This window comes from Paramisgurnus dabryanus, chromosome 4 (assembly GCF_030506205.2).
Source record: "Paramisgurnus dabryanus chromosome 4, PD_genome_1.1, whole genome shotgun sequence".
Lineage (NCBI taxonomy): Eukaryota > Metazoa > Chordata > Actinopteri > Cypriniformes > Cobitidae > Paramisgurnus > Paramisgurnus dabryanus.
The window spans coordinates 45,792,402-45,853,349 of NC_133340.1; the positions used below are offsets into that span (position 1 = coordinate 45,792,402).

At 38.5% G+C, this 60,948-nt stretch overlaps 2 protein-coding genes across 4 annotated transcripts; one reads left to right on the plus strand and one right to left on the minus strand.

Annotated features, from left to right (window-relative positions):
• The first annotated feature begins 1,633 nt into the window (after positions 1-1,633).
• Positions 1,634-27,103, plus strand: tet2 (tet methylcytosine dioxygenase 2). The gene is made up of 10 exons (XM_065254818.2): positions 1,634-2,107; positions 16,398-19,136; positions 19,287-19,380; positions 19,480-19,573; positions 20,330-20,538; positions 21,126-21,276; positions 21,355-21,444; positions 21,691-21,828; positions 21,995-22,349; positions 22,436-27,103. The coding sequence occupies exons 2-10, from the start codon at positions 16,442-16,444 to the stop codon at positions 23,794-23,796; spliced, it is 5,187 nt and encodes a 1,728-aa protein (XP_065110890.2). The 5' UTR covers positions 1,634-2,107; positions 16,398-16,441; the 3' UTR covers positions 23,797-27,103.
• A 13,751-nt stretch (positions 27,104-40,854) lies between these two features.
• Positions 40,855-59,111, minus strand: ppa2 (inorganic pyrophosphatase 2). 3 transcript variants are annotated; one of them, XM_065254865.2, is made up of 13 exons: positions 58,899-59,111; positions 48,591-48,655; positions 46,814-46,852; positions 46,687-46,740; positions 44,868-44,987; positions 44,712-44,798; positions 43,732-43,858; positions 43,523-43,650; positions 43,353-43,441; positions 43,122-43,191; positions 43,000-43,039; positions 42,814-42,883; positions 40,855-41,480 (listed from the first exon to the last, which is right to left on the minus strand). In XM_065254865.2, exons 1-12 carry the CDS (start codon positions 59,062-59,064, stop codon positions 42,855-42,857), a joined length of 1,014 nt encoding a protein of 337 aa, XP_065110937.2. In that variant the 5' UTR covers positions 59,065-59,111; the 3' UTR covers positions 40,855-41,480; positions 42,814-42,854. The 3 variants fall into 3 exon arrangements, with proteins under 3 accessions (XP_065110937.2, XP_065110936.2, XP_065110939.2); XM_065254864.2 differs by lacking the exon at positions 40,855-41,480 and having other exon boundaries at positions 41,858-42,883; XM_065254867.2 differs by lacking the exons at positions 40,855-41,480; positions 44,712-44,798 and having other exon boundaries at positions 41,858-42,883.
• Positions 59,112-60,948: the final 1,837 nt, after the last annotated feature.

The following is a 60,948-nucleotide window of genomic DNA, read 5'->3' on the forward strand; positions in this document are numbered from 1 at the left end:
ATTTATCAGGTTTCTTAGACCGTGTCTCTATTAAGAATTAGATAAAGAAAGCAAAAAGATACTAGGTGTTCTCAAGCCCTCTCTTCGTAATATAATGTTAGTTTAATCTCTCTTTAATTCTGGTAATCACACAGACATGCGAGGTCACTCACATTAAAGGGTGTCCATTTCTTTATTGTACCCTGCATTGTGGGATCCACACTTCATTCACACACAACGTGAGAGTTTTTCTCTGAAGAGTGCCGAGAAAGAATGATTTGTTGTTTCTGACACCTCACAAACCATAACATTACTGCTGCAGGTACAAGGAAGGATGCTCAAATGTGGCTTGGTTTCATTTGCAACTATACTTCAATTGTTAATATGTGCAGAGTTTGTATACAATTATACAATTACAGTTACACAATTTTGTCAGACTTTAAATGAACGCTTACTTAGATTACAACAAAACAGATCTTACAGACTCTAGATTGACTTTAATAAGCTACTAGAAAACAAAAGAAGCAACACAGTTCTCAGAATAGCCTTGATGTGTTTAGGCTAAATTGAATCTTTGCTTTACAAAGATGTTATTGTTCAAAGTAGTTTTAGAACTTACAATGTATTAATCATTATTGAAAATGAATTATTAATAACCATGCTAAAAACAACCCTGCGTTTTTGAGTGTAGCAACCCTAAATTTAAAATGCATAATTTCAAAATCAGCTATTTGATTTTTTCTTGATATAATTTATGTATTTGTTATAATTGTTTCCACATTCTGAAAGGCTTCTTCTCCTGCTGCACCACTGCTGACCTGCTCTGTGGAAAGGCCAGTTCTGGTGATAACAGCTCATGCAAGCCTTCCTGACTTCCCCCACTGCCCCTCCTCCATACTGTGTAAAAACAAATCTTCTTTTCTACTCCCTGCCTAAAACTATTGAGTCAACAAACGTCACTCAAGCTAGGCAGTGGACCACAGGAAAGAGGTGGGGTCTCTCTTTCAAAACTAGAGTAGAGCTAAAGGCGGATTTTTTGTAGACAAGAACCACCTGTTAAAGTCCAGGCAGCACAAAAAGGAATGTTTAAATTTCTTAATGGTGGAAGGAGAAGGGTTAGCATTAGCTTGCACGTGTACATGACAGCACACAGGGGTGTACTGTTAAGAGAAGCTCTGAGAAAAGGAGAAGAAAACCTGGAGAAAAGGAGAAATGACTGTTTAAATGTCATTAAACTCATTTCTCCTCTGGGCAGGGACGTGTATTATGGGGGCTTTTTAAACTAATTTCCATGCCTCCTGCTTGTTAAACAAATCAACGTGAACCTCTCCAGAGAGTTGTCTAAAAGTACCCGGCAAAACACTGTGAGCCAAAATAAGACCAAGCTCATGGAAACACAGGCAGGGCTTCACAGAGGAAACTGTGCGTTACTAGCAGAGTGTGAGGAATCGCCTTTCACTGTCCCTTTTAGAAGATACAGAGAGACAGACAAACAGAATTTAGAAGCCGGAAGAGGCAAGACAGAAAAGCATGAGTGAGACATTTGGTTTAATTTCTCATTTCCTGTTTCCATTTGACATACTTTGTACATTTGACTCAAAAGGGGTTTTCCCTCCTTCTTGCTTCTGGAGTGGGTGGAACCATGAACCGTGCAATCCACTCCGGTGCTTTAGGGCAGCCAGCAAAGTGTGCACTATTGTGTGCGGCTGAAAAAAAGAGAGCAAAAAAGGAGGGGGAAGAAAAGAGACTCAGGCCCTTTGTGTGGAGAGGACTCAGCAGGAAAGCGATTTTGCAATTACTTCAGCTTGCCGGCAAGGCAAGCTCAGGTCCTCTGATCTGTACACTCGCACACTGGACCGTCTCACTCTGCATTCCGCCTGTCGAAGCACACATAAGAGTGAGCGTGTGTCGATGGGCTCTGTCTGGATGCATATCAAGGGCCAGCAGCGACTCAGAATTTCTCTCTCTGATGATGATAGCAGACGTCAGACGGGCCCATGAATATTGATGTGGAGGTCTGTTTCATAGACGAACAGAAAGAAGCAAGATGGCTGCCCTTTAGGATTTGTTTAAGAGGAGACTTAGACGGTTTGCTGGAATTCAACAAAGTGGAGGGACTTAAAACAAGGTGGGACTGGTTTTTCTGTTCTTGCCCCGTTTCCTTTGGCCCCCAGGGTCTCTTTAATGGCTTCAAGATTTTGTTTAGCACTGCACTGTTCTTTCTAAAACCGTGAGCTGACATAATAATGAGTGGATTTTATATAAAGCTTTACCAACATGGCTGACATTTTCTCTCCCTCTCTCTGTTTCTTTCTTATTGGCTTGTACAGAGTGAAAGCTTTTTTAAGCATTTACATCTGATTTGTTTTCATTACTCCTTTTTTTGTGTATTGGAGAGCTTTGGGAATGTGCTTGCTATGGAAAATTGTGGTCTTTTGTGAGGCTATTGATCAGTTCTTTAGACGTTATTGCCCAATGCTTCTGTTGTGGTGAGAGCAAAATACTCACAAAAATTTATCTTATCTCTTTAATGTACACTGACCTTATTTGGTCATCACAATGGAGAAAAAATTTAGAAGTGGTTTAGGAATTGAAGAGTATTTTCTTTAGTGCTTTAGTAGAAAAACTTTCTTTTGATGTGAATGAGCTAGAGCATTTTTTTTTTAATCGGAAAGATTATTTTTATATATCTTTAATTTGTTGTAAAGCTGAACTGAATTAGGTTGTTTGGCTGGGAATAGTGGAGCTGCTTGCTTTCAGTGCATTCAGTCCAGTGAATGACAAGCAGACACAAAGACTACAAGACTGAGTAGTGAAAAAAACAGAGAAGCGTAGTGGTGGAAGCCCACAAGGTCAGAAGCTTTAAAAAACTGAAACCCAACCCCACAGCACCATTAGCTGGGGGCAACTGAAGAGCAAATGTTTATCTGGTCTGATATTAACAGAATTTTCTTTGTTAAAGTTGTACATTTGCATAACCATATTTATTAAACTTACACAATAATGTTTTTAACGGATGCCAAAATCTAACACTTAAATGTAGTGATACATTTTCTTTATATACACATCTGACAGTCTAAAATTTTTTCTGTGATCTTGAACATATGGGGGAGGGGTTAACATTTAACATTCAGCTGTATTAAAGGGATAGTTCACCCGAAAATGAAAATTCTGTCATCATTTACTGTGATGTTGTTCTAAACCTGTATATGTTTCTTTATTGTATTGAACACAAAAGAAGAATATATTTTGATAAATCATGGTAACATAGAGTTAATGGTACCTATTGACTTCCATAGAAAAATAAATAATATGGAAATCAATGGGTAGTGTGAACTGTGTGCTTACCATCATTTTCAAAGAGGGTAAGGAAATTATTACACAATTTTTGGGTGAACTATCCCTTTAACTTGAGCTAACAGTTATAACAGGCTACAAGAGAAAACCTTTATACCTGTACTAATGAGTTGTTTCTTTTTTAAACAGCCTTGTTAGGATTTGCATCATAATTGACTGCTGGAATAATGCAGATAAAAGTCCTCTTTTTTTGTGTATTTAGCTTGTGTATTCCAACCTTCTGCTTAGATGCCTGCAGGGCTTAATGGGGCGCTGTCAGTAAACATGATAAAGAGCTAGTGCAAATGCTAATGTACCAACAATGTGATCTGTAAAGAAACAAGCAACACCATATCTGTTATGTAACTTTCAGTTACAGCTCTACATATATAATGGATGATGGTTGTTATTCAAGTATTAAAATACTTAAACAAATTTCTATCTAATCTTATTGGATAACAGGCTTGATTGTAATGTCAACACCCAGGCACCTGGTGGAGCTGAACATGGTTTTTCTTGCTGAAATTACACAGAATAGCTGAAACTTAAAGTGCCGTCTGTTACTTTGCTCTTTATTGCTTTTTGAAGCAAAATGTTTTTATTAAAAGTACTCTATAAGCAAGAATGCTCTGCATGCTGTTTTGGTCTAAAGCCAATGCCTAGCACAACATATTTTTTATTGATACATTTGCTGTTGAATTAGTAGAAGAAAGAAGAACAATAAGTATTTAGGCATAATTTAGATTAATATTTACCAAACTGTTAAGGAGAATTCTGCTGACTCCACACATATATGAGCTTTCTTTTGTCTCCCACCACTGAGAAATTGTTTTTTAACCATTCTTGGCCTTTTAATTGATCTCATTGTATTTTCTTCTTTATCTTGTGCATTACATTTTTACTAGAAGTTTACAACTTACAAGGAAAGAGCTTTAACTGTTTCCAGTCTGTCTAAAGAGTAACAATAGCCTCAACTGATTGCCAATAGCTTGCATGGCACTTGATTTAGCCATGCTTTAAGCCCTTTTGTAGGACACTGTCCAAATAGCTGGATTACTGGAAGTTAAATGATATCAATTAAAACCTTTGTTTTTCTTTAATGCAGTCATTAGATGTTGGATGCCAGGTACAATAGTGACAGCCCACTCCACGTGTCCATGTGCACATGGCAACTGTTTACAAACAGAAACTCACAACTCAAAGACAGCGGTCACAGGGTTAGACAGGGAGATGTACTTACACTAGCCAATGAGGTCGCTAAAAGCCAGGCCAATAACAATGGAAATTTAGCCTTTAGAATTTAGAGCTTCTGTGTCAATGACAGCATGGTCAAGAAGGAAAAATATTTTAGCTGTATAAAATCCCAAAATTTGTTCATTCCTTGTTTTATCACCGCCATTATTCATTTATTGTTTAAAAAAACATCCATATTGTATTAGTATCACACTTTTGAGAAAGCAGAGTATTAATTTATTCTGAAAATAAAGAGATGATAATTTTTAAGGATTTTTTCTCCAATTTTTGTAGAAAAAAAATTATGACAATAAAAGCATAACATTTAGCTTCATAAAAGCTTCGTTATTAAAATTAGAAAAAAAACTTTATATGTCAGATGAATCACAAGTATGTGTCATTTCGAAACGCAACCATGCTTCAAGTTGTAAGGGGATTTTTTGCTTAGAAATAGGTCGACCAAGAAAAGTAACAGTTTATTACATGTGTCTGTGAAATCTTGTGTGTGTGTGGTTGTGTACACTTCTAATACCTGCAGACAAACTATTCACAACCAGGGCCCTTGCAAGCCCACAACTCTCACAGCAAAAAGGGCCACTGAGTCATTCATGCTGTAATGATCCTCTTATAAAATTCTCCTTCTCTTAAACTCATATTTTTAGTTGGTCATGTGCTTCAGTATCTTGCATCTACATGGTTACCCTTAACCATTATTTTATTTTAGTAGGCTGGTTAATGATGAACTAAAATGGCAAGAAAAGTGTATCACTTACATGTACAATCCTTAAAAGTTTGCCACCTTTTTATTACCAATACACAAACTGGTTTTCAAAGTCATTCAAGACTATTATTATTAAAGGCCTGCATGACATTCCAACCCACTTCTAAAGACAAGGGTTGAACAGTTTCTCAATGTTTGTGTAGGAGGAGCTCCAAGCATATTTAATCCTGCTTTATATAGTGGAATATACATATATGAAGAGTATGTGTCAGAAGAAATGCACTGTATGCATCATTTCAGTACAGGGATAGAAATGCCATGGCAAACAGCCAATGCATCAACATTAACATTTGAAATTGGTCTAGTTTTAATAATTTCAGAAAGATCAGGATTTTGTATCTTTTAAGAAGGTTTTATAAAGCTGAACCGATTTTTTTCTGAATTCTTCATGTTTTTGTTAGTCCTGATACATTTTGGTTCAGGTTAGTTTAGGTGTTTGTATAGGACACTGTTCTTATCACCTATTTCCTCAAAGATTAAAGATATGGTTAGGTATGGTTAAAACTTATCAGACCAAGGATAGATGTTCCCAGATCAGCAAAACATTTGAGCTGCCTTGACATGCCTTACTCAGCAAAATAGCCGGGTCATTAACTGCCAGTTTGAAAGGTCAGAGAAATGCCCTAACCATAGGTTGGAGATTCTGTAAATACGTGAAATTAATAATTAAACTGTAATAAATTGAAGAGATAAGCATAAAAATAAATTTTTTGATGCCACAATACGTTAAAAATAAATAATTAAAGCCAATATGTTGTAGGAACAGCAGTGCCTGCAAAATAACTAAATGACTTTGTGTGCCCATATTATCTTCAGTGTATTGTAAACACTTGCTGTCTTCTTTGGAGGCATCAGGTCTCAACTTGACCCCGGATATGCCTCCTAATAATGATTATTTACTCTAGGCAAAAACAGATAAGACATATAAAGCTACTTTCATATCCTAATAATATATAATAAAAAAGAAAAAAAATTTGAGCAATTCTATGCAAATGTTAACCACCATGAAATGATGAAAATTAAGTTTTAACCAAAAGTTTTAACCATACTGATATATCAGTAGGGCTGCATGGTTAAGGAATTTCTCATACGGTGCACTAAAATAAACATTATAAATAAAACTAAAAGTGGTTCACTGGCTTGTAATCATATGGGAACCATTTTTAGTGCTATATACTGTAGCACATACAGTATGTAGCACTTTTGTATAACCGTATGTGCTATATAGCACTAAAATGGTTCCCCCATAATGACAAGCTTTTAGTGTTATTTAGCATCATGTGTCACACCCACTCCTTGTCTTTCTTCTCAAAGCATGCACGCCCATTTAAGTAGCATTTTTTTTAAATGATAGTGAGGTAGACTGGAGCTTTAATGTTCGCAGAAGTTTTTAATGTTGCGTTTCTAACTCCAATTATTCACATTTACTCTTTTCGCATAAGTCAAAAATCACATCAAAACCGTTTTTGCGAATTAAGGGAGTTGGCGTTTCCAACACTGGTTTCTAATGCGATACTCCAAAATGATGGAAACATAACTAGTGAAGACTGTGTTGACAGACAGAGTCAATGCTTACAGTTAAAAAAAACTAAACTAAACTGTAGCTAACCCAGATAAATGCATGCCATGTTTTGATTTCCTCCTCAGCAACTATTTCAGCAAATGAATGGCGATTTGGCTCTGGTGATTTAGATGCATTTAAAATCTGCAATTTTCAAAACTGTGTATGGGAAATGTTGTTTATGTTGCGAACACACCTGTGTTAGGCCTTTAACTGTTACATCTTTGAAAAAAAGATGTATAGTTTAACTAATAATATTTGAATTGTGGCTGGCTTAAGAATCTAAAGCATTGGTGGAACAGCTCAGAACACCTCATTCTCATCATTGCAAGAGAAAGTCCCAGTCCAGAGTTACAATGAAAGAAAAGTCACATCGAAAGTAAAAGGCAACTAAAGGTTTTCAGTTTATATGTCAGGGAAGTAAATAAAACTCAGCTACACACTTATGAAAGAGTGCAGATCCCAGTGTGCTCAGAACATGTTTTTACCCTTTTGCATTTTCGTTATCTGGGTTAGTCAATAAGCTGCATGAAAAAAGCCAGTTCCTTGATTAGTGGTAAATCGCCATCACCTGCTTTCAGATGGAGTGGCATTTACTACACAAACAGGGTGGGCTCAATCAGAATTTAGGCAAAGACATCATTCATATTTTATTTTACTACAATTTTTACATTGGTTAAAAGCAATTTGAGGCGGACTATGTTTTTCAATGGCTCTGGTTTGAGGGAGGGCTATAGACTGTCCTAACCAATCAACACCAGAAATAGCTTATATGAAGCTTAAAGGTGCTCTAAGCGAATTCACGCATTTTAGGCCATAAAACATTTTTTGTTTCATACAGTAAACATCTCCTCACCAGTGTTGGTCAAGTTACTTGGAAATAGTAATTAGTTACTGATTACTTCCCTAAGAAAGTAATCCCGTTACTTTACTGATTACTTATTTTCAAAAGTAATTAGTTACTTTACTAGTTACTTTACTAATTACTTTTCAAAAACATGATGCACGACATGAATATGCTACAGTATGCAACAGGGCCCGGTTGCATAAAGCACCTTAAGTGTAATTTTCCCTTAAGATCATCCTTATGTTTCATTTAAACTTAAGGGTGTTGCAAAAAAAACCTTAAGCTTTTTCTATTGCATCTCCATGGCAACAATAGTATTTTATAAACCTGGGTCGCTGTCATGAAACATTTAACCATTACCCTTACTTAAGAGAACCATTTAAGGGATTATACTGTATGCAACACCCTTAAATTATTCTCTTACTGTAGGTAAGGGGAATTTACCCCTTAAGTGTCATACTTAAGGGAAAAACTTAAGGCGCACTAATTCGTGGGCGTGATGGCGTCGTTTTTTTAAGCCTGCTAACAATATCTATAGCATACTGTCTACAAACATTAATATCAACATTACTATACATCGTTTAAACGGTCTACGGGTTTAGCATCAGTGTATGGTGAGGGTCTCTGTTTTGAGATACATGCTTTAGCATCATAAATGTAGTATTTTGTTACAGAATTTCAGATGACAACATGCAAAATATAAACGGGACTTCTTACCTTATAATGATCGCGTGTCGAATCCGGTCTGTTTCATTTGTATGAATAACCCATGAAATCAGTCTAATAAAATTCATCAAATGACAATTTTTGTCCACAAATGCGTATAATCCATGAAATATAGTAGTCTGTTGTTTACATCAGAATTCGCGTGAACGTGAGATGGAGCCGCAACGGTCATGTCAGCTTCCACAAATGCGTACAATCCATGAAATACAAATATATAGTCTGTTGTTTTACATCAGATTTCGTGTGAACGTGTATGAGATGGAGCCGCAGCGGTCATGTCAGCTGGGGGTTCAGGGATATGTTCAGTAAGTTTCACATTGCTGTGCCGGCTTGCTAGGTGTTTGCTTAGATTTGAGGTGGAATTTTTCGCTGTGGATAAAAGTTTTATTCCCACGCAGAGTGTACAGCGGACGCTGATGTTTTTGTCACCTTTAACTATGTTAAACTCAAAGTAATGTCGGTACTTCCAAGCATTAAACGCTGCATAGTCTTGTTCTCTTCCAAGCTCCATGTTGTCTTCTCACGTTCAACAATACACTGACGGACGGCGCGGCGCTCATACGTCATTGTCACTCGACTCGCGTCACGACACGAGAGAGTTTCACGAAACAAAATCAAGATTAAAAAATAACACAGTAACGCAGTCTGCTAACGGGGAAGTAACAGTAATCTAATTACTCGTTTTGCAATTGTAATCCCTTACTTTACTCGTTACTTGAAAAAAGTAATCGGATTACAGTAACGCGTTACTTCTAACGCGTTACTGCCCATCACTGCTCCTCACTATCTGCTAGCTGCCTGTCCTCTGAACACACTATGAAAAACGCGGTCTCTGCAAACAGTCCGGGCTTCGCCAACTGGAACAAAAACAGAGTGGACAAACCTACCACCACAAAACATAACAAAGTGTTCCAACCAATAAACGACAAGAAGGATTTGGGAGTGGGGGTTGGGCACATTCATGACCCGACAGAAAGCACGGAAGGGAGGGGGAGGAGTTAGTTATACACTCCGTTTTGTTTGACAACACTTCGAACGTCAACAGGAAGGGACATCACACAGATTCGCTTAGAGCGCCTTTAAAAGCTACAAAACAGTGCACAGTGGTCAACAAAACAAAATAATTTGGCACAGCAGCCTCTTAGATTTTAAATAACTTGCCTTTCATCAGCAAATTACTTTAAATTTAATTATGTTAATTGTGTTACTTTTAATTTGATTGTGTTGATTATATTTTGGTTGCAAAACAGGTGCATTTTCGCTACCTACTTTTTTACTCAGTAGTTTTTCCCATAGACCAGACTGGTTATCTGAGGATACTCAAAGCGTAAGGAACTTGTTATAAAGTTAGTGATAACAGAGCCCACCCATTAAGAGAAGCGATATGATTGGTCAGTTTTACTGTCATTTGAAATGAGTCTTCCATTGACTCCAATCAAAGTTTGTTGGACTTAATGGGACACTGCGCAGACCAATCAGCGTGCATCTTAACATGAATAACACGAGATTAGAGTACTCTGTATGCTTATAAAATGCTCTTGTGGTTCTTTGATGTCATGCGCCGATCGGTTTGCAATGCGATTGAAATTAGGAAAACTGGCTGACATATATTAAAAATAATATGCTATGTTGTGACATGTTAATTTTAACAAAGTTCAGGTCCTCTCTGAGCGCCTACAGGGCCTGAAGCTTCGCTATCACTCAGTTAATGTTTAGACCAGATGGCCCTACTACAACAATGTAATGATCACCATGGGTACCGAGCTGTCTGAAAGAAATTTGCCGTACACCGGGAGCAGTTCATCAAATTAGTCAGATATATTGACTGGTGCAGACACAAAGAGAGTGGGAGGAGTTTTGGCAGTGAAATCAAAAAGAAAGAAGTTGAAAGAAGTATATATGGGAAGTATGTTTTGAAAGTGTATTTTAGGAAGAGAGCTCGGGTTTCTGGTAATCTATAACTGCACTTTTGTCAATTCAACCTACTATTTTAAGTTTTGGCTTAAAAAAAATTGACATAACTTATGAAATCAATTTGAAATTGTTTAACTTAATTTTTTAAGTTAAAGTAATATAAAAATTATAAAAATATAATCAGTTTATATTTGGGCCTTAGCTAAGAATAAGAATGAAATTGAGTCATACAATAAAGCTAATGAATAAGTCGTATAAAATAAAATATTGAACATTGTGATCACATTGTGATTTTAATATATTTTATGTTCAAATGAATAAAAATGTCTATACATTTAAAGAAAATCCTAGTTTTTTTCATATTTCATATGAAGATGATGGTTGGATCAAATATGGACATCTTTTAATTAAATTTTATTTAATTAAAAATGTAATTATATCCAACAGGTTTTTTTCCATATTCTACCCAACCATGGACTAAAACAAGCCAGCATTTCTTTAAATGTAGCAAAAACATTCGCAAACATATATACAGTAAGTGCTTAGGTTAGCATTTTTGCACTCTGTAGATGCCTTCTTACTAACATTACACCTGTTTGGGGATCAGAGTATTATGTTCTCAACTGGAAAGTTTAAACTTAAAGTAAAACGCAAAACCACATAACTACCGGTTGCATTAATTCTGCTAATGCAAAGACTGTTTAAACTGAACAAAAAGAATTGCAAATTGTAACGGCAGAGCCACATCTGCTTTCTATTATTAACAAAGGACAACAAGTCAGGTCCAACACAGATCTAACTCTTCGGAGGGACTTTACTGAGGGTAAATCTACAAACAAAAGTGAATCTGTCCAGCTTTTCTCTCCTTAACTCCTCTCCGACAGAGAAGATTAAAAATGTGAATGAAGATGAACAAAGAATACAGAAGAAAAATTAGGTAACTTTGAAACAACACCAGAGCTGTTTGGTTTCTTTCAATTATAATATCAAATCACATTTATTCTGTCTATTATGATCTAGATATGATCCATACTAAACAAATCTTACAATGTCATATTCGTCCCTTCCCCCATACACAGGCAAACTCTGTGTAAGTAATCCTTCTTTTCAGAGAAGTCCTTGTTTCTTTGTTTCCATTCTTATGTTTGTGTGTTCTGGCTTCTTATTAATAAATGAAACATCACAGTTGTTGGGGGCACCGTTTAAAGACTATGGTGTTCAAAGCTCTAGCTCACTGTTTGTTAGTTAAACCACTGTTCCTTAAAGCTTGTGTGCCGTATGCTGTTTGCCTGTATGTGGGAGAAGTATACTGACACTTTTGCTGACACACAACAGTGGCAGCTTGACACTTGAAAAGGAAGACTAAGTCTTATTATGGTGACCATAACAGGCTTCTATTTTCCTTTGTTCCATTTTTAAGTCAACTGCATTATTGCATTATGGTTTCTGTTCATAGCAGAAAAGCAAGAAAGAAACTTTTACAGCCCTGCGTTTGGCTGACCTTTAAAAACACTTGCACGTGATCTTGGTGATCAGATTACAGTGAGGGGGAGCCAAAGTATGAAGTTTCAAAAGGACAACTGAAGAATCAGATAAGCAGAAATGTCTTTGACTACTGGTATCGTTGAAATATATCAGCAGTTTAATCACTTGAAAAAGTTATTTATAAATTAAATATCTGTTGTTCATCTATTAATGTGACAATGGCATACAGACAAACAGATTGTAAGATTGTGAAGCATGAAAAAGACTGAAATGCACTAAAATGTCACTCCACACTGGCTTGCTGTGTATTCACAACCCTCCGGCTAAAGAACTGTTAACTCCACAATAAATACCAACAAAAACCACCTGCAGTAACAGCTTTCTTATACATGTGGATTCTGGTTCAGTAATGAACCGAAGTACTGATTCGTTTTTACCATTTTTTAATTAGAAGTAAAGATTTGAAGCCCTACAAGTAAAAGATTAAACAGGGTCTGAGAATTGAACAGGGAATGTCAAAAAACAGGATAGACAACAAACTGAACTCAAAGCCACTCCTAGTTGTGAAGAAACGAGACTTGGGCCATCATGTTATTGATATTTCTTAATTGTTTGTTTTGGTGCCTTGATGTTATTTAAAACTTAAGAACTGTAGGGTTTTCAAGTATTAGTACAGCAATTGGACTGCACAAAACAAAAACAGAGACCACAAACAGAAAAATGCATTTTGAATATAAATTTTAACCCAGGCTTTGAACAGAATGTTATGCAAAATATAAGGATGTATGTATGGATGGATGCTGTCAACACAATCCAAGAATACAGAGCTTGTGATGTCAATAGGAAAGATATTTGTTTGAATATTAGAGCATTTATAGACAACATACAGAACGTATTTCTTGTTTAGTTATGCCTGCTTAAAGAGATTGTATGTGTTGTTGGTTATTTAGTGTGGGTTAATCCAACTTTGTGAAGCTGCTTGGCTTTCTGAGATGCTGCAAAACTCTGGAATGGTTCTGGAATGGATTCATTTTTCAGCATTTGCTATTTATCTGCTGAATGCATATGGAGGAATCAAACCAATCACAAATAAAAGTTGATCTAATTTCAAAGCATGTAATCAAACAGAGTAGAATTTTTATGAAAAAAGTATATATATATATATATATATATATATATATATATATATAAATGACACATTTTAACTGTTTTCATTAATTGTTGATAAACTGATATAAGTCCTAAGGTTCTTAAGGGTTAACACAAAAACAGAACCTGAATAAGATAAATCTTAGGATCTGTGCCTAAAACACTGTTACATTTCTAGGGTAAAGCACCATTCACCACCCAAAAGACTAGCAACTTCATTCCAACGCTGTTTTTAACTTTCCTTTAATCATGCTATTCTGGACCCAAGCAGCTGTAAAACATTCCATATGGCTTGCAGAATCTGGTATGTATTAGATGCCCTGCATGCCAGTCCATTTTGTTCGTCTGTGTGAATTTTTTTAAGTTCTTTTTAAGTTAATTCTAATAAGACATTTTGAAAGTTTGCAGTTTCACGCAGGGCAGATGGGTTTTGCTGAACAATATTGTATTTTATGCCCGTACGCTAGGTGGCGCAACCCACTATTCAGAGGCCAGCCTATTATTTTTCACAGATGAAGACACAACTTGGCTGAAGTTGACTAGAAGCAAAATTTAATAAAAACACTTAATTGCAACACCAGTGTCCAGCAGCAGCTTTTTGTCTCCGCCATTTTGAAAGTCCAACAGCTTCTTGCTGTCGCTATGGAATTAATGCTTCGTTTAAAAAATAAACTTACATTAAAGCTAAAATCCAACCTGAATGTTGACACTGTCACTGACAACACAGAATAACATACAATCACATTTATTACATTAACTAATGACTTAATTTTCATTAATTGTAGATTTCTCTCTAAATTAAGTATGACATGTAAGAATGAGTTAATCTAAGCATCTCAAATGAAAATAACTTGTTCTTAACAGATCTTAAAATATGCCCTTTGTTTCAAGATACACACCAGTATGTTTACAAAAGCGTATTTACAAAAGATGCTTAAAAATCTTAACACTTTTCCCGCCATTAATGAGTTATCTCATTAATAAAGAGAAAACATTTGCATAAAAAACGTGTTGCTGACGAATTTTTATATTAATCTGCAACACCGCGATTATGCACTAGATTTATCCACACATTTATCCGCTTACCCAATAAAAAAAAACTGAAGCAAGAACGTTATTTACTCATTTAAAACTCGGTGTATGTTTTGACAATCATTCTGAATCTGATCTCTGACAAAATTCCTTCACAAAAATGCTACTATTTCAACTTTCTGATAAAAAATATTTTTAAAGAAAAAAAACCCCATATTAACCCATAATAACCCATTTTTTCCCAATTTTGTTTGTTTGTTTATTGTTTATTTATTTGTATGTTTGTATATTTTTAGAAGAAAATTTTCCTGGAAGGCATTTTGTGAAACTTTTGTGAAAATCACAAAAAATGCTGGCGGGCAACTTTTCAAAAAATGGCTGGCGGGGAATGAGTTGATCAAAGCTTAGTGTTGGCTTTAGCTTAGCCTTGTGTGTGAAATCAGGCCCTAAAGTTATAACATTAGACTGTTTCTAAGGAGGTACACAAAAATAAGTTATCAAAGAAATGAATGAATTTAGCAAATGTTTTAATAAGATCATTTTAACTTAGTGTCATATACATATAAATCATTATTATGGTTCTAGAGTTAGGACCTGCAGTTCTTCAAAGTAATGAAGTTTACTGTTATACTAAAAACAGTTAAAGTTAGCAAAAAACGATGAAAGGCTGTACTTTCTTTTGTACTGTCTCACTGATAGTTTTTCTGTCCATGTCCACAGTTCAGGGTGCAGTGTTTAAACATAATTTTAAATAAACTTAAACTTAAATAACTACAGAACATTGTGTTCTTTTTTTCCACTTTGACAGTGTCATTCTGTTTATTTGTGCTGCTGTCCTTTTGCCATTTTCACCCCAAAATGGTGGCTGCTCAACCGAAGTGCCACCCAGTGACTGTTTTCAGAAATTTTTTTGCGTTTTGCCTCTTGGGTTCTATGCTCTTTGCTCATGGCACCAAAGTAGACACATACACTACATACCTGGATAGCAGAGAAAGAAAAAAAGAACAAGGAGTTTTCTACTTTCATGATATAAGAGTTAAAGCTGTATCATGATCGTTTTCATTGGCATTTCAGGATCATGGTCAGTTTGTAAGTCTGCATAAACTGGTGCCTCCCAAAATTAACATGTGCACAACTGTTAGGGAGATATTAGCAATTTAAAATGTCTGTCCATTTTCACAATTCAAGATGCAGTGTATGAACATATGCTGAAGTAACATTTTACATGAATAAGTAGAAGTGCACAATGGTTTGGGGGATATTAGCTATTCAAAACGTCTCTCCATGTTCACAATTCAGGGTGCAGTATTTAAACATAATGTTAAATAAACTTAAACTTCAATAACTACTTGTGTCATTTAACATGTAAATTAGTAACTGGCCCTAAACAAACAAACAAAAAAGTTTATTGCTGTCAAAGTACGCATATATTAAACTCATACATAAAATAGCATTGATCATGCACTATAAAGCATAATAATGTAAATGTTTAGATGGATAAAATATTGTTTGCTATGGTTGGGATGTACAAGTACAATAGCATTGCAAACATTAAGTACTTCAAGTTTCTACAAAGAATTGTTCATGAGAGTATCAGTTGTAATAGACATGAAAAAGAGTGATGTTGGCTAATCACATATGGAGTTTTAATGTCTTTCAGTATGCTGCAAACTCCCACATGGGTCATTGCACATTATGTAAACATTGCATACGTGGGGGGGAAAGGCTTGTGGTATTGCGTTCATCAATAATTTGGGGTCTTTAATGTAAACAGTGGTTTTGAAAGTAATAAGTTGCCCCCTTCACTGCCCCTTCCCAAATGTCTATGTCCATCCTGTAAACTATACACACGGTTTACAGGAGCTGTCAATACAGTTCTCTGTGGTGTAGCGCCACCGTCTGACCCTTTTGAGTTACAGCAGTGGCTCCAGGAACGTGATGTAATGCACATATCTCATTGGTTGACCCTTTTATTAATCCTTCGAAAAAGGAAATTGACAAATGTAATTTTTGTTCTTGGGAGCTATCACGACGAATGAGTACGTCTCAATGGAGAGTACCCTTAAGACAGTCAATTTCACTAGCCACTTTGGCGGGTTGAATGTTATTTTTAAATTTTAGTTTTCTTATGTATTTTTATGTGAAATAATAAACAATGTGCTCTCTTCACCCAGCACAATGTAACAAAGCACCAACTAGGAAAAGGCAAAAAACACTGATTAAGAATGTTTGTAGTTTATAAAGTGTTTTAAATTTTTTCTTTTTAGACTACAGTGGGTGATATTCTCTTGTTAAAAGACATACATTTTTATGTAGATTACATGACTGATTTGGTTAGTTTTTATGTGTTGTAGGACGCAGAGAGGGCAGCCTCGTGAATGGACTCAGAGTAGACCAGATGGAAACAGAAAAGACGAGCCATGAGATGGAAAAAAGTCTTCACAAACCACTTTCACAAACCAGTGCCACTCAGCACACAGAGAAACTGCACATCAAGCAAAAGAATGGAGACCAGTCACCTGAAATCTTATTTCAGCAGTTCAATGGTGACACCAACCAGAGCCATTTTAAGTCCAGCATGGAGGCCTTTCCAGTGAAAAGCCCTGATAACATTCAAGGGTTGTTTGATCAAAGCATGTATGAGATGAATGGAAATATGAAGCATGCACTTGGTGAGCAGACATTTTTTGACTTTCACCAATCTAAAAGGCTCTGCACTGGTTTAGAGATGAATGGAGATGAGGATCTTGAATTCCCTAAGCACAAGCAGCCAGTGCATCATGAATTAAATCATAGCAAGAGAAACTGTAACTTTCCCAGTGGAGATATCTTCTCATTGTCGAGTAACAAGCAGGTCCCAATGCCCAATGGTGCTATGAAGAATCCACATTCAGTTAAGGGCACAACTGGTGACCTTTTGGAAAAAAGTTTGTCTCAGTACTACCCAGAGCATGTGTCTATTGCACCTCAAACCAACTCATCTCAAGTGCACCAAGTAACCAGCAACCTGCCTGAACAGGCAACTTCTTCACCTTCATTTACCTCAGGTTTTCCTAGTTCACCCCAAACATCTGCCTCTGAGCCACTAGCCAAGGTACCCCCAGAGGTTGAAGGCCTCAATGGCTACAACCAAGAATTAACACAGAATGGATACTGTGTTGGTTTTGCAGATGACAAAAAGCAAAGGAAGTCTACTTTTCTTCCATCTAATCTCTCAGATATTGGAAAACAACAATCACTGTGTAAGGTAGGCTTGGAGTCCAATGTGCCATTACAGAAAGGCATCGATGGTTACTCACAGAATCGAAAAGATAAAGAAGGCCTTTCAAATGACTATGAGTGTTTAAGCATGTTCTCTAAGTCCAACCAGGATTTCAACCAGGAATCCTATATATTGCCCAGGGAGGTGGCAGGTTCCCCTTTTTCAAGTGAAACAGATGGTACATTAAGTTCATTTAACAGCATTCAAACACAAAGGACTCAAATGGGTCAACAAAACCTACAGTTGAAAATGGCACAGAAAAAGCCAGCTGATGGAAGCTTCCATGACAACAGAGACTCCTCTTTGCCACAGCAACAAACCCTTGAGACACAGAAGCCAGAAAGTAGCTTACATGAGAAACATGATAAGCCTCAACCACATCAGAAAAATACAATATTACAAAGTGCAAATCAATCATCCCACATGGGGTGGATTGATTTAAACTCAGCACCAACACCACAAACATCTAATAAACACCCCCACACATGGGATTTTTTTCTTTCACAGGCTGCCCCAATGCAGCAGCAAAAAATTCCACAGAGCCAAAGCCATCAGATGAACCCTATACCCCCAAACAGCTTACACTCGCAAAATTTCAGTAAGCCCAACTTTGCCACACATGAAAGTCAGACAGAGGATTACAAAAATCAACCACCTACACAACTGCCCCAAAATTCTGTACCTGAATGTCAACAGTCTTCTGGCTTCCTCTCTCAGGCACCACCTGTTGAGCCTCTGCAGCAGGCCACCGGCTCATTTCCTCATCAGCTCCCTCAGAATGGACAGAGTATACAAGCAGATGCACAATCAGAAGGAGCTTCTCAGAATCAGACGGACGAACCAATCTTAAAACGACATAAAATGGAAGACTGCCCTTATTCAGAATCGCAAATGTTACCTTACAAAACATCACAAGATTATAAGAATATGAGAGACGAATCTACATTTTCAGACCATTCGAAGTCAAACACACAGCTTTTGTCTAATAAAGTTCAAGCTGAGCTAGGCGATGTAACACAGATCCAAAAAAACTTCCAGCAGAAGAACATACAGTTCTCTCAGAGCACCAGTAAACAACATCAACACTACCAGCAGGCTTTCCATCAGAGGGCACACAATGATTTGGAATTCTTCCAGCCTCCACACTTACAATCACACCTGTCACAAGATTCTAATTGTAATAGTCTGCAGACACCTACTCAAACATTTCAGAAAGCTGAATTTCAAGAAACCTGTGCCCAAATCCAGAGAGGGTCTCTGTCAACACAAGGTGCTCAAGCAGATATGCAGAAGCATGCAGCCTTGCGTATGCACCTTCTGCAGAAGCAGGAGAGGCAAGGTCCCAACCACACCAGGTCAAATATGGAGTCCTTGAAAACAAAAAACCCAAGTTTAGAGGTCCCAGCTCAAAATCCACCCCTTCAAGTGCAGTGGCAAGATCAAGACAAAGTCAAAGTCATGCCTATAGTAAAGCAGGAGGCTCATTCAATGACCTGTGAACAAAGCCAGCAGAGGAGCATTCTAGCTACCATGGAGCAGCAATTAAAACAGTATGAGCTTTCACCTATGTTTGAAAGAAAGTCTTTGGTCATCAAGTCACCAAATAAGGTGAAGGTAGAGATGGCTGGAGAGGTGACAGTGCTCTCAACCAGTACTGAGGGGAATATCAATGAACAATGCAAATCAAAAGACCTCACCCCATCTAAAAAGATTGAAAATGGTTTGCAGGGCTTTCTAGACTCACCCATGAAGCTGCTCAATACACCAGTAAAAAACCTGCTCAATACACCTTCAAAGACACAATATGATATTCCTTCATGTCACTGTGTTGGTAAGATGTTTTACATAGCTCCTTTCAGTCCAGTACATACAAAAATAGTTTTCCAAAATTGTTTCATGTTAAATGTTTACTATTTTAGTACTATTTTTATTGCAGACATTAAGTAATGCACAACACATTTCATTATATTCTATTCCATAGATCAAATCAAAAGTGAAAGGGATGAAGGTCCATATTATACACACTTAGGAGCAGCATCAACTGTTGCAGGCATACGCACAATTATGGAAAACCGGTATATTATGTACTCCTTATGCACATTAAGTTTCTATTTATTACATGCTCTCTCAAAATATGCAAAAATACTGACATTGCACTTTATTTTCCCTTACAGGTCTGGACTGTCTGGAAGTGCCATTAGAATTGAGAAAGTTGTGTATACCGGAAAAGAAGGCAAAAGCTCACAGGGTTGCCCCATCGCCAAATGGGTAAATAGAATTTACTTTTATCCATCTTAGGGGTATCAATTACCTTGACAATGTGTTTATGTCAGTTACTTCTAGATGTAAAACATTTTGTTCTATGAAATCCACTTTTATAACTTGATAACTTGTATGGGGGATTAATGATATTCGGGAGGGACATGACATAAAAATGATCGCCGTGTCTTTAGAAGGAGCTACTAGTACTTTACTCAATTCAATGTATTTGTCATGCAATTCCAATTTTAAACACGAGGGATAGTTTTGCCTCAGCTCGCTTAAAATGCATTAAACCTCACAAATATAAACATGATTCATACTTTGCAATCAGACTTTGAACAGATTTGAGAGGGCAGCTCCCTGCACATGCCAGAGAGAGATTGAAAGGCGCCACGGTGCAGCTGATTATGACATGCTGGATTTATAACACAAGATGAAACGTCAGAAACGGAATGCATTTTACATTGATTATATTGTTGTTGTAATTGTTTGAATCAAAAGTCAAAAATGAATAATTGCACAGCCCTAGTATGACATCAAATAGCTGTTGTACTTGCTATTTAAGTAAGTTTAGCCCAAATGTTCATATTAGGTGTCTGTTTTCTTTGTCTCTGCAATACATAAAGGCATGCTTGTTTTTACTAATTTCTAAAGACCCTCTTTGAAAAACACAAGTAGTGCAAATGACACAAGTTTCCATTTTCTCCTTCTTTTATATAGGCTAAATGTTTGTATACAATATATGTTTAATGTTTATTGTAGGTAATACGGAGGGCAAGTGTTGATGAAAAACTCTTGGTATTGGTGCGAGAGCGGGGCGGTCACTCTTGTGAGACATCCTGTATAGTGGTGGTTATCGTGGTTTGGGAAGGCATATCAACCAGCCTGGCTGACTCTCTCTACTCGGAACTCAGTGATACTCTAACAAAACATGGTGCTTTAACCAACCGCAGATGTGCTCATAATGAGGAGTACGTAAGAGTGCTGGCTTTTTCACAGACACAGTGACCACTGACCAACACTGTAAATTATCAATTCAGATTACACCCATATTGATTGTTAACTTTGGTCTGCAAGTTAGCATTGCAAGTCTTGGTACAGTATTTAATTTTAGCATTGGAAGTTGGTAATTATTATTAGTACTGCAATGTGTGAAATTACAGTCTGTAGAAATGACACTATTACTGGCAGCTGTTTGCCAGTAACTTACTGTAGATTTAAATTTATGTTATTTACTGGCAACAGTTTGTTCAAAGTTAAATGAACATTAAACATGAAGTCTTTATCTTTACAGAATAAAACTAAAATAACAGCCTCATGGGAACCAAAATCTGAAAGGAAAAAAGGTTCCCAGAAGGCTTTGCATGAGGATGTTTTTATAGTTTTATTCTTTAAAGACAAAGACTTGTTAATGCTTAATGTTCATTAAACCATGGACAAACTGTTGCCACTAAATAAGACATTTTAAGCTGCATAACTACAACATTTTTTTACATTTACAATATTATTTACAAAACAATATTATTCTCATATTTTTTAATTCTGTCATCACTTACAGGAGAACATGTGCATGCCAGGGGTTTGAACCGGATGCCTCTGGAGCCTCTTTCTCATTTGGTTGTTCATGGAGCATGTATTATAATGGCTGCAAATTTGCTAGGAGTAAAGTCCCTCGAAAGTTCAAACTGCTTGGGGATGATCCCAGAGAAGTGAGATGCTCATAAAGAAACACACAATAAAGGACATAAGACATGCAGCTAACAGAGATCTTTAATTTTCCTTTACAGGAAGAGAAACTGGAACAAAATCTCCAAGGTCTTGCAACTATGATTGCCCCAGTATATAAAAAAATGGCACCTGAAGCTTACTCCAATCAGGTACACATTATTATTTACATAAGCTCTGTTTTGGCTGTTAAAGGGATATACTAAATAGGATGTTAATTAAGCACAATTGCAGGTTTTATGAGAAAAATATGTGGTTATGTTTATTATTTTAGTTCATCTGACACACACACTTTATCAAAGTATTAAAGTGTAATAAACGTACCTAAACCACCTGCAGGTATTTATATTTTCTATATATAAAATGCCTCAAAATTCATATCTGTCCATTTTTGATAGGTGGAGCATGAACACAGAGCTCCCGATTGCCGTCTGGGCCTAAAAGAAGGACGCCCATTTTCGGGGGTGACAGCCTGTCTGGATTTCTGTGCCCATGCTCACAGAGACCTACACAACATGCAGGGGGGCAGTACTGTGGTAAGAATTAAAGGTTTATAGTCCATCAAAATAGAAATCCTTAGTAAGACTCATATTATAGCTTGACAATAACCTGTGATGAACAACATTTACCAAAGCCATCAGCTGAGTATCTATGATATCACAGAATAAATAAAAAGTCTCCTTTCCGCCACTCCTGTCACAGGTCTGCACGCTTACACGAGAGGACAATCGTGAAATTGGAAAAATCCCTGAAGATGAGCAATTGCATGTGCTTCCCTTATACAAGGCCTCATCCACTGATGAGTTTGGCAGTGCTGAGGCTCAGCTAGAGAAGACCAAGACTGGTGCTATTCAGGTACTCAGTGCCTTTCGTAGACAGGTGCGTATGTTGGCGGAGCCGGTCAAGTCTTGCCGGCAGAGGAAGCTAGATTCCAGGAAATCTGCAGTAAACAAGTCAACCCACCCTAACACATCAAACTCCAAAACAGACAACACCCAGCAAGCAAAGCAGAAACAAAGTGTTAATGAGAATCTAGGTCAGAACACACCTATGACAGGTATAGAAGAAAGTTAAAGATTTTAATAAATTAAGACACAATAGAGACATTCTTGTCTAATGGCAACTTTTTTATATTTTATCCAGGTTCAAGCAACGTGAAAAAAACTCCAGATACTGGACAGCCCCTAAATGCTTATGCAGCCCATCAGCAGCAGCCACAGCCAACACACCCCAATCCTTCTTCCCTTTACACTGGCTCATCATTTCCTAGATTCTCAAATGCACAAGGAACCTTACCAAACACTTCTAAACTAGCAAACCTGCATCGTCAAACACCATCCCCTTCCAGTCCTTATCTCCATTCACAAAATATGCCCAACTCTTACATGAATGCATCCACTCCATATTCAAGGTCACATACACCCAGCCCTGTCTACCCTGGTTACCAACATAATGTAGGAGCACCCATGGACAACTATGCCCCTTACTACTCTAACAGTGTAAAGCATATGGATATTTATCAGTCCCAAAGGAATTCACTTTACCCTGAGCAGCAGTACAATGCACCTCATTATGGGGTCAACTACCCATCACACTATGGAGAGTCAAGAATGCCCATGAATGGTTATAACACCTGTAATGTGAGACCTGGTATGCACTCTATTGGACAATACAGAGCTTACAGCCCTAATATGCCACCTGATGCCTTTTTAAGGCCTCCCTTAGCCCATTCATATTTGGACTATGCAGCTGCAAACAAAAGCAGCCAGTCTGAAGTCTATCCCAAATCTCATATCTCCCAGGATAGTCAAATTTTTCCTCCAAGTCTAGACAACTTAAGAATGCTAGGTAGCAATTTAGAGATGAACTTTCATAGATCAAATGGCATCTCTCAGGTGTTTCCTCCTGTGGGCAATGATGGCATCAATCCTAACCAACCTCAAAGTTTGAAGCTTTCAAATGAAAACGTCCTAAACGCCCAGGTCAACCAGGAACCACACTCTCAGACTTTGGAACAAAAAGAAGAGGAAGTGTGGTCTGACAGTGAGCACAACTTCCTCAACCCTGAAATTGGAGGGGTGGCAGTGGCACCTAGCCATGGGTCCATCATTATTGAGTGTGCCAAGCGTGAGCTTCATGCAACTACGCCACTTAGTAAACCTGATCGCAACCATCCCACCCGTATCTCTCTGGTCTTCTACCAACACAAGAACTTGAATGAGGCAAAACATGGACTGGCTATGTGGGAAGCAAAGATGGCAGAGAAGGCCAGAGAGAAAGAGGAAGATGCTGAAAAGCATGGTGCTGAAAACACATCTAGCAAGAGCAGTAATAAGAAAGTGAAGCGAGAAAATACAGAACCTTCCGAACCCTCAGAGCCTCCATACAAGCAATTTCTTCTCATGCTGAATGAACGGTCAATGTCCTGCACTACCAATACGTATGTGAACACGTCTCCCTATGCCTTTACCAAGGTGACTGGGCCTTACAATGATTTTCTGTGAAAACCTTCTTAGGTTAAGAACATTCACACATTAGTAAAAGTGGCATCAAACATGGTGCTAACATGTAGTGTTGCAGATAGCATTTGGCAAAAAAGTCCAGAATGCCTGTCCAGTTTCTTTGAAGGTTACTGACAAAAGATCAGTAAGAGTTGGCATCACTATATAGAAAGGTGGAGCAGATAGATCAATAGGAATTTAAATATCAGGTTTGTCAGCTCACAAGAAGTCAGGCTTTACTGTTTGACCAATAGGAAGTTTCTATTTATTATCTGATTAGTCTTTTATGATTACACACTGTTCTTCTTCCATGGTGCTTACAGTCCACCAAATCAGGACAAATTACTGGAAACAAAGATTCATTTTTGATGACTTTTGTGGCTTATCATTATGTTTGCCGTGGTGCTAGGGAGTGTTTTGAAAGCAGACATGTTTTCCAATGCCTTTCTTTAAAAACACAATTTGATATTTTTAGGTTTTAGGCAATAATTTTGATAATAACTTGTTTTAAAATAAGCAAGCAGAATTAGCTTCATTGTGTGATTTAGAAGCACTTTTTTTTATCATAGTAAGGGTATTTATTTTCTGCCCTCAATCTGAAAGATGACTATGTTGGCTTGACGAATATTTAAATTAAAAATTCTTAGGAGAAAAATATTTCTGATGAATTCTAATTACTTCTAGAGCTTTCAAACTACCTACAACAAACTTGGCACAGAGGTGGTTCTGACCTGCGTTGCAACATGTTTTGTAACAAACTTAAGGTTTTCCAGGACCTAGTTTTCTTGTAACAGACATTTAAACATGCCAAAAATCAAATAGTCTTCAATTTCGACTGTAAAAAAGTACTTGAGCTTTCTAGCTACATCCACAAACTCGGCAGAGACCATCAAAATGTTCATGCCTTATTTTTTCTCTTTTCTATCAGACCTTTCTTCTTGATTCTATCTACATGGTCAGCATGGCCTGTAAAACTTAGAAACCTCAAGCTTTTGAAGCTATGTTAAATGTTTCAGACAGGGCTTTGTGAAGCCAACATTAAAGTTCGTCTTGACAAATTTCACTAATCTACTTTTTGGATGGCACTCAAATCATGTTTACTGTATTAATTTTAGTTTCTTAATGTGGTAAACAATACTGATGATATCATACTTTTGACAGCTGAACAACATGTAAAGACACCTTTACTGATTTTTTTCTGGTGCTTTCACAATTTTACAAATTCTTTATACCTATATCATATATTGAGCCATTTAAGATACATTTTTGTACCGTTAATGTTCTTACAAAGAATTTTAAGAAAAGTGAAATTTCAGAATAAACAGATACGGTGATACTGATACAGTGTCTAGGTTAAACAATAGTCGATATTTTGGCCTTAAAGCCTTTTTAAGGAACACATAACAGGGTTACATTTAGTGGCAGTGATTAAAGGCAGCTGGCATGGCTTGCTGTTGGGGATCTTACATAATGCAACTTTAGCTGTATTAAAACGTTTAAATTTGTACAGTAAATTAATACGCTTTAAATGTATGCTTAGATTTTAGTTTAGTAAAGATTACCTTTTCTTTGTGTTTAAACCTTTGACCTTTTTTCAAATGGTGCTACTTGACCTACTATAAATACAATGTGAGAATCTCTAAAGGGTGGTGAGAAGGCTTTTGAATGATATATAGAATCATATACCTCAGAACTAGTTTGGCAATAGAATTCTAATATCAAGGTGTTTTTTTTTATTTCCAAACACTTTGTAGCAAATATAACATAGACCTAAAGGCCATCATTGATGCTACGTTCATTTTGTACTTTCAACACTTTTGATCTACTAGAAAGTATTACTTGAACTTAAAGTTTCAATTGAATTGCTTAATCAGGGATATGTCAGCTCATTGCTGTGCATAAATATCACTTGTGTTCTCTTTCTAATTCAGGTATCAGCATTTTCATCTGAAATCCTTGTATATATATCGCGCACAGCTAACTTTGTTAGAAATGACCTGCATTTTCATACTGTGTTAAAGTGGAATGCTCAGAAATTTTTCAAGAAACATTGCACTGAGTTAAAGGGAAAATAGCATTGAAAAATATAAAGCAATGCATGTGCTCTTTACTTAAGATTAGACCCAGTCCGTTTAAATATATGCACATTTAGATGCATATGTATATTTAGAGGCTAAATGTATTTACAACCACTAAACATAAAAGCCTCTCATACCCCAATCTGTTAATAAGTTAATTATGCATTTGATTCCACTCTGACATTTAAAGAAATGAAAGCACTTCATTTGTTTTTCCACAAAAAACTTTTAGATACCACAGAAATCTATGTAAATTTAAAATAGGTTGACTATTGTAAATGTATTAAATTGCCATGTTGTATATACCACATGCTTGCATTGCAGAAGTCCATTCTTTATTTTATGTACAGCTTTTGTTATGTATGAAGATTGATTTCCTGTTACATGTACCGTCAACCCCACACATCACAAATTTAGCCCCCAACAAATTCTGTTGTTTATATCCAGGTTACTGGAGGTTTTTTCCTGCAACAGCAACGTTTACATTTTAAGATTTTCTATTTAAGTCACTTTGATGTAGTTAAGGAGGAACCATCCATTTTGTAGTTGAAATTAGATGGTTAATTTTTGTGTACAGAACCCAGCTTGAGTAGCAAGTTGTGAATGAAGTAGGAGAAAAGAGTGATTAGGTCAGGGGTGCCCAATTCTGCTCATGGAGATCCACAGTCCTGCAGAGTTTAGCTCCTACCCTAATTAAATAAGAAATAACAAGCAGTTATAACCAATCCTGAAGATCTAAATTAGCTGGGTCAGATGTGTTTGATTAGGGTTGGAGTTAAACTTTGCAGGACCTTAGATACCCCGGAGAAGAACTGGGCATCCCTAAATTAGGTGGTAGTGGGTGACAAGAATGTAGCCATACTTGAAGACGCTTTGGAGTATCTCTGAGTGGAGTCAACTTTACTTGAACGACTTACTGACTTCAACTAACATACTGGGGTGAACAACTCTTACATTAAGCTAGCAGTTGATGTACATGTTGGTATTTTGACATTAGACACTAAAGATTTAAATGTGCTATTTTCTGCCTTTTTGTATTGCTTCCCTTGTATTCTTAAAATATTATGCTTAAAATGTTGAATTAAGAATGCAGTTGAATACTGTAAGTATTGTAATGTACTGATGAACTGAATGCAGTTTATTTTAAAGTTATTTGTTGATTTGTTATCATTCCTGATTCTTAAATTGTGGGTGTTTTTAATAAAATTTATATTTATTTCAAGTACTGTAAATACATAGTTTCTTTTTTTATTGATTTTGATCATTTATTTATTAGCATTTCCTGCAAAGGCTGCATAAAGTATTCACCCTAGAATTAAATGTTTTTTTTTAAATCCCAGAATTAGTCTGTTTTGGCACTGATGTATCAATTATCAAGCGCAAAACTATTCACTTCTTGCAAATTATCTCGTAGATGCATGTTGGGCAGCAAGTACAGCTGTATATCTATACTGTAAAAAATTGCAGCAATTTTGCAACACATTGTTAAGTGACTTTGCTCTGTGTATTTATAAGAATTCATTTTGATGAGTATGTATTGAGTTATATTTTTGAAGAAAATTGACTTTTGAGTTTGCCACATGGAACAAAGAGCCTCAATATATATGAATGTCATTAACTCTGCTGTTGCACCTGTTGAGGAAGAAAGGTAGGAAGAATTGTTTGAGTTAGAAAAGAAGAAAGAAGCTAGAAAGAACGTGCTGCTTTGACTCGTAAAATGAACAAAACAACTGAACTTATGTCTGATCCAGTCAATCTGGAGAAAGTTAAGGAGAATGTTCAGAAATACACTAAAATGAAAGAATTGAATGACCTGCACAAAAGTTACCAACAGTTATTGTCAAAAGAAGAATATGTTGCAGACACAGAACAGTGGTATGAGCCGAAGTTGATAAACATAAATTAATTTAAGATTAAGTCTGACGAGTGGATTCAATCCTGTCCTGGTCAACCACTGCCAGAAAGTGGAGATGAAATTAACTAAAGACAGTATCACTTTAGTAAGTCCACAAAAGAGTTCATATGGAAGCTCAGCATCAGCTCGTTTGATGGCACACGCTGAGAAGGCAGCGCCTTTAGCTAAGGCTGCTTCTTTTAAAGAAAGGCATGCTTTGGAAGAAAAAGAAGAGTGCTTAGTTAAAGAAAGAGAGGAAATAAGAAGGCAAAAGGAGACTCTGAACTTCGCAGCTGAGTTGTCTGCTGCAAATATAAAGCTTGCAGTGTTAGATGGTGCAGAAGAACAAGTTTATTCCACCCCAGTTGATGGGATGAACTCATACTTTCAGGAGAGTAACTTGGAACTCACCAACATGGAAACTTTGCAAACAGAGGCTCCTGCAACCAATGTTTATGAACATAGGAGTGTGCGCCCAAAGGCTATCACAATCTCTGCAGGCAGAAGGTATAGCTAGAGAGGGTGCTAGGGTAGTTGTGAAATCCCATGATCAATCTGACAGAGTGGAACAGAATATAGACAGCTGGCAAAATATGTTTTTGTTCAATCACATGCAGACAGAGCAGATCCTATGTTATCAATACAGGAACTTGTGCAGCGCAGACCATTCGAGGACAGTGTAGTTTCCAATAGTCTCATTGCTGTCTTAAACAGACAAGGTGAAATTACATCTATGCTTCTCAAACAGCAGCAATTGTCATTATTGCCACCTTAATGCGTTATCATATTTGAAGGGGACATTTTACAGTTTAGATCATTTATGACGTCTTTTGAACACAACACTGAGATGAAAACAGACAGTGGACAAGATAGGTTGTTTCATCTTGAGCAATTTACTAGAGGGCAAGCTAGAGACCTAGTAAGAAGTTGCCAGTTAAAACCTAAAGATCATGAAGCTTTAAATTAGTATTTCCTGTATCTTAAAGGATGTTGTAATGCCATGGCGAAGATGAATACATGAAGGAATTGAACATAGCCTCTACCTTAAAAGCCATTGTTATGAAATTACCCTACAAGCTACGGGATAGATGGCGGAATAAATCTCAAGAGAAACTTGAAGACAACAGCAGGATTACATGTACAGACCTTCTACAGTTCATTGAGAAACAGGCCAAGATATGTTCTAACCCGATATTTAGAGATATACTGTACAAGAAACTGTTGCATGCAGGAATAAATGTATGTCTGTAACAAAAGAGAACATCCCAAACAAGAAGATTTAGAGCAATGCCCTTACCTTAGGGAAGTTTAGTTACCTACACATAGACTGTGCCATTGACTTGCTTATAGGTATGAATGCAGCAAATGTTATTAGTTAATGGACCTTATGCTGAAAGAACATTGCTAGGGTGGGTAATCAATGGTCCATTAGGAGGTAGCAGCAAAAGTGTGGAAATGGCCACAGTGACTGCAAACAGTATCTCATTGGTCAACCTACAAGAACTGCTGGTAAGTCAATCCAACACAGACTTTAGTGAAAGAGCCTATGAAGAAAAAGTTAAATGTCATTGAACGACAAAAAAATTCCTGAATATTGTCAATGAATCTGTAAAAATGAAAGAGGGTCACTACTGCATTAACCTACCTTTTAAAGCAGATAATATCACAATGCCCAACAACCGCGTTGTTGCAGAACAGCGCCTGTTAAATCTGAAAAGAAAGTTTGAAAGAGACCTGAACTATCAAAGGGAGTATACAGAGTTCTTCTGTGATGTAATTCACAAGGGCTATGCTGAAAAGGTTCCCTCTGCACAACTAAGGGCGCACTCACACTATCCAAACCAAAGCCCACTCGGGCACGTTTGACCCCCAAAGCCTGGTTTTTTGACTAGTGTGATCGCTCTGTTCCGCGCCCGGGCGCGGATTGGTTAATCGCTACGCGGCCGAGTTGCAGAGGTGGGCCGGAGCGCAGTTCACTTGGGCTCAGGCGCGGAAGGCTGTGGTGTGAGTGCAATCGCGCCTAAGCGCGATTCAAAAGGTGAAGACGTCAGTTGCGCGACCACTCACGTTCTTCTGCCTCCGTAAAAACCTTTTGATGCAAGCAGCGGGGTTACGTGAATGTCCGAGCTGCACACGTGACAGATCAACTAAGCAATATGATGACATGTGAGAGGGCTGTCTGTAATCATGCACCAAACGACTCCGAATAAAAAACACAGACTCATCATTACGGTGGGTTCCAGTGTTAAAAGAGAGCTTTACTTCCTGCTTTTTTCAGAAGAATCGCACCTTAATGACGAAAGCGCGCCGGGACTCGGATCGTTAAAAAGTACAGTGTGAGTGCGTGCACCTGGGGGAGTAGGGAGGGGTGACAATCGTGCTGGGGCATGGTTTGGTTTGGATAATGTAAGTGCGCCCTAAATAGGACTGATGGAAAAGTTTGGTTTATCCCTCATCATGGGGTATAATATCACCCAAAAAAGAAGACCATTGGAGTAGTGTTTGATTGTGATGAAACCTTTCAGGGGACATCCCTTCACTCTGAATTACTCCAAGGAACCAGTAGCACTGATGGTGGACATACAGGCCATGTTCCGTCAAGTCAAGGTGACTCAAAGTGACACAGACTTCATGCGCTTCTTATGGTGGCCCCAAGAAAATGTGAATCTCCAGTAGAATATTGCATGACTGTTAATTTGTGCTCTCAGAAAGACTGCACAGGACAATACAAGCAGCTTCCCTCCTGAGGTAATAAACACAATCATGGAGCACTTTTATGTAGACGATTGTTTGAAGTCGATGCCCACAGAACTAAAAGCAATGGAATTCATTCCAAACAAAACTGAAGTCTGTCATAGAGGAGGCTTCTATTTGTCAAAGTGGATAAGCAACAGTAGAGCTGTCCTTGGGGCTGTTCCACAAGAAGACAGAGCTAAAGAGGTAAAGGAATTGGACTTGAGCAAAGATCAATTGCCCATGGAATGAGCCTTGGGACTTCAATGGTGTGTCCAAAGTGACTCCTTTAAGTTCAACATCACCATCAGTGAGCGTGCACTTACCAGAAGGGGCATCCTATCCATTAGGCTTTCTGTCTACACTAACCTTGCCAGCTAAATTGCACAAATTGTGCCGACAAGACCTTGGATGGGACATGACCATTCCCAACACACTCTCTGTCCAGTGGACCAAGTGGACCAGCAGTCTCTCACAACTCACAGACTTTAAAAGTTACACATTGTTTTAAGCCAAGTGATTTTGGTGAGTGTCAGTGCATAACCAGATTCACAACTTCTCTGATGCTAGGGAGATAGGCTATGGAACAGTCAGCTATCTATCTCAGAATGACAAATGCAGAAGGAAAGGTCTATGTAGCATTCTTGATTGGCAAGCCAAGTGTAGCTCCATTAAAGCGACAGACCATCCCAAGGCTGGAGTTAGCAGCTGCAGCTTTGGCAGTTAAAGTGGATAAAATGTTAAAAGAAGAATTGCTGCCACTTACAGATAGGTCAGTGTTTCGGATTGACAGCACATCTGTCTCAAAGTACATCTTAAATGACTACACACATTTTCATACTTATATGGCAAATACAACACCTACAATTAGGGATGCTACACAAGTCTTTCAATGGAGATATATTGACACAAAGAGAAACCATGCCGATGACTGCTCTAAAGGTGTGAGTGCAGAAAGGTTCATTAGAACCCAAAGATGGATCTCTGGACCAGAGTTCCTTTGGTCATCAGAAGAGGACTGGCTAAATGAATCTGTAAACAATGTTGAACTTTGAGAAGATAATCCAGAAGTAAGGAAATCTGCAGCAGTGAATGCAATCATGCAGACATGTGGGGAAAGACCCACAGACAAGTTGCTCAATCATTTTTCAGACTGTCCGAAGAGTAGATTAGTTAAAGAAGTTAAAGAAGTTTTAAAATGCCTTTGGCAAAAAATAAATAACTCAAAGAAAGATTGTAAGAAGACTCAAAGGGTAACCAGAATGACAAAAGGGTATGTCAAAGATGACATAAAAGAAGCAATAACAGTTAATGATCTGATAATGGCATAAAAGGCTATTCTCTCCTATGTACAGACACAAAGTTTCCCTGAAGAGATTAACATGCTGCAAGAGGGCGCTTCAAATGTGAAAAAGAACAGTAGCATATACAGATTGGATCCAGTGCTGGACAATGGAATCCTTAGAGTGGGTGGTCGCCTCAAAGTCAGCAATGCCTTAGGAAAGACAACACTCTGCCATTTTGGCCAAAAACCACTATGTGTCCACTCTGATCCTACGCCACTTCCATGTTCAAACTGGAAATGGGGATAGGAACCACGTGCTATCTCACAAAGCACAGAGGTAAAGCCGGCTAACAAAAGATGGCTGACCTTCCAAGTGAAAGACTGGTCACCATTCTTCAACGTTGGCCTTGACTACTTCAGTCCTTTTGAGGTGCAGAAAGAGAACTACGAGAAGCACCAGAACTTGAGATCAGAGGAAGATCCACCAGACTCTGATGAAGGAAAGTATTCAGTGGAGCTTTAACCCCGCTACAGCCTCTTACCATTGTGGGTTCTGGGAAAGCCTCATCAGAATGGTAAGGTATGTCTTATGCTCAATCTTAAAACAACAATCCTTAAACGATGAAGGACTACAAGCTGTTTTCTGTGAAGTTGAAGTCATTCTTAACAGCCATCCCATTACAAAGATATCTAGTGACCCACAAGATCTAGGGGCCCTAAACCGAATCATATTCTGTTGCTCAGAACTAACCCAATTATGCCCCCTGGAGTCTTTTCAAGGTCGGCTCTATACCACAGAAAAGCTGGAGATAGGTCCAGTATAAAGCCGAGCTGTTCTGGAAGAGGTGGCTTCTGGAATTTCTCCTTCTACAAGAACGACAAAAATGGTCAAGAGCAAGAATAAACTTCATCCCAGGGGACATTGTCTTGATCACAGACAACACCACTCCTCACAGTTTGTGGTTACTGGGAAGAATTGTTGAGGCCAAACCTGATGTCAGAGGTAATGTCTGGTTGTGAAGCTGAAAACAAGGACGAGTGTACTGGAGAGTCCAGTGTCCAAAATCTGCTTGATGTTAGAGGGTGACAAAGGTTCTGTAAAGAAGTCCTGAGCATTCAAGAACATTGAAGATAAGTTGACTCATTAAATTTTGAGTTTTATTTTGAATTTAACTATAGGATTTAAATTATTGGAATATATGTTTTGGCTCCTTTTTTATTTAAAAAAGTATTTGTTTTGCCTCTACAAATGCAATTAGGGGCTGGTATGTAGGAGCCAAATCGAGCTTTATATTGTTTCCATGTTTCTTTCTTGTGAATAGTAGTAAGTGAATGATTATATGGCCATAGGACTGTCTACCCCACCTAGAGGACTTTTGGAAGGTTGAAGGTGAAGCCCAAAGGGAAAGGCCTTAACTCTTTCACCGCCAGCATTTTTAAAAAAGTTGCCAGCCAGCGCCAGCGCTTTCATGATTTTCACAAAAGTTTAATGTCTTCCAGAAAATGTTCTTCTTCAAATATATAAACATACAATATAGCAAATGAAAGAACAGACCCTCTGCTTTCAAACAAACAAAAAAAAAAAACGTTTCATCCTACCTTCAGTAGTTCTTTTGTAATCAGCTTTTGAATATGGGTAGGTTTCTGCAAAAACACCACATTTTGAGCAAAAAGCAGAGATAATTCCATTTTTGTGACGGACTTTTCATAGATTTCCCATTCAGAGCGATCTTTAAAACAGACACGGACATGCAGCAGCTTGCCATAGGGCAATACTTCCGGGTTTAAAAAGTTGCGGAAGGGCGGAAAAACTCGCCATTGGCGGGGAAGTGTCTTCTCTTGATTGATGAGATATCTCGTCAATGGCGGGGAAAAAGTTAAAAACAGGAATTCACAGCATCTGGGCATGGCTGAGAGGGCAAACAGTCTTTTGACCGTGTGGTGGTGTGCCACATAAAAGACTGCTTTAGTTTAATTGTGTGTTTTTTATTTTACTTCAAGTTTTCTGTAACATTATAACATTCTATCAACATCAATAAAAGGACAAACTGGATCAACCTCTATTCCTCATCTACACAACTGCACGCGTCAAGATATATATTCAGCTCAGCCACTAGTATTAGCAATTCAGGGAACAAAGGAACGACCACAAAAGGCTAATACAATACCCATAAAGTATCCTTTTAGTGATGCTCAGTGTTGTTTCTTTGTAATTACCTTAAAATAAATTAGGTAGGTTTAAGGAAACGACACCGTATCAGGGCTGTAAAATGCAGACTCACCTATTTCCACTCAATTACTTAGTTATTATCATCTGTTCAATGGGCTAACATATGCTGACATTGTTACATTTTGACATCTTTGCATCTTTCATCATCTGCAAACAATTTTAGCACATGGTAGCCAATTTCACATACAGATGGTATTAAGTAACTGAGTGAAAATAGGCGATTCTACATTTTATAGACATGATGTGAAGTTTCCTTAAAAGGTCACGTTCTTTCAGATCCCATTTTATAAACCCTAGTTAGTGTGTAATGTTGCTATAATAGCATAAATAATATCTGTAAAATGATAAAGCTCAAAGTTCACTGCCAGGCGATATATTTTCTTTAACAGAATTCGACTTTCAAAGCCTACAACGACGTCCGGTTTGGACTACAGCCCGCTACTTCCTGCTTTAATGACATCAACAGAACAGTTTTTTGACTAACCTCCGCCCACAGGAATAGGTCAGTCGCTTGCTAAGCTAACGGCAAGCTAAGCTGCTATCGAATCACAACACACTAAACAAGCTACACAATCAGAACTTGTTACATATTTCTGAAGGAGGGACTTCATAGAACAATGAAGACATCAGCCCATTTTGAGGATGGTGAAAACAGCGCTATACAGATAAGTAAATTGTGTAAATACCACATTTTTTTAACACGTGAAACATGAACACGTTATATTGTACACTGTAAACACAATCAAAACTTCAAAAACACAGAAAGAACGGGAACTTTAAAACTACCTTATTTATTTTAAGGTAGGGATGCACCGATACCGATACTGTTATTGGGTAAGGGCCTCGATACCACATTTTCTAAAGTACTCGTTAAAAGTCCCCCGATACCAGGGATCGATACCACGGTCTGAGAAATGTCTATGTTTGAGCGGCGTGTAAGGGGTTAATGCCTCTTGTGTTGTCCAAAGAGGCAGAGTTTACAACAAACTGGAAAACTAGTCCCTTGTTTTTTTGTTAAATTATATGACTAAAGCTGTTACCTGTCAATTTAAATCATGTTTTTTATTAAGTACTCCGTATCGGCAAGTACTCATACTCGTATTCCAAAAAAGTGGTATTGGTGCATCCCTATTTCAAGGTAATTACAAAGAAACTATAAGGATACTTTATAGGTATATCAACACAGCTGAGAAGTTAAGTAACAGGCAATACTTTATTTTACAGCCCTGATACCATGTGGTTTCTGTGGCGCTGCGCAGATTGATCTGCAAAAAAATATAAAAGTGCCACGAGAGCAATTAGAAAACCTGCGAAGCGAGTAAGTACAGTTAGTACACTGAACTTTTGTAAACAGTAAAACCTATGCTTCTTTTTACAGTTTTTTTTATCTTATAGATGGTTTCAGCAGTTACAACATAAACAGGCGGCTTTCATGGAAAACATGTAACTTCCAGTAAACTCAGATAATAAATAAAAACAAAATCCATTTAAAGTAGTTTATTTATATAACAAGCAAAATAAACAACACGTAGATTAACTAGAAAACCAAAACATTTGTCATTTTATAATGAGGTATTTGTTTAAGAGTTCAGTTTCAGCAATTAGTCAGACCATTAAACAAACCGAAAGCTGAAGAAAGTTCGAGCCTGCGTAATCACGTCACTGCACGTGCGTGTCTATAACTTTACTACAAGCATCTATTAAAATATTATATATCAAAGTTAAAAAAAATTCTCATTATGACAACTAAAAAATGTTATGTATAATAACGTGTGCATTCTTGCTTTTCATTGTATCCACATTAAACCCAGTCAATAAAGCTCACTTAGTGCCATTAGCATACGCTTGTATGAGGAAAAGTCAGTTTTGTTTTTTTAAAGTATTCTTCTTCTATAATTCTTCTATAGAAGGTTACTTAGGCATATATCTCGGCTGACTGCATCAGACTGCATCACATTTTACAACTCATACCTCACAGTGAATATGTTCTGTTTCTGACATTGCCCAATGCTTGACTAAATGTTAACAGATTCAATTTAAACACACTTCCATAAAGCTGTGACTGGTAGAATACATGGACATCTTGTATTTATAGTATAGTCCAGGGGTGGCGAACGTTGGTCCTGGAGAGCCGCAGTCCTGCAGAGTTTAGCTCCAGCTCTAATCAAACACACCTGAACAGGAATCTAGGTCTAAAGAGTTACTAGAAACATTCAGACAGGTGAGGTTTAGTTGGAGCTAAAAACTGCACGGCTGCGGCTCTCCAGGACCGACCTTCGCCACCCCTGGTATTGTCTCTTCAATCTCGGCTACTTAAGCTTGCAACTCTTTTAGTCCACTGGCATCATTAAGTATCTTCCTTGCACAGTCACTAATTTTTTAGGACGTCTGCTCTAGGTAGATTACGAATTATTGAATAGTACTTCAGGGAAAAATTTTTAACTTTAGAAATTATCTCATATTTATCAGGCACTGTAAAGGGCGATTTATAGTCGTGCGTAGGTCCTACGGCGTAGCCGCGACGGCGTAGGTTCCGCGTCGATTTTCATTTATACTTTTGCGTCGCCGTCCGCGTCGACTTGCAAACACACGCGAAACCGCTGGTTGGCAGTAATCACGCGTGTAACCACAGTAGCAGCAGAAGTCGTCACAGAAAAAGAAGCTAAGCAAGTTAACCCACAAACGAAGAAGAAATAGCAACTTGTTGTGTATAATTTGAGAAGACCAGCAATGATGGAAGTAAATAAACAGCGACTTATGTTGCAGTTTGAGTTAAATCACTCCTCAACATGGCTCATCTTTGTTTTCACCGTCTCAAACGGAAATACCTATGACGCAGTTTTTTTACCTGACGGGAGGGGTTCTGGTGGACCAATCACAGCGCTTGCGGTCCGCGTAGAGTCGACGCGCTGTTAGAAATTTTGTGAGGTGCGCGTCAGGCTACGCAGAGCTACGCACAGGCTACGGATAGCCTACGCCGTAGCTACGCCGTAGGACCTACGCACGACTATAAATCGCCCTTAAGAACACAAATTAAGCGAAATTATAGTAAACCGCTAGGTTATAGAGACGTTTAACAATCTTTTAAGTTTGAGTTACGATTCGGCTCTGAAACACTTGTATTATAAAGCACATTAATAACAGTAATATAAACAGAATATATCAAAACGAAGTCTGTCAGCATTTTGCTATTATGCCACGTGTAGCTGGAATCAGCTTCCAGAAGAGATCGTATGTGCTTCCACAGTAGACACTTTTAAATTTAGATTAAATACACATCTGTTTAAATACTATGCATTTACAGAATGAGCACTGTGCTGTAGGGCTGTCACGGTTATAAAATTGGCTGATGGTTAATTATCCAATAAATTGTGGCGATTATGATGATTAATTGCCTATTTTAGTGCTTTGACGATTATGATGATTAAATGTCTGTTTTATTGCTTTGAAATTTAATTCTCATATTTTTTTGTTTGTTTATGAAATAATTTTTGCATATTGTTGTGATTATTTCAATAAATATTTTGCAACGTTTACCTGGCAGTAAATATTAATACACATAACACATATTTTAAAGTAATCTGATAATGTCTAATTTATTAGAGAGATGTGCAATCATTGCGGTAATCTGAAATGTTCGCGATGTCAAACAATCGCGATGAGGCAATTATTTAATCATTGTGACAGCACTGTGCTGCTTCACCCTGACTGCACTTTTAGCTACAGTCACTTTTATTCCCGTTTTATTATTTTTAACACATTTGAAACTGTTTCTATTAAAATTGCATTCATTTTCTTTTGTTATTTTAAATTCTCATGTATCTTTGTTATTTTAAATGTCTCTTATTTTTACAAATTTTTTCCCTCTTAGATTGTTTTAAGCACTTGATGCTTTACAAATGAACTTATATGTGCTATACAAATAAACTTGCCTTGCCTAAATTACAAAATCACAATGTTACTGAAAAACACATTACACACTAGGGATGTGCCCGAAGCCGAATAAGTTATTCGGAAGGGCAGGGATAATGGCTTCAAAACGAATAACAAATTCATCCGAATAACAGAAAAAATATTCGGCCAGACATAATCACGTGTTTGCTAAATTATTAACCCCTTAAAGCACGTATAATGTGTGTGTGAAGTGAATGAGTGCAATCTATAAAATGACATGAATGACATTTTCTTAGTGTCCCTTATTTAGAAACACGAGCTGTTTTGGAATTAGTTTAAAAACGCTGCTAATATCAAACTTCTTTTAACCCAACTGTAAAAAATTACCCTTTGATTATTATTTTTTACATTTTACAATTACACAAGACCAGAATACCTTGATAAAATGCTGCACTCTGATAATAAAATATTTGTTAATAACTCCGTGTGACTTCGGTCACAGATGATCTTTTAATTACTTCAAGTTAAAGAAAGCTTCATTTTCAATCTAGGTGAATATACAATTAAAGGGGCGGTGAATTTGTCGATTTTATTGTTTTATACTGTTTATAATGTTCGCGTGGTTTTTACATTCAAAAACATAAAAAACAATAAGTAATAGGCTATTTTGTAACATGGATTAGTGGCTCTCTGAAGAAAAGCTTCGTTTGAAGGGGCGGGCCGCATTGAAGACCTGGACTTAAACACCCACTGCTATGATTGGATGGCTTCATTCCCCGTCATTACATGTGGGGAAATGTTAAAAAAAACATTAATGTGTGAAAATAGCAGCCGAACACATATATGTTTGAGCCACAAAAGATTCTGGTTGCTAAAGATGATACACATAAATGACAATACGTATAGTAAAGTAGAAACAAAACTTTAAACTTGACGTGACTAAAGTACCGTAAACAACACAGTAAGTGCGCATCAGATTATAAACTGTGGCTGATAAGCTCTTATCAATAACTTTGTATATTTCTATTGTGCTTGTGGGGTTGCTATTAGATACACGTAATGTTACATACCACAGTTATATGATAAAAAAGCTTTGTTGAGTGTTTGACCGTTCAAACGCAACTTGCCTAAATTACCGTATACAACAAAGTAAGCGGGCATCATAATCTAAATTGCGGCTGATAAATCCTTCCTTATCACTAACTTTGCATATTTCTATCGTTAAATTACAATCGTATTGTTAAGTGTTGCACCTTTATTAATCGTTTAATGTTTTTAGTAAATTAAAATAGTCAAACATTCGTGCTTAGACACGGATGTTACAACAGGACATATCAAGCGATCTCTTCTAATAAAGCAATAGTGAAACGCAGTAACTTAAATAAAGTAAAATGTCTTACTTGCTGTGTCATTTTCGTCAGATCCAGTATTAGTGGTGCTTTTAATCACAGTCTCTCTGCAAATCCAGCATCGACTTGCTTCTTTACAAGTGAATCCGCACAGTACAAAAGGTAATCAAACACTCCCCACGCGAGCTGGAACTCTTCAAAAATAACCTTTATCCACGCATTCCTAATGTTATTTTACGATAGGGCTGCACGATTAATTGTTTTTAAACCGAAATCGCGCTGTGAATGGATGCGATTTTCGAATCGCAAGAGCTGCGATTATTTCGATTCAAAGCTATCAAATATAACAATCATCTAGTACGCAGTTTTTGACAGTTCGCTTCATGCGCATTTTACGTTTGATGCAGTTTAAACCAATAGAGTGCATTAACACTGAGCTGCTGACTACACGTCAGATAACACCATTTGGAAAACATGAGCGCGAGCAGCAGTTCAACTCCTCTACAAAGTGTACGGCCATATGATTTCCGCGATGCGGAAAACACGGACAGCATCGCGAAATGCATACAAATGGAATTAACTGCACAACGTGGAATGTCATGAAGTTGGCAGATTTTGGATTCAGTCATTTTAAAAACTCAAACTCATTATAACTCATTAACCTGCAAATGAAAGGACAGAAATGCGCGAAAACATTTCCCTTTTGTGTAATGTTGGACTTAAAGAAAGGTGTATATACTTCCGTTTCTCGTCATGCATCGCAAACAATGACAAGCGCCTCATCAGACTATAAGCAGGTTTCATTAAAGCCCGGGACACAGCAGACGAAAGAGGTACAGTATACTTTTTTTGCACGCGCACATCTGCACCACTTTGAATATTTACAGGCACGAGGGTTCATGAAGCGCGCACACAGAGAGCAGTCAGCACACACTTGATCACTAAACTTAAGTTTTCTTTCTTGTCTAAGTGAACATAAACAGCTGGATGTTTATCAGTATATTGAAGCAGAGCAGTTTTAAAGCTGTCTTGTGTCTTAAAGTGACAGTAACTTGGTGCTTTCTGTGTCAGAAATGTTTATTACACACCAAAAATTAAAATCACTCCTTACTCTTAACTGAACAAGCTTCTGCAGCTCCACATTTAAAATCCTACAGTGAGGACTGTGCAGTGTTTTATTTGTATTTTTTGCTTATGTTAAATCATAGATTCTAATAACTAATATATTTACATTTATGACAGATGCCTGAAAAGTAAAACAAGATGAGTATAGTCTTATGATTAAAAGAAAAAAATAAACATTTGCTTGTCAGAAGCATTGTTGTAGTGACAGCCAAAATACGTTGGCCTATATGTTATTTTAAATAAAACTTTCAAAATTTTTTTGTTAAATTGTATTTAAATGTTCTTAGATTAAAAAAAAGTTGGTCTGCAGAAGAGCAAAGTCCTGCAGACAACTTGACACAATGTTTAAGAGGTTTTAAATAAACAGTAGCACAGCATAATTTTTTGGTGCTATTAAAACCACCACAACAAACATGGATGTAGCTCTTTTATTATATATTATAATCGCAATTTTGATCAGAAAAATCGCAATTAGATTTTTTCTCCGAATCGTGCAGCCCTATTTTACGAGCCTCTGAATTAACTTCCCAGTCACATTAGCTACAAGCGACAGAGACAGAGCGGCAGGCTACCATTCATTTTCAATGGAAGTGGCCGTTTGCCAGCGACAAGCGACGAGCTCGCCGCTGCGCGAGCAAGGCGGGGCCAAAATAGACAAGCAGGCTATTTTATGCAAATGCTGAGCGATGCGACAAAGCGACTGCCAATCGGAGTGAAGGAGCAGCGTGACGTAGGTCTGTGGTCGAGTCTGAGAAAACAATTTAAGATGGCGGAAAATGCATATTTATGTATATATCTGATAAGTTTGGCATTTTATCTCATATATTTTGTTACTTTTATCGAGAAATAAATACTTTTAAATCCAAAAACACCGTTCTTGTAACGTAACAATACCTCTAAAGTGACTTTTGATACCGCTTTTGGAAACTAGCCAAGGAACGCCCATCAAGCGAGTGTGTGTCGCTCGGTGTCGTTCACTTTTGTAGCTAATGTGACTGTAGGGTCAAAGTATTCAGCTTCCGTGTTGTTCCCACGCGGTTCTTCCACAACCCAAGACTTCGTTACCATGGTTATCAGATAACCGCGTCAAAATAAAAGTCTATCAGAAAAAATGTATTTAAAAGTCATTATGGTTACATTTGGCAATCTTTAAAGACATGTTTACTGATTGTTGAGACACACGTCACGCGAAGCTGTGGGCGGGGCTACAAAAGTGGTCATTGTATTTGGCTTTAAACTTTATTTTTTTTTTATTTAAACTGAAGATTACTATGACATAATTGCAGTTAACATAAAAATAAAGTAAGTAATTGATAAATGAAACATTTGAATTAAATCTTTCTAATTACATTTTTGTTTAAAATCATTTTGCTTGTTTTGAACTAAGTCAAAACGTTTTTTTAAATAATAGAGCATACTGTTATTTGAAATTTTAAACGAATATCTGATTTATTCATTTAGATGAAGATTAATGAGAAAGATTTTTTTCTGTTTGCGCAAACGCTGTATGGACATAGATAATAATGAGCTCAGCAAGTTTGATGTAATGCTTATTATACTTTCGTAAATTCTCGTCAAAACAGATGTTTTTGAACTATTCTGTCAGTGCTTGTACTTGCGTGTCTGTGCATTGCGTTTCGGATCTGTCAGTCAGCGCAAGTCTTGTCGATCTTACTAACTTTTTAACATAAATCAGTCCTGAATTTACGTCTCTTAATAACTCTTTAAACATCAAGCAAGTCCTGCATTTTATTTTCAAATACCTGCATGTTTTTAAACCAAAACGAAAACAAAGATGTTTCATAACTAAAGTATTTGAATCGCTAGACAAGGGATTAATCTCATTTAGACAGAATGGGTCACATATGTAACTGTGCCTAAAGACACAATAATTGCTTAAGGGTGATGTATAGTCAATGCGCTCTCAAGTTCAACGCACATAGGCACAAGCTGTATGAGGCTTTGAAAATGAGAAGTTTGTTTTCCATGCCTATTATTAATGAGAATCAAGTTATTTGTCTTTTTCATTAAAATGTTGTAATATTATTTTTAATAAATATTTACAGTTATTTAAGTTATAATTATAATAAAAGCAAAAATGCAGTTAAGATGCCATTTTCATGTAATAAGACAAACTTCCGGTTTAATCTGAATACAAATACAAATTATTTTGAGATGGTTACAGACACAAATACAGATACAAATACTGACTCCGCTGCACACCCCTATTACACACAGTATTTTCTGTATGAAAATTATAAAAATATAAATAAAAAAAATTACCTGCTTTACTAACATAATAACAAATGAATATACTGTATAGCAAGCAACACTGTGATTTTTGATAAATAAGAAAAAAAATTGATTTACAAAAATGTAAAACATCTTCGTGCCAGTAACCATGTAATCATTTGATTTCTGACTTTTTTTACCTCATAAGATTACACTGCTAATTGATTTGTCAAATAAAACTTTACTTTGACAAGAAGAGCCATTTGTTTACTGTAAAAAAAAAGAAACATTCAAATATTAGAATAAGATTATGTTATGAACAAAGCATATTAAGTGTATCATGAAACAGTTATATAATACGTATGTACAAAGATAAGCAAGTTTACCATCAAAAGACACTGGAAGGGGTCCCCCATATTCTGCAGCCTGCAACACAACAGCAAAACACTTTGTGTTGTTTGTTCAGGTACAGCACCTACTATCTATATCAAAGTACATAAATACTCACAGCTTGGACCACTGCACTTGCCTCTGCATCACTGCATTTAAATGGACTATCACACAAAGACGTGTTCTGACTATAAAATAAGAGAAATGTCAGTTTATTTGACAACATTTAACATCTAATCTTATATCAATTTACAAATTACTGCAAAACAATTAAAATAAAAAATTGCCTGTTGTAAACACACAAAAACAAAATTCGAAAAGCCCCAAAAAATTAAGAACTTACACTCACCAAACAATTTCAAGATTTTTTGTCTTTGGTTTGGTCACTAACGCTTTCCAGTAGCTGTGTGTTGATTTTATGACTTCTAAGGCAAAGTCCTAAAATTATATCCAACAGTAATATTAGATGGTTTAATATATCAACTGTATTTTCACCATCAATTTGCAATGGTAGACTACCTTATTCTTGAACTGTCCATTTAATCCAAATTGGTTCTCAGGCTTTCCATCTGGCACTTTGTATTTTTTAAACCAATCCACGGTAGCCTCAAGGTAACCAGGTTTAACCTTTCTGACATCCTCAATATCTGTTAATGACACAATCCTGAAGATTACACTGTCACAAATGTAAATGATAAAATAACACTGTAAACATACTAAAAACTCACCGTTTAGGTTCAATGCATCAGGGTCCTCTATATTAATGGCTATTACTTTCCAGTCAGTCTCTCCTTCATCTATCAAAGCCAGAATTCCAAGAACCTTAACTTGAATTACCTGCCCGGCTACACACACCTGTGGCACAGAGATGCACAATTACAATTTACACAATTAACTCTTTCCCCACCCGCGTTTAAAAAAGCTGGCAGCCAGCATTTTTTATGATTTTCACAAAAGTTAAATGCCTTCGAGAAAAATGTTTTCTTAAAATATATAAACAAACAATATATCAATTGAAAGAACAGACCCTCTGCTTTAAGAAAAAACAAAAACATTTCAGCTTATCTTCATGTGTTCTCTTTTTATCACCTCTCAAATATGGGTAGGTTTCTTCAAAAATACAAAATTTTAAACAAAAAGCTGAGATAATTGCATTTTTGGAAAGGGCTTTGTTAGAAATCAGATTCAGAATGATGATGGATAATAACAGAGATATGGATTGCCTTAAAAACTTGTCATTGGCAGGGAACGCGTTAAAGCAGTAGTTCCAAACCTGGAGTCTAAGGGGGTACCAGAGTTCATGGGGGTCAGATATGCTTTGAGGTCAAATAAAGATGCATAAAATACTAAACTAATAATTTTATATAAACAATTTTTTTTAAGTTTTATAATTCATAAGCTTACAATTCCAAGATAACCATATTTGAGAGCTGATAAAAGAGAAGAAATGAAGATAGGATGAAACTTTTTTGTTTGAAAGCAGAGAGTCTGTTCTTCCATTTGATATATTGGATGTTTATATATTTAAAGAAGAACATTTTCTGGAAGGCTTAAACTTTTGTGAAAATCATAAAAATGCTGGTACTGGCTGGCAAGCAAAAAAATTAAACAGAAAACAAAATGCAAAGTGTAGAATTCACACTGAGTGTGTTAATAATTTCACAAAGCACTGTAATACATATGTATTACACTTAAGTTTGATACCCACTTTGGAGCCGATGTCACACACATCTATGGGGTCATTGTCTCCACAGCACTTGGTTTCTTTATCAGCGTGATTGGGATCTTCCCATGTCTATATTATAAAAAAAAATTATGTAGTGCACCTTTTATAAAATAACCATAACAAAAACCAGAGCCATACCTGTGGAAGTGCACCATAGTTCCAGATGTAACCTTTGTGTGGGAAAATGTTAGCTACATATCGCAGCTTGCCTTTCTTTACATCTTGTTTTATCGGGTTTAATGGTTCCTTTGTTGCCATCTGTAAGTTAAGGAAGTCATAATTTATTAACACAAAATACAAACTGTGGTGTTCAAAATACTTCTATGTTGCTATTATTAGGGCCGAGCACCGAGGAGCAGGACAAAGGCCTGCATAATAGGTGTAAAGCCCTATTGTTTTTCCTAAGGATTACTACTAGGGCCCAAGCACCGAGGTGCAGAGCCCTATTGTTTTTAATATGAATAAGATGAAATTTGGCACAAACATCATAGCTGTAGGCCGTAAGGGATGGGCAAAAGCTCAGACACGGACGTGGCGGGGGGGCTCTAGTGCCCCCTCTCTTCTAAAAGGTTTTAATTTACATACAGTCCTGAAACTTGGTACATATATTGTTCTCATCAAGACTTTCAAAATTACAGTCGATAGCTTCGCCCAACAAAAAGTCAGCCATTTGGGATTTAATGCTGATTTTTGGTCATTTGCAGGGACTTGATGCGATTGCCACCAAACTTGCTTAACATGATGTCAAGACATTGAAGATAAAGTGCATAGAATTTTGATATCTCGAATGATGTTGGCAGGGCAAGGCAAAACATTTATGGTGAAATCAGAAAAACAGGTAGTCTTACATCTATGGCACACATTTCATTGAGTGATTTCATTCACATCTGAGACATAGGTTTTAGTTACGGGGTCTGATCATATTGATGTAGTTATTTTAAGTCATGGGTATAGCACCACCAACTAGCAACAGGAAGTGTCTCTCTTAAACTTAAAATAGTCCACTTATATATACCCAAGTCAATCCAGACATGATTAGAAAAATGTAGAGACATGTAAAAGGCTTTGTGGATATCTTACGAAGTGTTGCCATGGCAACCTGTCAAATTTTAATATCAGGTGTATTTAAGGCTCTGAGCATGCTCAAAACGTCAGAAAATTTGGCACAGACGTCAAAGTTTTGGCTGGTAGGTGTGGGCAAAACTGTCAACATAGCCACAAGTAGGTGTGGCAAAAGGGTTCTGTAGCACCCACGTTTGACTAAAGTGTTGGGGTTAGTTTTAGTTCTAGTCCCCAAACTGCTCAGTAACAACATTACAAGTACACTGATATTTACCCACTTAATTGCACGTGCATCGTATTCTGGAAGGCACCATGTAGCGATGGCAATGACGTGCGGGGACCCACCCCTTGCAGCTATATTATTACTTTATTATTATTACTCCAGTAGTACAGACACATTCGCATAATTTTTGTCACATATTCTCAATTCTTTGATTCTCAATTCATATTCCTCTTAACAGTTTTAACTACTAGGCCTGTAGATGGCATTTGGACCTAATTTAACCCCCAATGTTACCTACATCACACAACATAAAATGTTGTAAAACTACAAATGAGTTAAACACTATTTAACATTAATGATATTTCTGGTCTAGTTCCAAAATGATCAGAGCTTCATGCATGTATTCAAGCTTCAATAAGACATTAGCACCAATTTTGTTAATATTATGTCAGAATGACAGCTGTCGCAAGTAAACTGTTTTTTTTTTGTCTCTGGTAAGCCCTCAATTAAACTAATAAATGTGACCATTTAGTGCATTAGATATGCTGTGTTCACTGCCAAGACGGTCACAAATATGGCGGCGGGCATGGCGGAAGTGACGTCTTTGGTACCCATGAATATATAGTAAATTATAGTAATATGGTAAAAAAAATATTGTATAGATAAGTATACCTCCATCTTGGCATTTGTCCAGCGAGGTACTTCTACAACCATATTAAAGAGAATCTGTTGAAAAAAAAATATTTTTAGCACAGAGTATGTGACTACAAGACTACTGTGATTGTTTATTACTGGTTACCTCATTTGTTTTAAGTTTCTTTGGTGGAACATCATATTCCTGTTATGTGGTGGAAAACATATGTTATAAAATGGATAATGCAAGTAAGATTATTTTTACATGACCTTATTAGAGAGATTTTCGCCTAGCCCAGTGGTTCTTAACGTTATTCCTGGAGGCCTCCTGCCCTGCACATTTTGTATGTCTCTTTTATCTGACAGACTCAGTTCAGTTCCTGGAGATCTCTTCCAATGAGCTGATGATTTGAATCAGGTGTCTTAAATAAGGGAGACATAAGGTGCGTTCCATTCGACAGGGTCCCAACGGAGTATTCACTGCTCCCTACTCCCTGAGCACGGTATATCAGTTGAAGTGGACTTCACTGACAATAACCGCTCATTTGGAACGCCCTGCAAACGTCATCAAAGAAAGTCAACAGCTGTGTCCCAATTCAAAGGCTGCGACCTTCTAAGGATGTATTTTAAGACCGATTGCGTCACAGCAGCGCAACTTGAGGGCTAGTCCCAATTCAAAGGATGCTTAGAATGAAGCCTCAAAATGTGTCCTTATTTCTCCGCGCTGTTAAGGATAGAACAAATGGATCCTTTACAACCGAGGATATCCCAAGATTCATTGTGTGCATGCAACGGCTGCATACAACGGCTGGATATTCTAAAATAAACAATTAAAAGTTTTATTAAATAAAAAAATGTATTTATCAGAAAACATTTTTCTTGTCCCTGTTATAGTATTCTAATTTATGTTTTGTGTTAATATTATTCTTTTTATGTTGTGTATATTTCTAAGGTTGATTAATTTGATATACTGTTGAATAGTTTAATCTACATCAACGTGTCATATTTTCTAAAATAAATTAATATTTTTCTTATTCCATATTTTTTTTAAGAAGTCAGAAACGTCTCCGCTGTGTCCTGCTGTGCGGTGGGTGCGTGCAGCAGGTAACGCCAATTATGGGTCCTCTGAAAGTTAGACCATCTCATTTCAGTTCTCTTTGCGAACTTCTGAGGCTGCCACCTTTAAAGACTGAGTGCTCACCCTTTAAGGTCGCATGCTTATAAGGTCGCAACCCTTGAATTGGGACACAGCTAACAACAGGGTCGCGCAGATTGCTATAACATATATATATATATATATATATATATATATATATATATATATATATATATATATATATATATATATATATATATATATATATATATATATATATATATATATATATATATATGTATATATATATATATGTATATATATGTATATATATATATATATATATATATATATATATATATATATATATATATGACTACATTCATTTTTAAATTTTTATTTACTGTCACATTTAAAGTATGTACACTATACAATAAAAAAGCATTGTTTTTTTTTACACACACACACACACACACACACACACACACACACACACACGTGGTCATATAATTGCATAGCGGTCTGACCGTTCTGACTGGTGATCACATGGTGCGTGCAATGACATTTGGGTGATTATCGCTCTCCACTTCCTGTGAAATGATGTATCAATTTTCCCTGATTCCTTATGCCATGCGCAGTGCCCTTTGAACGGAACATGTTCGCCCCCTTCGGATTGGAATCTCACTTAAGATGGTGGAATACCCTGTAAAGTCCACTTCGCAGTCCACTTACGGTTGAATGAAATGCACCTATACAAAATGTGCCGGGCAGTGGGCTTCCAGGAATAAGGTTAAGAACCACTGGCCTAACCTAAGAGTAATGTTTGAGGAACACATCCACCACCAACCTGTTCATCAGCCACATACAGAGGAATGTCATGGAAAGGAGATATGTACTTTCCATCTGAAGTTTCTGGAAAGTAAACATGACACAACTTGGCATCCAAATTGTAATTTTCATCAACGTAACTTAAAGGAAAACACCACAATTTTTCAATATTTTACTATGTTCTTAACTTAGACTTATTAATACATCCCTATCTTTTTTCAATGCGTGCACTTAATCTTTCTACAGCGTGTCATGAATGTGTAAGCATTTAGCCTACCCCAATACATTCCAGCAGGATCCAAACAGGGATGAATTTAGAAGCCACAAAACACTTCCATGTTTACCCTATTTAAAGACCATGAGTTCCATGAGTAGTTACACCAGTAAGTATGGTGACATAAAATAAAACGTGGCGATTTTTAAGCGGATAAAAACATGAGAACTATATTGTATGGCCGAAGAGCACTTAGTTTGCAGCACTTCAACCTTGGCGTGCAGTAGCATCATCACTCCTGACTACAGCCCATGTTATAGTCATGCGTAATGTCTATGCCGTAGGTTATCTGGAGCTTGAGCTTAGCTATGTGTAGCCTGACATGCACCTTGCCAAATTTTTAACAGTGTGGAAGTAGGGCTGTGCCTGTGCCGGTTGTAATGATCACCACCCAGGGTGCGCCCTGCGGTGGTGTGCATGTCACAATTTTTGAAAAATATAAACTAAGATCTCGCCCAGTGAGATGTCTTCAGGTTTATGTTAACGCAAACAGCCAGCAGACGCGGAGTTAATGTGCTATTTGCGAGGGAAGGCAACTGATATCAATGATGACCCGCTGGCTTGGGGGCAGAACAATGAGGCAAGATATTGCTGCTTCTCAATCCGAAGGCTGCAGCCTCTGGAGGTCGCATTTGCAAGCTGCATTCATAATCAAGACTGTCTCATTTCATAACATTAACAATTATAAAGTTTACTATTATTCTTTGTTAATCATACATTGTTGTAATATGCTTATGACTTGCAAATGTAGCTCGGTTAACTGAAATAAACCAGGCTTGATGATATGCAGCCTGCATATGCGACCTCCGGTCACCACACACACACACAATGTATAACTACTGCACCACCGGGGTGAATTTGTGTGTTACCATCGCGGTGGTAAAAAACTGCCACTGTCAAAGCCTAAGTTCTATGCGGACCGCAAGCGTTTTGCGACGGTGAGAACAAAGATGGGCCATGTTGAGGAGTGAGTTAACTCAAAGTGCAACATAAAGTAGCTGTTTATTTATTTCCATCCATGCTGGGGCCCATTTCAGAAAGGTGGTTAAGTGTAGGGCTGTGCAAAAAAATCAACTGCGATTCTCATACGCGTGTGTTCAGTAAAGCCGGTTTCGTGATTACAAGTAAATCACCTTCAGCTGCTTTCAGATGAAGCGGCATTTACTTCACAGAACCGTAGTTCACCAAGAAGCTAGGCAAAATCGCATAGATTATCGGAGTCGATTTTCCTCGATTATGAGCGTGATTTTGCATAGCTTTTCTGTGAACTATGGCTCTGTGAAGTGAATGCAGCTCCATCTGAAAGCAGCTGATGGCGTTTTACTACTAATCAAGGAACCGGCTTTACTGATGAAATACGCATGAGAATCTCAGACGATTTTTTGCACAGCCCTAGTTAAGGGAAAACTCTTGAGTATGTTAACCCTGAAATTTGGGAAACACTTTACCGTTTCAAAATGTGAGGTAGGTTAAACCTGAGACAGTGGGGTAAGTCATGCCTATTTCAGAAGGAGAGGTAACTTATACTCAGAGTCTGTGAACCTAACCTGGTCGGGAGCAGGACAGGTTTTATCCCATAAACTCAGAGTTTCTTGTGGTCTACTCCTAGGGCTGTAACGATTAACCGTGCAAATGCACGTTTTCTCAATGCATGAATTTTAATGAATTATGGTGAAATCTCGGCACATCCCAAAGCCAGGGGGCAGAAACTCCATTTGTTCCACAGAAAAAGTAGCATTACAAACGCTATTCCAGGAAATGTCTATAAGAATATTTATATCGTTGTTCTTCAAATTGTTTCAGGTATTTTCATGATAATAAACAATGTTTTGAATGACTTCGTTTAACAAGTGTTGCTTCTTTAAATGCATGTTATAAACGACTCCGACTCAATGATTTTAGATTGATAAGGACTTCCTACTGATTACAGAGCCGTAGTAAACCCACAAGCTGTGCATGAAACACAGAATCACAGCCTTGCAATTCAGAAACTATTTCAGACAGGCATTTTTAATGCGATTAATCGTTACAGCCCTATCTCCTCCCCATTTTTAAAGGAGTAGTGGTGTTTAACTCTTTCACCGCCAGCGTTTTTAAAAAAAGTTGCCAGCCAGCGCCAGCGTTTTTCATGATTTTCACCAAAGTTTAATGCCTTCCAGAAAATGTTCTTCTTTAAATATATAAACATACAATATACCAAATGAAAAAAACAGACCCTCTGCTTTCAAACAAAAAAAAACGTTTCATCCTACCTTTAGTGGTTCTTTTGCAATCAGCTTTTGAATATGGGTAGGTTTTTGCAAAAACACCATATTTTGAGCAAAAAGCAGAGATAATTCCATTTTTATGACGGACTTTTCATAGAGATCCCATTCAGAGCGATCTTTAAAACAGACACGGACATGCAGCAGCTTGCCATAGGGCAATACTTCCGGGTTTAAAAAGTTGCGGAAAGGCGCCACCTGGTGGATAATAGCGGTATTGCGGAATGACGGAAAATCTCGTCATTGGCGGGGAAGCGTTTTCTCTTAATTGACGAGATATCTCGTCAATAGCGGGGAAAGAGTTAATATTGTTAGTTGCTTTAGTACATTCATTCATTACACACATTTTTATTACATACACTAGTACGTAAGTACATAAGTTATAATCAAATTGCCAGTGCAAGTCCTTTTAACTTAGTGCTTATATTTTATAAATTACACTTAAATTTAAACAAAAAAATTTTTCAAATTATATAAAAATTATTTAGTATGTTGAAATGACTAGTAAAGCCAATTTGATATACTTAGGTGCAGAGACTGTCTAAGTGACTAAAATGTCATGTACTTTTATAGAGGATCTGATGATGTTGCATTAATTTGTAGGAAGTTACATTTATGTCGCGGGATGATTTTGAGACCCTGAGTGTATTTTTGTCATATCCACTTGCATTTATGTAAGCAGTATTATTTTTTTATTTTTTTGCAGTCATTTTGGATATATAAATATCCTTAAGTGACTAATATCAGCCTTTGTGGCCGTGCTTTACATCTGAACAGTTCCCTTTACATTTCTTATTTGTCCACTCATCATTATTGCTAGTCTAGTGGGTAATGCCTTGCGCATTGGTCAGGGCAGACGTACTGTCAGCGATCTGAGTTCGAATACCGGCTTGGCATATTTTCTGTTTTATTCATGAAAAATATTTGTAAAGTTCGTAGCCTTTTAAGTATTATGCGTGATTGTATTTTAGCTGAGCTGCTGTCCTCTTTTGTCCATGGGATTGCATCTGCATGAAAATGAATATAATAACGTACAGTCCTCAGTTTATTTTCTTCTGATATTTTAACTGTGTTGAAAAACTAAATGTACACATTTACTAGAGTAGCAATTTTCAACAACAAATTTTCTTTAAAATATATGCTCGTAGTTGCTGTGCACTTGCAGCAACACTTTCATTTTTAGTAGTTAAAATTATTTAGACCTCTTTTTTACATGCTGTTTTCATGCTAACTCATAAAATCGGAACTCCATTGATGATAGCTTTTCATAGTGGTTGTGTACGCGCTTGACTCAGAGTCAACCTACTCAGCCTAACTATTTAACCAACTCAGATCAGCTGTTCTGTAACCGAAAACTCTGAGGTGACCTACTCTGTTGACTCAAGTTTTAACTCGGAGTTGGTTGAACCTCCTTATAAACTAGTCTTCCTGGTCTTCTCAAAATATACACAACACGTTGCCGTTTCTTCTTCGTTTGTGGGTTAAACTGCTGTCCAAGCTGCTGCTTCATTGACGGCCGTGCTGCTACTGTGGTTACACGTGTGGATACTGCCAACCACCCTTACGAAAATTAACCATGGTTTTATTGTGGTAAAAGTGTAGTAACCATGGTTCCCCTTCGAGGGAACTCGAGCTGCGTCGCCGAAGCTACGCTATGGGAACGCCCTCTGCGTGATTGCGTCTGAAGCACGTATGTCAAATCAGTCCAATGGTCAAGTGACACGTCATAGGCGGGTGACGTGGGAACCAGGAAGCTATAAAAAGAGCACCCGGCAAGCCGACTTCAGCTCTTTGTGCCTCAGCAAGCGAGTGTGTGTCATTATCATGTCTAAGCAAAGTTTTAAGGAGTGTGCTTCCCCGTGTCCTCGTTTCATTACGAGCGAGGACTCGCATCGTCTTTGTGTTATGTGCCTCGGGGCACAACACGCACGATCATCTCTTGAGAGGGGTGGTTGTGCACATTGTGAAAGGATGCCGCTCCGTACGTTGCGCTCGCGGCTCGCTCTCTTCGAGGAGGGTGGTGAGCCGCGTGTTCCCCACGGTTCTGGCCCCGCTGCTGCCGAGGCAGGGCGGAAGCTGCGATCGTGGGGATCACAACTAGATCTCGCGGACGAGCTTGAGACGGGTCTCCCCCTTTCTCAGCCTTCACCCGCGGGATCTAGCGCCCCGTCTCTGGATTCGGAAGCACGCGCTGCGGTTTCTTCCGCCCAGGGCGGGAGCCCAGTTTTGCATGTATCGTCGTCCGAGGAAGTCGATATTATGTCTGTGGACGTGGTGGACGCTGAGGAGCCTTCTCATTCGTCCCCCGCGTTCGATGATTTGATGGAGGTTGTCACTAATGCTGTGGCTCGCTTAAAGTTAGACTGGCCGGCGGAAACACAGAGCGCTCGTCCTCAGAGCATGTTAGACGAGCGTTTTTTAAAGCAAAAATCTCAACCTTCGCGGCGCAACATGCCTTTTTTCCCTGATCTCCACAGCGAGCTGTCGAGATCATGGAAAGCTCCGTTTTCGGCCCGTGTTCATACCCCTCACGCCGCCATGTATTCCAACATTGTGGGGATGGGTGAGCACGGGTATTTAACGATGCCCCGGGTGGAGCAGACGCTTGCGAGCTATCTCTCCCCCGCTGCGGCGTCATCTTTAAAATCGCCTTCGCTTCCCACGAAACCGGTTAGGTTAACCTCGTCTTTAGTGGGTAAAGCGTATAAGTCTGCAGGGCAGGCTGGGGCTTCACTGCATACCCTAGCTGTCTTACAGGCGTACCAAGCAGAACTACTTAAAGATTTGGATACCGAGGCGGGGGGTACGTCTGATGTTTTTAAAGAGCTTCGTCGAGTCACTGATGTGTCACTCAGGGCAATTAAAGAAACTGCGAAAGCCGTGGGTAGATCGATGGGAGCTCTCGTAGCCACGGAACGCCATTTATGGCTTAATCTGTCTGAGCTTAAATCCTCAGATAGGGCTTTCCTCTTAGACGCGCCCGTTGCGCCCTCCGGTCTTTTCGGCGATGCCGTTAATACTGTCGTCGAGAGATTTACGGAGGCTCGTAAGCAGTCGGCGGCGTTCGAACGCTATCTCCCCCGCCGTGCTCTTGATTCTAGGGCTGCTGGGCGGGAGCAGCCATCGTATAGAGCATCGCAGAAGCGTAGTGTTGCCACTCGTGGTCCCCCTCAAAAGAACTGGGGTTCGGGCGGTCGTACTCAGACATCTTCTAAACAGAAAACAGACCTGAGGGCTGTTATTATGGCGAGGAAGGCGTCGGCTAAAAAGAAGTCCTGAGGGACGTAGTGTCATGTTTCCGAGGGCAGCCCCCAATCGGGGAGAGCCGGCAGTCACCTCACAACACGGTGCCCGTCTCTCCTCGATGCCCTCGGGATGTCAGTGTGTTAACCCCGCCGCAGTGTGTGTTTCGGGGCACAGCGGCTTCATATTCTTGTGTGCCTCGTGCGCGGGGCACGCAAGACCTCTCTCCGAGGAGGGAGGCATTAATATCACCCAGGTTGAACCCTGCCAGTTTGGTTCAGGGCACCGGGGAAAGTTTAAGCAGTACACAAAAAGCCAGTCTCGAGAGGCTGGTCCCCCTTATAGAAAATTCGGCAGCGTGGAAACTCCTGCCAAACGTGTCTCAGTGGGTTTTGCAAATAATAGAAAAGGGCTACAAAATTCAGTTTTGCAACCAGCCACCCCATTTCAACGGCGTGTTATCTACCATAGTGGGTGCTGGGCAGGCTCTAATAATGGAACAAGAAGTAGAAACTCTCTTGTGCAAGGAAGCCATAGAATGTGTTCCTCCTCACAACAGGGAGTCAGGGTTTTACAGCCGCCATTTCATAGTTCCAAAGAAAGACGGGGGGTTACGTCCGATTTTAGATCTACGTCATCTGAACCGGTCTGTTGCAAAACTAAAGTTCAAGATGTTAACTATAAAGCAGATCGTCACACAAATCAGATCCGAGGACTGGTTTGTGACGATAGATCTAAAAGACGCGTATTTTCACATATCTATCCTCCCGCAACACAGGAGATTCCTGAGGTTCGCCTTCGGGGGCGTGGCTTACCAATATCGGGTTCTCCCTTTCGGTCTATCTCTGTCACCCCGTACATTTACAAAGTGCATGGATGCAGCGCTGGCTCCATTACGACTCCGGGGCATCCGTGTCTTAAACTACATAGACGATTGGTTAATTTTAGCCCAATCAGAGAGTATGGCAGCGCAGCATCGAGATGCTGTGCTGACCCACATGAGAGAACTGGGGTTAAGGCTAAATGCAAAGAAAAGCATGCTCTCTCCAGTACAGAGGACAGCTTTTCTTGGCGTTATATGGGATTCAACGACAATGCAGGCACATCTGTCCCCTGCTCGTGTGGAATCCATTCTTTTGGCTGTAGGCAGAGTGAAGTTAGGCCAGTCACACACTGTAAAACAATTTCAGAGATTGTTGGGGCTCATGGCAGCAGCGTCCAATGTGATACCCCTTGGGCTGCTTCACATGAGACCGCTACAGTGGTGGCTCAAAACCAAAGGGTTTTCCCCGAGGGGCAACCCGTTCCGTCTGATCAAGGTCACGCGCAGATGTCTTCGTGCCTTAGATCTTTGGAAGAGACCATGGTTTCTCTCCCAAGGACTGATGTTGGGGGCTCAGTTCCGTCGAGTTACGATGACAACGGATGCTTCCCTCACAGGCTGGGGAGCAACTATGGGGAGCCATCTGGCTCATGGATTATGGGGGGCCAGGCAGCTCAGCTGGCATATAAATTGCCTAGAGATGATGGCAGTGTTCTACGCCCTGAGATGTTTCATCCCTCACCTGCGGGGCCATCACGTGTTAGTCCGGACAGACAATACGTCGGTAGTCGCGTACATCAACCACCAGGGGGGTTTGCGTTCACGCCCTTTGTACAAATTGGCGCGCCATATCCTTCTGTGGACACAGGGGAAGTTGCTGTCCCTCAGAGCAGTGTACATTCCCGGGTGTCTGAATCAGGGAGCAGACGTCCTGTCGAGACAGGGGCTGAGGCCCGGGGAGTGGAGGCTCCACCCTCAGGTGGTGGAGTCCATCTGGGCGAGATTTTACCAGGCGGAAGTGGATCTGTTTGCGTCCAGAGAGACGACACACTGTCCGCTATGGTTTTCTCTCACACTTCCAGCACCGCTGGGGCTGGATGCCATGGTTCAGCCGTGGCCGAGGCTACGGCTGTACGCTTTTCCCCCGATCGCTCTGCTCCCGGGAGTTCTGGAGAGGGTTCGTCGCAACAACGTCCGCTTGTTGTTGGTAGCCCCACTCTGGCCGAACCGGATATGGTTCTCGGACCTGGTGTCCCTCCTCGACGGCTCACCTTGGGAAATACCCGTCAGGAGGGATCTCCTCTCTCTGGCGGGTGGCTCGATTCTTCACCCCCGTCCAGAGTTATGGAAACTGTGGGTCTGGCCACTGAGGGGGCCAGACTCATAGAATCTGGTCTCTCAGCTGAGGCTGCCGAGACCATTCTTCACTCCAGAGCTCCCTCCACGAGGAAGCTTTATGCCTTTAAATGGAGAGTCTTTACTTCCTGGTGCAGCAAACACCTGCACGACCCTGTGAACTGCCCAATTGGTACAGTCTTGGAGTTTCTGCAGGAAAAGTTCACCGCAGGGTTATCTCCTTCTACACTGAAGGTGTATGTGGCGGCCATCTCGGCTTACCATGTTCCTTTAGTCGGGCAGTCCCTTGGGAGAGACCCGCTGGTGGTTCGCTTCCTTCGTGGCACTCGGAGGCTGAGGCCTGTAGTCCGACCCAGGGTCCCAGCTTGGGACCTGGCCGTGGTGCTGGAAGGTCTGTCCTTGGCTCCGTTTGAGCCCATTGAGACCGTTCCAGTCAAGTTTGTGGCACTTAAGACAGTACTTCTGTTGGCAGTCACTTCTCTGAGGAGAGTGGGTGACCTTCAGGCCCTGTCGGTTTCCCCTACGTGCCTTGAATTTGCACCGGGGATGGTTAAGGCTTTCTTGTACCCAAGGCCCAGCTATGTGCCTAAGGTACCGACTAATGTGCCACGACCTGTTGTACTTCAGGCCCTCTGTCCTCCCCCATTTAGGGATAGGAATCAGGAAAAGCTTAACTTGGTGTGTCCAGTGCGAGCACTGGATGCCTATGTTCACAGATCTTCTTTGTGGAGAAGGTCTGAGCAACTGTTTGTGTGCTTTGGCTCGCCCAAGAAAGGCCTGCCGGCGACCAAGCAGACACTCAGTAAATGGATAGTTGAGGCTATCTCTCTGGCTTATGAGACCACTGGACGGCCTTCACCCATCGCCGTCAGGGCTCATTCTACTCGGGGTATGGCAGCCTCCAAAGCCTTGTGGCTAGGGGCTTCAATGCAGGATGTCTGTGATGCGGCAGGCTGGTCCTCTCCGCTCACATTCGTTCGGTTTTACGAGTTAGATGTTGGTGCTACGCCTGGAGCCCAGGTGCTCATGTCTTAAGCTGTGCGCATTTTTACACACAGACAGGCATTTGGTAGTATGGTGTTTTGGTACATCGTTCCCATAGCGTAGCTTCGGCGACGCAGCTCGAGTTCCCTCGAAGGGGAACGTCTCGGGTTACTAATGTAACCATTGTTCCCCGAGAAGGGAACGAGACGCTGCGTCTCCCTGCCATACTCCCTGCATCCCTGTCTCGCCTTGCTTCGGCACAATCTAGCTGAAGTCGGCTTGCCGGGTGCTCTTTTTATAGCTTCCTGGTTCCCACGTCACCCGCCTATGACGTGTCACTTGACCATTGGACTGATTTGACATACGTGCTTCAGACGCAATCACGCAGAGGGCGTTCCCATAGCGTAGCTTCGGCGACGCAGCGTCTCGTTCCCTTCTCGGGGAACAATGGTTACATTAGTAACCCGAGACGTTTTTTGGTGTATTGATTACTATCAGCAAAACCATGGTTTTACTACACTAACTATGGTTTAACTATGGTTTTTGAAAACCATGATTGTCAAAACCATGGTTATTTTGTAGTTACTATGGTTTTACTACAGTAACCATGGTTTTTTGGTTTTAACTGTAGTAAAACCATGGTTAATTTTCGTAAGGGCAGCGGTAGCACGGCATAGCAACGGCATTGACCTTACGCACGACTATAAATTGGACATTACTCCCCCTCTTCCTCAAACTTAAAAGAGGGGGAGAAGTCAGGAGTGATGATGTTACTGTGCGCCAAGGTCGAAGTGCTGCAATCTAAGCGCTCTTCCACCATACAATATTTTTATCCGCTTAAAAAAATTGCCACCTTTTATTTTGTAACACCACACTTACTCATGTAACTTCTCATGTAACGGTCTAGAGAAACATGTTTGGTGGCTTCTAAATTCATCCCTGTTTGGAACCTAAGGAATGAATGGGGCTAGGCTAGATGCTAAAACATTCATGAGGCGCTTTACAAAAATTAAGTCACGTATTGAAAAAAGACAGGGATGTATTAATTCGTCTAAGCTGAGGTAAGAACATGGTAAAATATTGGAAAACGGTGGCGTTTTCCTTTAACCCTGCTGAAAAAACAGAATCAAACCAGCATCGACCAGCATGGGAATCAGCAAATCAGCACAAAAAAACAACATATGCTGGTCTTGCTGATAATATGCTGTTTTTTTTCCAGCAGGGAATTTATTAATGTGTTTAAATGTAAGGCTTTTGCATTTATTATCTTGCATTTATTCTGTTTTTGTTATTTATAGAAATTTTATTAACAGAAAACAGTTACATAACTGTTAAATATATACTTAATAGTGACACTGAAAGGGTAATAAGGTCAGAACTTACTGAAGTAAATCCTGTAGTCAGGCGAGTTCGGTCGTCCTCTCCTCTCCATTAAGTAATGCGTCATTCTTATTAGATGAGATGAAACGACTGGATTTAAACACTTTTTCTTTAGGGAACAGAGAAAAGCTAGAGAAAAACTCGTCGCATTACGAGCAAGTAAAAGCATTATTTAACTTTAATGGGTATTTCCTCTGCTTCTTCTTCTTCTTGACCCCCGGGCTTCCTCGGAAGCAGTATCGCCACCTACTGTATATCATCCTGCGCGTTACTCGATCCGATGTTGGAATCATTTGACTCTCCTCGGTTTTTGACTAAACTAATCAATCAGGCAAAACACACCAAACTGACTATGCCAAACAATAAAATATACCTAGTTACTTCAATAGTATGACAAAAGCAGTTCAATCAGTCCTACAGGCCACGGTTATCATGTGTTAGTTTCTGTCATGTTCTGCATTGCCAATATAAAGTGATTTTATATATAAGGCTCATTGTAGGACAGAAAATGCACTAGGGATATGATAAATGAGATGATCTCAAAATATTCTAACAATTAGTCTCTCTCTTTTTCGAGATGCATATAACAATTCAAAAAGTGAAATCATTGCCCGATTTGTAGAGATGCACCACATGCTGCAAGGACTCTCACTGCCCGTTGTTCAGCTTTCTTCCACACAACAAAGTTGAGGAAGATCAGAACCTATTTAGAAAGCCATTTAAGTCGTGCAGTTATCCATGAAGGTTAAGGTTGAAGTTTTCAAACATTCCCTCAGGAAATGCAATTGGAGTTAAAATGTGCAGATTTTGGGTATACATAATTTACACATTTAAACGTGGTGGGCTACTACACTACAGGCTTCTTATTAGAATAAAAAAGGTGGTATTCACACAACATCCAGCAGATGGCGCATGTAACAACATTTTGTACTTGACGTACTGTATCGCAAGCAATGTCTTTACAAATGCCACTTAAATATGGTAAGTAATTTGACTCATTATTTCATTGATTTTTACATCTTATAACTAATATAAAGCTATGCATATTCAGTTCTCAATGTTTTTATAATTGTTGGTTTGTAAAAAATGTCACATCCATTTCATAGTTTTGTGGCATTTAGTTTTTTTTCTGAAACACTGTTTGTGGATGTAACTTTAAATACTTTGGAGTACATTGTATATTGTCAATCTCAATTACAGTATATATTTATTTTTTGTGAATATGATCCAATATCGCTTATGTTAAAGAAGGAAAGTTTGTTTCATGGTTCAGTTTAAAAAAAAAAGGATTAAATCTCTTGCTTCGGGCTTTGCTATTGCATAAAAATATAAAAGTAGATAAAGTAAAAAAATACTGTATAGTAAAATACAGTATTATTCCAGTTTATTACTGCATTTGTAATAATACACTGTTTTTCACAGTGTAATGTTGCCTTGTGTTCTGTATTATTACCAACCCATTAACTTGGACATTTAGTGAAATTTATGTAGCATTTATTGTGGAACACTCTGCATAATCCTTGTAGATACTTGATGTTTACATATAAGCTCATTTCACTGCCATTTGTTTGCTTTTGACTGCAGGTTATGGAGGAAGTATCACATGATGTAATGCAGGTAAATGTCCTTTCCCTCATATGTTATCTAGATGAAACTGGTTTCAGCACTTCTTGGAAGGTTCAATATGGAATCATCTGTTTATACTATAATCATAGTGACAAAATATCTTCTTGATTTCTTTAACATTTGTTTGAACAAATAGTTCAACTTTTAGTATGTTGCATTACAGTGGCTTATGCATTTATTAAGCTTTCATATTCAGGAACATAGGCAGACAAGATATGTAAAACAGTCAGTTTTAGAGTAATGTTAGTTTTAATTAGCAAAGGCATCTGCAAAAAAAATAAGGCCAAGTTTCACAGACAAGGCTTAGCTTAAGCCAGGAGTAGACATTAGTTAAATTAAGATGTTTAAGCATCTTTTATAAACATGCCTTTGCCTTAAAAGGACTTTACTGGTGTGTATCTTAAGACAAATGGCAATGGCATATTTT

What these genes read in the sequence shown, in the direction of transcription:
- tet2 (XM_065254818.2), top strand. Translation starts at nt 16,442, where the DNA reads ATGGAAACAGAAAAGACGAGCCATGAGATGGAAAAAAGTCTTCACAAA. An exon ending in CGCACAATTATGGAAAACCG is followed by an intron (nt 19,381 to 19,479) that starts GTATATTATGTA and finishes TTTCCCTTACAG; the next exon opens with GTCTGGACTGTCTGGAAGTG. An exon ending in CTGAAGCTTACTCCAATCAG is followed by an intron (nt 21,445 to 21,690) that starts GTACACATTATT and finishes CATTTTTGATAG; the next exon opens with GTGGAGCATGAACACAGAGC.
- ppa2 (XM_065254865.2), bottom strand. Translation starts at nt 59,064, where the DNA reads ATGCTTTTACTTGCTCGTAATGCGACGAGTTTTTCTCTAGCTTTTCTC. An exon ending in AGAAACTTAAAACAAATGAG is followed by an intron (nt 46,741 to 46,813) that starts GTAACCAGTAAT and finishes TTTTTTCAACAG; the next exon opens with ATTCTCTTTAATATGGTTGT. An exon ending in ACTATGGTGCACTTCCACAG is followed by an intron (nt 44,799 to 44,867) that starts GTATGGCTCTGG and finishes TTTATAATATAG; the next exon opens with ACATGGGAAGATCCCAATCA.